This window comes from Musa acuminata, chromosome BXJ2-6, assembly GCF_036884655.1.
Source record: "Musa acuminata AAA Group cultivar baxijiao chromosome BXJ2-6, Cavendish_Baxijiao_AAA, whole genome shotgun sequence".
NCBI classification, from domain to species: Eukaryota; Viridiplantae; Streptophyta; class Magnoliopsida; order Zingiberales; family Musaceae; genus Musa; species Musa acuminata.
Genome location: NC_088343.1, coordinates 9,703,744 through 9,772,767, shown reverse-complemented (window position 1 = coordinate 9,772,767; position 69,024 = coordinate 9,703,744). Strand labels below are relative to the sequence as shown.

General features: G+C 39.3%; 9 protein-coding genes, 1 long non-coding RNA gene and 1 pseudogene across 24 annotated transcripts; 5 read left to right on the top strand and 6 right to left on the bottom strand.

The window, feature by feature from the left end:
- Nucleotides 1-7,013: 7,013 nt before the first annotated feature.
- On the bottom strand, nt 7,014-7,834 carry LOC103988357 (ethylene-responsive transcription factor ERF017-like). The gene has a single exon (XM_009406897.3). The coding sequence runs from the start codon at nt 7,581-7,583 to the stop codon at nt 7,095-7,097; it is 489 nt and encodes a 162-aa protein (XP_009405172.3). The 5' UTR covers nt 7,584-7,834; the 3' UTR covers nt 7,014-7,094.
- A 948-nt stretch (nt 7,835-8,782) lies between these two features.
- On the top strand, nt 8,783-12,597 carry LOC108953199 (uncharacterized). Its single transcript, XR_001978745.2, has 2 exons — nt 8,783-9,000; nt 12,309-12,597. It is a non-coding gene; the product is annotated as an uncharacterized LOC108953199 (long non-coding RNA).
- A 1,293-nt stretch (nt 12,598-13,890) lies between these two features.
- On the top strand, nt 13,891-14,814 carry LOC135614707 (uncharacterized). The gene is made up of 2 exons (XM_065112346.1): nt 13,891-14,483; nt 14,573-14,814. The coding sequence occupies exons 1-2, from the start codon at nt 14,077-14,079 to the stop codon at nt 14,730-14,732; spliced, it is 567 nt and encodes a 188-aa protein (XP_064968418.1). The 5' UTR covers nt 13,891-14,076; the 3' UTR covers nt 14,733-14,814.
- LOC135616016 (U2 spliceosomal RNA) lies at nt 14,698-14,908 on the bottom strand (annotated as a pseudogene).
- Nucleotides 14,909-15,195: 287 nt separating this feature from the next.
- Nucleotides 15,196-22,723, bottom strand: LOC103987571 (oligouridylate-binding protein 1). Its single transcript, XM_009405905.3, has 13 exons — nt 22,606-22,723; nt 22,343-22,527; nt 21,302-21,363; nt 20,517-20,619; nt 19,520-19,596; nt 19,376-19,437; nt 19,173-19,260; nt 18,900-18,975; nt 18,786-18,816; nt 18,366-18,485; nt 17,222-17,307; nt 16,765-16,938; nt 15,196-15,783 (listed from the first exon to the last, which is right to left on the bottom strand). The coding sequence occupies exons 2-13, from the start codon at nt 22,454-22,456 to the stop codon at nt 15,505-15,507; spliced, it is 1,272 nt and encodes a 423-aa protein (XP_009404180.2). The 5' UTR covers nt 22,457-22,527; nt 22,606-22,723; the 3' UTR covers nt 15,196-15,504.
- Nucleotides 22,724-23,486: 763 nt separating this feature from the next.
- On the bottom strand, nt 23,487-29,813 carry LOC103987570 (sm-like protein LSM1B). 9 transcript variants are annotated; one of them, XR_010487661.1, is made up of 9 exons: nt 29,455-29,811; nt 29,268-29,346; nt 28,565-29,085; nt 28,336-28,486; nt 28,200-28,253; nt 28,035-28,116; nt 26,711-27,892; nt 25,362-25,403; nt 25,132-25,245 (listed from the first exon to the last, which is right to left on the bottom strand). XR_010487661.1 is itself a non-coding variant. In XM_065112345.1 (5 exons), the coding sequence occupies exons 1-5, from the start codon at nt 26,769-26,771 to the stop codon at nt 23,800-23,802; spliced, it is 360 nt and encodes a 119-aa protein (XP_064968417.1). In that variant the 5' UTR covers nt 26,772-27,842; the 3' UTR covers nt 23,487-23,799. The 9 variants fall into 9 exon arrangements, 2 of the variants coding, with proteins under 2 accessions (XP_064968417.1, XP_009404178.1); XR_010487660.1 differs by lacking the exon at nt 26,711-27,892 and having other exon boundaries at nt 25,335-25,403; XR_010487656.1 differs by having other exon boundaries at nt 28,035-28,486; nt 29,455-29,813.
- Nucleotides 29,814-36,602: 6,789 nt separating this feature from the next.
- LOC135613828 (protein LAZ1 homolog 2-like) lies at nt 36,603-40,511 on the top strand. The gene is made up of 8 exons (XM_065110851.1): nt 36,603-36,884; nt 37,280-37,336; nt 38,429-38,537; nt 38,924-39,105; nt 39,176-39,264; nt 39,395-39,644; nt 39,772-40,005; nt 40,230-40,511. The coding sequence occupies exons 1-8, from the start codon at nt 36,735-36,737 to the stop codon at nt 40,509-40,511; spliced, it is 1,353 nt and encodes a 450-aa protein (XP_064966923.1). The 5' UTR covers nt 36,603-36,734.
- A 1,404-nt stretch (nt 40,512-41,915) lies between these two features.
- Nucleotides 41,916-47,401, top strand: LOC135614705 (proteasome subunit alpha type-6-like). 2 transcript variants are annotated; one of them, XM_065112342.1, is made up of 9 exons: nt 41,925-42,118; nt 42,277-42,371; nt 42,474-42,555; nt 43,415-43,511; nt 45,250-45,308; nt 45,403-45,485; nt 46,519-46,614; nt 46,974-47,033; nt 47,158-47,401. In XM_065112342.1, exons 1-9 carry the CDS (start codon nt 42,043-42,045, stop codon nt 47,248-47,250), a joined length of 741 nt encoding a protein of 246 aa, XP_064968414.1. In that variant the 5' UTR covers nt 41,925-42,042; the 3' UTR covers nt 47,251-47,401. The 2 variants fall into 2 exon arrangements, with proteins under 2 accessions (XP_064968413.1, XP_064968414.1); XM_065112341.1 differs by having other exon boundaries at nt 41,916-42,118; nt 42,277-42,555.
- Nucleotides 47,402-47,488: 87 nt separating this feature from the next.
- Nucleotides 47,489-54,656, bottom strand: LOC135614704 (polyadenylate-binding protein-interacting protein 7-like). Of its 2 annotated transcripts, none has more exons than XM_065112340.1 (6): nt 54,338-54,656; nt 51,019-51,868; nt 49,718-50,123; nt 49,544-49,614; nt 48,343-48,467; nt 47,489-48,038 (listed from the first exon to the last, which is right to left on the bottom strand). In XM_065112340.1, the coding sequence occupies exons 2-6, from the start codon at nt 51,787-51,789 to the stop codon at nt 47,738-47,740; spliced, it is 1,674 nt and encodes a 557-aa protein (XP_064968412.1). In that variant the 5' UTR covers nt 51,790-51,868; nt 54,338-54,656; the 3' UTR covers nt 47,489-47,737. The 2 variants fall into 2 exon arrangements, with proteins under 2 accessions (XP_064968412.1, XP_064968411.1); XM_065112339.1 differs by having other exon boundaries at nt 49,718-50,129; nt 54,338-54,655.
- A 1,261-nt stretch (nt 54,657-55,917) lies between these two features.
- Nucleotides 55,918-58,526, top strand: LOC135614703 (cation/calcium exchanger 4-like). Its single transcript, XM_065112338.1, has one exon. It carries the CDS (start codon nt 56,246-56,248, stop codon nt 58,184-58,186), a length of 1,941 nt encoding a protein of 646 aa, XP_064968410.1. The 5' UTR covers nt 55,918-56,245; the 3' UTR covers nt 58,187-58,526.
- Nucleotides 58,527-59,193: 667 nt separating this feature from the next.
- LOC135586027 (exportin-T-like) lies at nt 59,194-68,639 on the bottom strand. 5 transcript variants are annotated; one of them, XM_065112332.1, is made up of 15 exons: nt 66,754-68,638; nt 66,565-66,660; nt 66,378-66,467; nt 66,137-66,241; nt 65,536-65,595; nt 65,274-65,336; nt 65,102-65,197; nt 63,086-63,250; nt 62,585-62,758; nt 62,271-62,336; nt 62,066-62,164; nt 60,879-61,025; nt 60,432-60,520; nt 60,212-60,262; nt 59,194-59,471 (listed from the first exon to the last, which is right to left on the bottom strand). In XM_065112332.1, the coding sequence occupies exons 1-15, from the start codon at nt 68,431-68,433 to the stop codon at nt 59,405-59,407; spliced, it is 3,048 nt and encodes a 1,015-aa protein (XP_064968404.1). In that variant the 5' UTR covers nt 68,434-68,638; the 3' UTR covers nt 59,194-59,404. The 5 variants fall into 5 exon arrangements, with proteins under 5 accessions (XP_064968404.1, XP_064968405.1, XP_064968407.1 ...); XM_065112333.1 differs by having other exon boundaries at nt 60,432-60,517; XM_065112335.1 differs by having other exon boundaries at nt 60,358-60,520; nt 66,754-68,637.
- Nucleotides 68,640-69,024: the final 385 nt, after the last annotated feature.

Sequence of the window (69,024 nt, the reverse complement as noted above, 5' to 3'; positions counted from 1 at the left end):
TGGCATCCATCTTTTCATGTTGTCTCTGTAACTCTGGAGTCATAGAGCCCAACATATAGCACTGAGCAAGAGTGGAGTCATCAATGTACTTCACGTAGCGAGCGATCTCATCCTCGCTTGCCCCTTCTACGGGCGTAGGCATCACTATATCAAGGACGTACACGATTTTCTCCGCTGTGAGAACAATTCTCAAGTTACGGAGCTAATCCGTATAATTTGGACCAGTGAGGCGGTTGACATCAAGTATGCCACGTAAGGGATTTGAAAGCGACATTTTCTGAAAAATAAAGATTTAGCAGAAATGAATAACATGCAGATTTTGCAAGAAATAAACTATCAAGATATGGACTTCTATCTTAATATGCTCCCACTATTTTACTAACGAGTCACGCGACATCCTCAGCACGTGAAACGGAAGTCTCCGGCAGACTTTTAGTGGGGATCAGGATCCAATCAGCGTCTTAGTGTAACCTCGAGGGACTCGACCAATCACACTAAGCCTAAAAGGTAGGCAACTCTTGCCGATCACAACTCCTTGTGATTCCCGTCCTGTTCGGCCTCCGAATCACCATGGCCTCGAAGGACTCGACCAACCATGATGCTCGGTTAAGTCAACACCTTCGTTACAAGATGAGTCTGATTTAATGATATACCCTCGAGGGACTCGACCAAGCATACCATGCCCTCAGGTCACCGGTGACATCTCTATGTCGTAAGCAAGATAGCGAATCGCGATATAGGTGAGTCTCGAGGGACTCGACCAACTCAACCTACACTGGGAATCGGTTCCTACTCATAACGATGGAAGGCTACGTGGGTCAATCTAATTGCCTCACGTTTCCCGACTTAATATTATCGAGAGATGTTTCTATAATTTGGTCTCCTAATATGACATGTCACACATATACATATTTAATATATATCTACATCGCATGCAAATATATATATATATCTAGTATGTGTATAAGCAATTACACCATATGATCATGGACCACAACCTAATATGATTAGGCCTGAGCCAGTAGGCCTAATCACTCACATCAAGATCTATGTGTGCAACGGTGCATCTTCATGCCCTGTGATCGTCCATCTCGTCCTTGTCGGTTCCGTCGACATCTTGATGCATCTCTATAGCATCACGATCGTCCGTCTCGTGGGTCCCGTTATCACATCCACGCTCCCGCTGCGCCTCCTCATGTGATTACAACTTAATCATAGGCACGCAGGCCCGGCAATAAACGAGAAATATAATGGAGGCTCGCAGACCTCAATAATAATAATCACAAGTACACACATCACACGGTCCATGATCATCCGTCCACACATCATACATAACATGTATAAATAATCATCATAATGTAGGACTACTAGATAATAATAAAAAATAATAATCAACTAAACCTTTTAATTAATTAATATTTTCTGAAATCAGGGACATGTAGGGAATTTCTAAATTTATAGGGGTATTTTCGTAATTTGGACAAAAAGACAGAAACTGGAATTTCTCAAATTTCGAGGGGCAAAACTGTCTTTTGACCAGAAAACCCTAATGCCCTTTCTCCTTTCGCTGCTGCCGCCGCCGCCACCCTGCCGGCGGCGGCCTGTGCGGCGGGGCGAGGGCACTGCCGCTGCGGGTGGGCGCCCCCTTCGGGCGCCGCTGCCTCCGCGGGCAGTTCTGCCGGCGTGGCAGCGCCCGCAGGCGGTGCTGCCTCGCTGGCGGCCGCCCCTGCGGGGTTTTTGCCCGTGGGAGCAGCGGCCACAGGCGCCTCTGCCCTGCGGTGCCTCAGCCCGCGCTGCTGCCCCGCGGCGCCTCTGCCCGCGGCGCTGCCCTGCGGTGCCTCAGCCCGCGCTGCCAGCCCCGCCGGCCGCAAGCCTGCTGCAAGCAGACCGCGGGCCGGCTGCTGCAGGCACAGCGCTTGCGCATGCGCCGGCGCTGTGCTGCCTGGCTGCGGCTGCGGCTGCCGCTGCAGGTGGCTGCAGGCATGCAGATCGAGAGCAGCAACTGTTGCTGCCCTTCCTCGCTTTTGCGTCAACGATTTTGACGTCAAATTTCTTCCTAAACACAACACACGCAGTTCAAAACCAATCATTCGCACGAACAACCTGGCTCTGATACCACTGTTGGGAAATCATGGGGGGCGACATCATATGCGCAGCGGAAGAACAAGAAAACAAAAATCCCCGATTCCCAAAAAGATATTCGTCGTCGTGCGAAGATTGGTGCGCAAAAATCCGCAAAACACAAAACTGCGTATAGAGATTGTGTTACCTAGGGAGATCGTATATCCCTATTTCCTTACAGATCCTTAGGAGAGGGTGAAGGAGGTCAAGCGTCCTCCTCTCTAGCGGTGATCCACACAGCAGGGTTGCGTCCTCTCTAGCGGTGATCCACACAGCAGGGTTGCGACGACGCTCCTCAAAACTCCAGGCCTACTTTGAGGTGAAGAGGGAGAGGAGAATAGGAAAGACAAGCAAAGACTCTAGCCTATGAGGCTGTGAATCCCTCCTATTTATAGAGATCCCGTGTCAAACCCTAATGGGTCCTTCCCTAGTGGGTATTGGATCTACATCCAATAAGACAAAGGCTCCGTCGGATATCTCATATCCGAACCTCTACTCATCGCAATGCCTACCATATGTGTGTGACCCTCTAGGCCCAATATCGAGCTGACCGTGAGTCATACCTGTCAGAACTCCTTCTAACTCAGTGAATTATTATCTCTGTAATAATTCACTCGACTCATCGACTACGGACGTACTAGGCCACTACGCCGTAGTCCCCAAACGATACAGGGGAATCCAATCCATTGGACCTGTCTGTCCTTAGTTACCATGTACCTATAGTCCCTCATCCATCTAATATCCCAGAGACTGTATATCGAGCATGGTGTTGTCAGACCCATACGGTTTCTACTCGAGTCTCGCTCTAATCGGATTCTCCCGAAGAACTCTTTCTCTCTCAACCCGAATGACCCTGGCCAGGGATTTGTCTGAGCAAGAACACATGGGATATTCCTCTCATGACGCCGAGAGTGGATGATTCTCTATCGACACTCAATAGCCCTCGTAAGGTCGACTACCACTCCCAATGACCAGCTGTACTAGATCTGGGATAGCCAAACCTATAAGTCTGGTATCAAAGAGTGGAGCACTCATACAGGACATCCTTGGTGTCTCAAGTCTAAGGATCAGATACACCACTAGGACTACGGAATCGCTGTCTAACAATAAGACATCATCAACCATCCAGCATTCCGTAAGCGGATCAATCAGTGAACTCATTCTCCAATGAGCACCTGTACTGTATCCCTAGTGTCCCTACACGAGCAGCTATGAGACCAGCTGCATTCATCATATGGACGGGTATACAGCACACCAGTATATCCGGTTATCACGATGTCCCTCTCGAGTAACCTATGACCGGGATTATTTAGGATATGTGTTTGAAGGTGAATCGATCTCATTATCGTGATCTCATCACGATCCGATTCCCATTGCACAAATCCAAGGACATCACAATATATATATGCATTTATGCAATAGTTATAAAGTGATATACGCCAAAATATAATAAGCAAAAAGATTCTGTATCAAGTCACACGTGCCATCACTCACGTGATTGGCTTGCTGGGCACCTATGACTAGCAAAAACTGCTTTCTAGCAAGAGTTTGAAGTCCCTTCTCGCTGATATGTCTAAGCCTCTTATGCCAAAGATCTATACTTTTACATTTTCGAATTGCATTAATCTTTTCTTTGTGTAGCTTAGCTTCCATGACATAAAAAGAGTTAAGTTTTTTTTCTCTTACCACAATTAGAGAACCTTTAGTGAGTTTTCATTTACTTTCACCAAAATAATGTTCAAAGCTCTCATCATCAAGTCTACTTGCAGATATCAAGTTAAGACGAATATTTGGAATATGCCTTATATCTTTGAGTATCAATTTGCTCACAATACTAGTCTCTAAGCAAATATCTCCAATACCCACAATCTTAGATGTACCATTGTTTCTCATTATGATATTACCAAAATCACTAGTAGTGTAAGATATAAAGAAATCACCATGAGAAGTAACATAAAATGAAGCACCAAAGTCAATTACCCAATTACTGTCTTGAGCTACAAGACTAACACAACCTTCATCACAGACAATAGTGATATTACCTTCAGCAGCAACTGTATTGGTCTCTTTCTCATTTTCTTCATTTTATTCTATTCTCACTTCCAAAACCTACACTCTTTCTTCATGTGACCTGGCCTGTTACAGTGAAAATATTTAATATCTTTTCTAGACTTATATCTTCCTCTATATCCATGTGGGTTTCTGCTATGACTTCTTCCACGTCTTTCTTGTTTTTCAGTAACAAATGCACCAGAAGAAGATTCATCCTATTCTTTCCTTCTAGCATCTTCATTTAGCAAACTGTCTTTAACCATATCTATAGTTAGAGTTCCCTCTGGCGTGGAGTTATAAATAGTCATCACATACGTTTTCCAACTTTCTAGTAAAGAGCTGAGAAGTAGTAATCCTTGCATTTCATCATCTATATTCATTTTCATAGCAACCAACTTGTTTGTAAGACTCTGAAATAGGCTTATGTGCTCAACAATGTTATCACCATCTTTATACTTCAAATTTACAAGCCTTCTGAGGAGAGAAATTCTATTTCCCACTATCTTTTTCCCAAAAAGATTTTCTAATCTTTGCCAAACAATATCAGCTTTGGTTTCATATGAAATATGCTCATGCAAGTTTATATCCATCCATCTTCTAATATAGGCAATAGCTTTTCTATATTGAACTTCCAATTCTTCATCGTCCATAGTAGAAGGTTTATCTTTAACCTTGATAGACTTATACAAATCTTTGCAATAGAACAAATCTTCCATCAGACGCTTCCAAGTGGAATAATTTGATGAGTTCAATTTAATCATACTATTTGACTGCTCCATTTCAATCACACAAGAAAAAATTAGTACCAAACAACTTGTTGCTATGATACCACTTGTTGGGAAAAAAAACATGTTAAACGGAATATTCTTCCCCTCTTTATGTATCAAAATGAGTTCCTTATCAAAATACCAACTTGATATTCAAATAAAAATATCAACCAGCATAGCATAAATAATAGAACAAATAATTAATCACACAATGAGACCAAATCTTTTTAACGTGAAAAACCCAATGTGAGAAAAACCACGGGACCGTAGTCCACTTTAAACTTTCACTATCAATAGTAATAATTACAGATTTACAATCGGTTCTCTAGAATAACTAGAGGATCACAATAACATCAATATCATAAATCTTGGCTCAAGAATAGTAAATCTTCGTAAGATAGATTTCTCGTAAAGAATTCTAGATCTCACAAAGTAGGTATAGCAGGAAAGTACCTCAAAGAGGGTAAAATATAGATTAACACCGTTAGAATTACAGAGTTTACTATCAGAATTCTCCACATAAAATTTAGATCAAAACCGACAAAGTTTAGCCATCGATCGATCTCGAAGCATAAAACTCACGAATCTAATCTTTCTCTCTCCTCTTTCCTCTCTTCTCTGTGCGCCCGTCGCACGCTGCACGCTCACCTTTTGCCCTTTCTCTCTCTCTCTTTTTATTTCTTTGATTTGGACTCAAACTACCCAAGTTATCCCCTAGGCTGGATCCAACAAAAGCTTGTAACTTCAATTAGAGTGGTCATATACATCATATATTTATATGCTTCCAAGGGTATATATAATAATTAAAATGGGATTAGCATTAGCAAGCTTCAATTAATTAGACCCATCGTGACACATCGTGTCACCGGATTTGCCTAATTGAATTGAGAGGGTGATGTGTACGTTTGATATGCATGTGAAACTTGTCTAACCATATCCCACAGTTACCTGCTTCGTTGATTCAATTGGGTCAAAGTCAACATTTTGATTTTGATTTTGTCGTACAAAAAAAATAACGGCGGAGATCAGAAGAAAAAATGGGGACGCATGATTTGGTGGTCAGTTCGAGTCATCAGATGATGTGTGACGCCTCGTCGGCAAAGCAAACATACATTGGCACACAGAAACAAGCAGCCAATACATTGCGTCTACCTGCAATGAACCCATAAACAATGGATTTAGTGGAGTCAACGACAGAAGTTGGAATGAGCCGAAGAGGAGAAACATGATGGTTAGTGTTCCTGCAATCGTATATACATATGTATACACAGACATTAAAAGAAGACCTGACTAAGCTGAGGCAAAAATAACGTTGGCGACTGGAGGAATGAAACACAATCAAGTTGGAGCTTTGAAGAATATAAAACCAACCGATGACACTAAAACATGCAGTAAAATATGTTGGATGGATCATTCCGTCACTTCATTTAAAAGGTTTAACATAAAAAAGAATTTTATATGGACCACAAGTCATTGTTTTGACTCATCTCCAACTATTTAGTCTACGGGTCTACTCGCGCAATCATTGATTAGTATCGTCCAGTATACAACTAGATTCACCATCGTACCTGTCTTTAGGGTCAAAGCAGCAGTCACGCTCCAACATGAATTCAACCTTAATAGGAGGACTAAGAGTTGCGTATGTATATATACATCTCTCTTTGTGGTTTAGTAAAGTGTAAAGCACTACTTTATACTGTACTCACTATTGTAAAGTACTACTTTACATAGATAATCATTATGATGAACCTGATGGAAAATAATAGAAAATAAGAATAATTATTGAAATTTTTTTATTAAAGTAACTTTAGCTTTAATACATTAACATGTCATTCTTCTATTTACATAAAAGAATAACATGAATTATGTTGCTTCAAATTGAAGATCATTTTCTTCTTATTACAGATCTTGATCAGGTGGAGAAGAATGATAACGAATTAATGACACAAGATCTAAAAAAACAGAGAAAAGAACTATATATATATATATATATATATATATATATATATATATATATATATATATATATATATATATATATATATATATATATATATATATATATATGGCAGCAAAAACCTCTCTGAGTGGTGTGGAGCTCCAATCCATATACATGCATACGTATTCTTAGAATGGGAGGCATTAATGTGGCATTCAGAAGTTCCAAAGCGGAAACCATGCATCGCCATCATCGTCGTCGTCCCAGGACCAGGCTCCGCTAACCATTGTGGAGGAGTAGAGGGCCGGCAACGTCTCCGTCGCTGGCTCCTGAAACGTCCCCGGCCCCGAGGTACCCTCTCCTGGATCCACCAGCTTCGCACCTTCCTCCTGCTGCGCTCTCCGCTTCGCCCCCTCCTCCGCGTGCCCAACCGCCGCCTGCCGTATCTCGTACCGGCTCAGCCTGCCCGCGGACGGTATGTTGGGCGGATGGTCCGGGAAGTTGAGTGCCTCTCCGGGGCCACGCAGGCAGTACACGGCCGCATCGTATGCCATCGCTGCCATCTCGGGCGACGGGAACGAGCCGAGCCACAGCCTTTCCCGGCTGTTGGGGTACCTCACCTCCGCCACCCATTTGCCCCACTTCCTCAGCCGTACCCCCTTGTACCTCGGCGCCACCTCCTTGCTACTCTCCTCCTTCTCCATCCTCAGCCGGAACACACGATGCCTCCCCTCCCGGAGTTATGCGTTGGCAAGATAGCAGTAGGAAGGAGTGCGCGAGTACTTGTAGGAGAGCAGAGGCGTTGAATTCGGCGGCAGGGGAAAGAGGTCCACGGTCGTGTGGATGAGCCGTCCTTGTTGCCATGCGGGGGGATCCGAAACTACTGGACGGTGTGGCATGAGAAAGGTCATGGGGGCTCTGTACGTGCGTGGAGGAGATGACACTGCACTACTGTTTCGGATAGCAACTACGATGCCTTCCTGATCCTATTGAGGCTGCTTTTGGACACTGGAAGGGAGGCGGCCGTAGTAGTTTCCTCGATGCCTCTGCTGGTCTGCGACATGGAGCAAGAAGCCAATTTTACGTCACCGACGCCGAAAGAATAACGCGTCGGGTCGAAAAAAAGATTGGTTTCACACTTGTTTCCTCTATATATCTGCTCTTGATCTATTGATTTGTTGGTTGATTGATTGATGGATGCATGAAGAGCGATGAAAACTACCCTCTTGACTTTTTTGAGGGGGGCCCCCAATTTTGTCTCTAATTTCCAAATTCCCATTTTGATTCCCGCATGGAGGAATTAAGTACGTGATTTGCCATCACGAGACAGAGCATTACCGCATGCATGCGGTGAGTAAGCAGCGAGCAAACCCAAGAGTCTTCGTTGTCTCCAAATCCAACACGTTTAGTTGGCTTCGACCGCTTCTGGTCTGATGAATGAACGTGGAAAGGGGCGGGATTGGCACTTTGTATTTGATGTCAGAAATGAGTTCCAATTTCGGCCCATCGAACCCACGTTTCTCTTTTGCCGGTCAATTGAAATCCCGGTCCAAGGGTGCGAAGCCCTCAACCTCCCCGCCCTTCCACGTGTCTTAAATCAGGAGTCAATCACGATCAACGGATGGTAAGGTGCTTGTGCCAGCGGGATGGGAGATACCGCCGTATGCACCGCATGTGGTGTTGATGGCGTGGCGCAATTAACATGTGTACTATCTTAAAATCTTTATTAATTAAGATATAGTTGACTGACAGCTTTCTATTATATTAAATCATTCAAATTTCTTTTCATGTCACATTACGGTCAATTTCACTTTTTTTATATTACAGTAACACCCTTCGCGGCCAATTGAAAATAGGGTATTTATGTCATTTGGATGATTTATCCGTTTTGGCGAAAGGAAAACCCTAATTTCGTGCAGAAAACCCCTTCAGCTATTTCCCGATTGAGCCTTCGTCCATGCCCGACGGAAGGATCGAAATCGGGCATCAGAATGATTATTTTTTTCCTAAGATCCCCATTCGGAGTCACGAGCGGTGGGACTAGATTGGGATGAATCGAACGTTTTCTGGAGGAGTGACCGACGATTGCAGAGATGCGTAGGGCGTTGGCAAACAGTGCTGGTAATTCTCTTCCCGATGATGCAAATCTTGAATTTTCGTAGATCGTGATGTGTTTCTCCCACTCAACATTGATTATAGCCGCAAAACGTTTGATGTGTTGGTTTTGGGAACCCTGAGAGGAACTGGGGCGCGTGTGATTCTATTAGTTTCGCATATGTTTCTTCTGGGATTCCCAAGTCTTCGGTGCTTAAACAAACGAGTTGATGTTAGATTGGTGCCTAAACAAACGAGTTTGTTTTGTACATATTGCGGCTTGCATTATTGGTACTATTTGATTTGATCGGTCACTCAGGAGTCGAAAAAAACAGTTTACGGATAAATTAATGGCCTAATCTTTGTCTGAAGTCAACTTGTTTTTTTGTTGAAGTCAATGATATCACCTGTCATTGACTTGTTCAATGCGGCCCATGTCCATGCACCGCACATATCAGATATGTGAGATATGTTTGTCACACGTGCTTTCCTTTTTCAGGGATGATTTCATCCATCTAAATAGCATTTTTTTCCTTTTGGAAATTTATTTGTTTGCAAGTATTTTGTCCATATTTATTTGCTTTCTGTATTAATTTCTTGTGTGATTAGTGTCCAGAGACCACATCAACATTTGGGCCTCAAATCATCAGTTTGGGGCTGTTCTAATGTTTCAGCCGCTGGGGTAATGAATCTTAACAAAGCTAAAACAATTTCTACTAGTGCATATCTTTTGCCTGCTACGTCACAGCAAGTATGATAAATGTCATCATATTGCAAATCTTAGTGCGAAGCGGCACCTTTCAGTGTCTCTCTGCACCATTCTTTTGATATTGTCTTTTTTTCATATCTTTTTTTTTTTTTTTCATTCTTTGGATCCGTGAAAAGCTTTTTTAACAGATTATAATGTCTTTTCACTTTACTGGAATCTTTCTAAAATATGGGCTAGTTGAATAGCTACATTTGAAGCCTTTGAGGAGGTACACACCGTGAAATTCTGGTAGCCTTAAGTTGATATTTGTCTTAGAATACAACATAAATACTTTAGTAGTTGGATTGTTGAGGCACTGATGTTTGCCAATCAATGCATGCCTGGAAATAGTGAAAGCCGACAAGTCATATTATTTGGTCTACCGGTACACATCAGACAAGACAATGAAGTTTGTTTTTGTATAAAGGATGTCCTGAGAACCCAACAGATCATTCTAAAAAGGTAGGTCAGACTGAACCATCGTGTTTTAACTCAAGATTCCCACCTTGGCTTTAGATGTACATGTCATTTAATATGAGTTGGATGGACCAACACCAAGATGCTCAAGATGCATTTGAGTCTCTTTGTGCTTTCCTCTCTCATCTCTAAGCTACTTCATGGATTATATAACGAGCTAATTTGTCGTCTTATCTTAAGCCTATGTATATCTGCAAAAAGTTTTTAGCTCAAGGCAAACAACCGATTCAGCAAGGGTGTCATCGACCCCCCATAATCTGACTTGAATTTGGTCGCATATTCTACAGTTTGAAACTTAAAACAGATACATCCAGTTGGTTCGGATCCATACCAAAGCCTAGTAGTTGTGACCCACCTGGCAATGAAAACAATGGAATTTTCCATGCTTTTTTGAAATTAATGCAGTAGCTATCCTAGTGATGCAATTAGATATAAAGGAAATTAAAATGAAATAACATATACACATACACATACACATACACATAATACATATACATATACATATACATATACATACCCTGTGTGCTTGTCATTGACATCACAAGCACTTATCACATTCAACGATTGATTCTGAATGGTAATCTTAATATAGGACTACAATAACTACAGAAGAAATATAGTATGAATATTTAAAGAAAATAAAAAGAGGATCAGTCACCAACCACTCCAATTGACATAGAATGTAATTGCTGATATTACTGCATAAGATGTGCCAAATTGATACAAATTGTGGTATACTTCCTGATTAGTACCTACATTTCAAACACTCCTTAAGTCTTAAAACACTAACCAAAGTTATCAATGTAGATACTTCCACTAGCTGGTACTGATACTTTTCATTTTCCTTTCTTGTCATTTTGAGTCATCGGATGCTTAAAAAACCAGTCATTGTTGTTATTTATTTGTGATCTTTGGCATAATTAATTTCAAGCCTCATTCTTTGTTTATATAGTAACTCCTTTGGCTATGGAGGAGATTTAAACAATGATATGCATCAAAACTAGGCAACATGCCAATCAAAATTCTGTATCCTGTTTGTAGTATTCAAAGGCATGCCTGTGACCTGTGATGCTATGCTGTAACCATCAAAGTATTCCACAATCTCTGGTCTTGGTTTATTCTGCTCATCTTAATGTCTGAATTCAGAAAGTAGTAAACTTCTTTAGTTGGTGCATGCATCTTATTTGCTTAATTCTTCTTTCTTATGTCCAGCACTAATTTGTATAGAGTTCATCGGTCAACTTGGTCTTCTCCTGCAACTAAGCTCTGGTCTCAGTTTATTCTGTTCATCTTAATGTTTGAATTCAGGAGAGTTGCGAACTTCTTTAATTGGTGCATGCAGCTTAGTTGTTTGACTTTTCTTTCTTATTTATGTCCTGCATTAATTAGCATAGAGTTCGTTGTTCCACTTGGTCTTATCTGGTGTTATCCTGCAATTCTGTTGCCTTCTTTTTTCGTTTATTTTTCATTTCTTTCTCCACTCCAATCACCATGGGAGCTTGAAGAGTTGCAATGTATTATGTGCAAGCTGGTCCACATGAATTTAGCTTCCTCACAATTAAACATTTGGGCTTCGTGAACACATCTAAGTAAAGAAGCAGATCCAAACTTATATTGTTTGTGATATTTAACAACTAAGATTCTGTGTACCAATCATGGTATCAGACTGCAAAGAATACCCAAAAGTAGATCGAATAACCTACTAGTTTGAGAATCATAACAAAATAAAAAGATTACCAACCACCCGTTAGAGTGATGAAGAATGCTCTTGCTGTTGTTACTGCATAAGATATGCCAAATGGATTAAAGTTTTGGTTTAACCTCTGTTTAGTATCTACACTGCAACATTCCTTGAAACCTTAAGTTATTATCCTTAGATACTTCCACTGGCTGGTATGAAATTTTCATTTTCTTTTATTGCCATTTTGAGCTGTCAGATGCTTAAAACAAGTATTCGGTATTACTAATCCTTTCTGATCATTTAGTGTAATTATAAACAATATCAATGTGGCTTTGAGAGGGTCTCTGAACTTGTATATGCCTATCAAAATCTGCATTTGCTGTGATCAAGGTATGCCTCTAATGTTACTAATTCTTTCTGATATTTTAGTGTGATCATGAACAATATCAACAACCATCAGGGACCGAGCCAAGACATGCCACAGCAATGCGACTTGGAGATGGTCTGAAAACTTCCATGCGCCTATCAAAGTCTGTATTTGCAGTGTTCGAGGTATGCCTCTGATGTTGTGCTGCAAGCATTAAAGTCCTCTCCATAACCTCTGGTTCGAGTTCAGGAAAGCTGTAAACTGCTTTAATAGGTGCATGCATCTTAGGCGATCGACTCCACTTTCTTGTGTCCACTTGATCTTATAGTGCAGTTTTGTCGCCTTCTTTTCTGCTGTTCTTCTAGTTTCTATTTCTTTCTCCATTCCACTCACCGGAAGAATTGCAAAACCATGTGCAAGTGGCCCATAGGAATTCAGCTCCATAATTAAGCATGCATGCTGCATGAACACATGTAAGCAAAAGAAACAAGCCCCACCAGAACTTGATCCCATTAGTTGTGGCTCTACATAAATGACGAAGGAGATCATTAAATTATAGAGGGGTTTCACTTCCATGAATATTTCTTGATGGATTTAGTCACAATGTGCTGCTTGTATAAACCAGTCGAGAACAACAAAGTTAGGAAGAAATATATATCATCAAACGATTCGCAATATAATTGATGACATTGCGTTTCTTTCTGGAAACAACCCCTCATGCAATCTGCACTCCTTTTTATTTACCTCCAAATTGATTCTCAGGTGGTGTGTGTGTGTGTTCATGATTGAAAAGGTGGAAATAAATAATACCATTCAGGAAATCAAAATTCGAATGATCTGATCGTCCGAGCATCAGTTAAATCACTACCGTACCTTTAGAAGCCATTTCGATGGCATGGCATGACCGACATGGGACATTATTTCTTCCCGGTCGTTTATGGGCTCGCCTGATTGAGCCACGGCAGGATTCAGGATTTTCGCCGATTGATCGAGAATCCTGGACCCTGGTCCATGTCAATGGTAAAGTGGTCCACCACCCTTGTCCGCTGTCGCTGGGGCTCAGGTGGTTACCTATCGGCGGTGCCCGCTGAGGACCCACCACCTGATTGGCTGGAAAGCGACCACACATCGTTCAGGGGAAGCCACGTCGCAGCCCATGCGATCGCAGTCAGTTGGTGAGTGGGGGGGCCCGCCAAGGTTTCGACGTCCTGTCGAGGCGTTCCGTGTGCTGTCCTCTGGGCCACACCCTCGTCGCGTGGCTGGTGAGAAGGAGAACCGCCGCGAGCGTGTGAGGCTGCATGTGAGTACGACGCAACGAGAGGGTTCTGATTCCTTCCCTCGCTCTTTTGTTTGGTTGTGTGCTCCCGGGACTGTGGGACCCATCGCCCAGCACCAAAGGGTTGGTGGCGTTGATTGCTTCGACCACCCACTCCACTCCACTCCACTCCACTCCGACTCCACTCGAGCGCGTTGACGTCATGGGAAAAGGGTATTTTCGTCATCCGACCATATCGTTTCATCGCTGTCGCGGTCGACATCATGGGAGGTGGATTCCCGCCACGACCCCACGTCTCCTGCGAGCCATCCATCCATCAGCTAAATCGCCCACCTTTTCTTCTGCTCAGGCCATGGTTTTGTGCAGCCAAATCATCGCCCAATAATTCAGCTATTTTACATTCCTGTGGGAAATCACTAAACAATCGACAAACGACAAAAGCACGAAAAAGGATCGAAGCAGACGCAGCGTGGGTGGCTTGGAGAGGAGGTCTTCTAAAGCATCGCAGAGCGGACGCCATTTTCCTCCGCCTCTCCCAGCTGACACAGGCCGGGATGGTGCACCAGCCCCGTCCGACCGTCCCAAAGCTGCCGGACCCGATCCGTCTCTGTGATCGGATGTGGCTCATCGGCGGCGCAGCCGAGCGCAACCCGCAGTCTCCCAGGGGGTGGAGGAATCGCGACCCCGACGGCGTCGGGCTTGGCATCGCGGTGGCGCTCGAGAAGGCCGGCGGGGACAGCCCCAGGTGGCTCCGCGCGACGGCCCCCATTGCGATCCGTTCTCCGAGAGCGAGCGGTCCTCAAGTGGCCGGGCCAGGGTGCAGCGGCGAACTGCACCGGAAGCGACCAGCTTCTTGCCGCTTACCGCCACCGGCCGCAGAACATTTTGGGGTCGCCGACTTCCTCAGCAGTTGCTTCCTGTGCAGGAAGAATCTACATGGGAAAGATATCTTCATGTACAGGTAGGTCAGACGCCAATCTATTCCTTCTCCTACCTAACCTCCTCTATCAATTACAACATGTACCGATGGAGGTGCAACTTCTGCCGCAGAGAGAAGGCATTCTGCAGCTCGGAGTGCCGATACCGGCAGATCACGAGCGACGAGTACCAGGAGAAACGCGGCGCTGGAGCCCCGAAGCCGTCGGAGGAGATCGCCACCTCCCCCTACTCCGGCGATCAATTCTTCTTTACGTGCATCGTTGTGTCATAAACACGAGAATGTCGACATGTAGAGAAAGCTTTCTGATGAGTTTAATGCGTAGATACTGAGTATAGAAGCTAATGTTCACGAAGATTGTGACGTCTCAGCACATAACGATCCTGCACAGATAAACTGGTAAGATCAGATACTACACTTGATCTCAGCCAAAAGGCCGAAATAAGTACGAGTTACTGGGACGCACTGAGACCCATTTTATAGCGTCTTCGAACCCGGCTATTTGGACATACAGCGATGTGGGACTATTCACCGTCGAATGCTGATTTGGCACATAGATAGTGGTGATTAATATGCATACAAATATCGTGTGGTCTCCATGGATTGCTTCATCTACTATGCTACCACAAGAGCCAGATTGCCTATAAAACACATACACAAATACGTATTGCGACAATAGTATCATTAACATATTCCTTTCTCAACCACATTACTTTCACGAGTACCCATTATAAAATTAAGGATCTACAATATACAGATGTAGTATTAAGACCAAATCATATAGAAACAACAACACCAATGAGTGTTCCCTCGAGATCTAAAAAATAGGAACAAAAAAGAGAGAAGGGGGGAGGCAATATAGGTTAAAAGACTCCCCATGTAGTCTCATCAAATCCTATGGGCATTCCATGTCTACATCATACTTCTGCAGTGATACAATTACATGTGACCAAATTGAGACATAGTGGAAGTATCAAAGAAAGTGTATGATCCACAAAAGGAAAAGCTTCAGAAGATCAACGGAGTCCATGGAGGAATCCAATCACTAATAGTACATGAACTGCTGTGCCGCACTAATATTTTGGAACCCGCCATCGTAGATAGCCTGGCTGGCACCAGCAGCCATTCCCAGTGCAGCTTGCTTGAGAGCAACCTGACCCTGAGCATGCATCAATGCCTGGTTGCCGCCCATCTTGCTCAACACCAAAGAGCCATCGTGACCAAGGAGGTCAGTTGCGGAGAGTTCGGGGAATGGAGCAGCTGTGGGTGGAGGCAGCGGTGTTGAGGCCGTCCCAAGTGGCGTTGGTTTGCTGCCCCAAGAACACTGCAACAGAAGCAAATAAATGCACTAAGTACTCAACATATGTATATCTGTAGTAAAATTGCAAAAAGTATCCTTTGGATCGAAGGAATAAACACAAAGTTCAATTCGATTACAAAATTTTATTGGTCTAGCAAAACAAGAGTTCCAATGGTTGTGCAAAAAACACATGAAATTCACATACCAAAGTAGCAATCAAGATTAAAGCATTCAACGTTCCTCATCTTCATTATGGCTACGAGTGAAGGTTTTGATGATCGTGTGTAATGCATTGTTTGGACGTTACGGTGTGTGCGGAACAAGATACTTGGAGGCTATAAAGCATGGACACCTCAAAATACACATGTTTCTGCCATATTTGTTCCAAACACTGGCAACTGCAAGTACCCAGTGCCTTTTTCCTTCTTTCATTCACTATACAATCTACACAGACGATGACTTTTGAATTCATTATATGGCATACACAGAAGATACATCCAACAGAAGATTTATGGTCATTCGTCAAATAAGGAGGCAGGTCAGCTGAGTCACAAGTCTAGTTGGCCAATGAATAGGCAGGTAATCTGGGTTGCAAGTTAATCATTAAATACATCTCATGCCAGCTGAGAGCTTAGTTTAACATTCTTCTTCACAACAGTAAAGCTCAACACTTGTAGATACAAGTTCATCTCCTAAAGAAATCAACATTCAGTGGGCCCAGGCTTGCAGAAAAGATCAGCACAAGTTTTCTCAATAAAAGCTATGTATAAATACCATCCAAATAGTAAATGAATGTAGCTCAATATGAAGATTAAAAAAAAAATTAATGCAATGAAACAGGTCCATATCAAGCCAAAATATTGGAGACAACCAATAGTTCTGAATCTTCTGATGACATAAAAGATTATAAAATATCTGAAGCACTTACTAGCCAAATCCAGACATATATCTCAGTAAATGAGCTTTAGAATTCTGAGTAAGTTTACCAAATAATCCAAACTTTACCTTAATTGGTTTTCCACAAAAGATTCGACCATTCCCCATTTGAATAGCCAAAGCAGCTTCAGAATGGTCACTGTATCTCACAAAACCAAACCCTTTATCATGTTGTATACGAACATCCTCAATCACTCCAGCACCCAGGGCATGGAAATAGCGGTGGAGATCAACCTGTGTAACCTGCCATTTTACGCACTTCGACAACTCAGAACAAAATAAGACCTCGACAACAACCAATGCAACTTGTAAAGAAAATTAGCTAAATCCAGTAAAATAAACTGAAGCAAGAACAAGATATCTATCAAAAAATTAATCTATGTTTGTAACTTGTTGCATATGAATTAGATATTGATATGGGAGCAGATTCAAACTTCCGAAAAACAAATACTGACATATTGGCTTGGCAAGCAACAATAGTTCACAAGAAAGAAAAACAGGAGGCAGGGAGAGGGTGGAGCTTCACCTCATGTGCAAGGTTACCCACATAGACAGTTGTATATTGTGGGTTATTCTCTGGACTATCATCATTTGTGTTTTCCTGGCCGTCATCTGCAAACAAAAAATAGTTGTGGCCCAGAAATCAAATTGTTATACCAGAAAAAAATTCTAGCAAATGTTCAATTATTTTGTTGAGTGATCATGTAATCGAAATTGCTCTAACTCAGGCAATTAAGCATCTAATTTAACAAAATTGAAGGTTCTAGAAGAGACTGATATGCCATCTAAATGAAAAACAAGCCACAACCAAATAGACATTAAAAATTAGCAGACGAGACAGTACAAAAGTAAGGTTCATTTCATCAACACCCCCCCCCCTCTCTCTCTCTCTCTCTCTCTTCCAAATTGAAATCATCACAAATTAGACAGATCAAAGTTAAAAAGACTATTATCTACAGATGCTAGATGTTTCGGCGTCTTTGTTCTTTATCAAGTATATAATATCTGATTTAACATTATGATTCCAACAAGGTCCAAAAAAGACCATAACCCCCTTAACATAGTTAGGTAAAATGGCACATATACACAAAAATCTGCCACATTATTCTCACGTGGCATAGCCAGGTGGAATGAAAAGTCATAATTCAAGGGAGAAGCTTGTCATTTTGCGGTCCAGAGATCCATTTCAAACGACTAGGTGACAGAGGTCAACTACAAGTGCATTAGGGATATATTCCAAAATTTTGAAGGCAAACCAGATGTCCACACTTTAGCAAGTGTATAGACTAAAGAGGATATGAGGCCTCAAGCTAGTGCTGCAAGGTAATTTACCTTTAAAGTACATTCCATATACATAACCACAAACTTTGTAATATTAAATCTTAAGCAAAAATGAAAGCCCATTCCACAATTAAGGTAGACAAACACCTGAATTAAAAACATGTTGAAGTGCGACGTTATGCAAAACAATTTAGTAATAACCTACTACTATGCTTCAAAATAGTCACAAATATTGCTCATGGAAACCGACAATCTATCCTACTAGAAAGCAGGTTAGCTTTTGAGAATAAGCAAATCAACATCAATGGAAGATTTACAAACATGATTGCCCAACATACAAGAACAGCGTATCCTACATTGCTATTGCACAAGTTGAAGATTTCACCCACCAGCAGATCCATTTGTTAGCTCCACCACACTCTTGGAGTCTGAATTTTGTTTGTCTTCATTAGAATTAGCTCCCTTTGTAGCCCAGTTACAACGGATTTGCCGACTGCCAAGCCACTTACCTATGAAATGTCAGCATAAGATTATTCAACTCTACTATCAGAGCTTAAAGAAGACAAACAAATATCATGATTTAAACCATAGCACTCTTCTTGTTTTATAAATCATAATGTATATACACATTGATACCCATTAATCTGAACATATGTAACATGTGCAATAATCAACAGTTACAAGACTCAAATTGCTAGTGTCCAAAGCAACCAGTAAAATAAACCTGACTCAAGTAGGTAGCCTGAGGCATATGTTAATTCATACCTCGCTAGAAAAGGTATGACCAGAAATTCATACAAGAAACTTACCATTCAAGTCATTTATGGCACTTTGAGCATCCTGCAGAAAGAATAAGAAAAAAAAAAGGTTAAGCAAATATTTAAATAATTCCGATGACCCTACAGATGATTGTCAACACTGACCTGTTGATTCCGGAAAGAAACAAAACCAAACCCCCTTGAACGCCCAGTTTTTTGGTCCCACATGACTCTTGCATCTCTATAAAAATGGCCAAAACATGAGTCCATGTAATAACAAAGGTGTACATAAAATTTCACATAAACATTAAGGCAGGAAAAAAAAAGTAACTTACTAAGGTGTTACACAATCTAATCACAAAAGGCACCAATACTAAATAAAAATTAATAAAATTCAGACACAAGGATATTATATAAAGCAAGGTCATTAAAGCTTACGAGCAGCTCTGATACACAGAGAAGCATGCAAACAAAGTGGCATCTGTGACCTCGGGACTAAGATCACCAACAAAGATGTTGTACTGCCCTATATATGCCAAAATAAGAAGTCATCATGAAGTCAATGATTTGCAGAATAGTACAAGCCAGTCCAAAATGCACTACAGCACAAACACTGCAACATAATTGTTCTAAAATTGGACCTGATGTGTCCTCTCTTTGACCACTGGCATATGCCCAATTAACCTTAATAGGTTGGCCAAACCTGCAAATGTATGCAGTGTAACCATGACAAACACTACTAGAAATGATAAAAGTAACAACAAAAGTTAAATTATCCAACTTACAGCTGCCTCCCGTTAAGTGTTACAATTGCAAGTGCAGCTGATCGGCGGTCATAATAATCCACAAAACCAAAGGATGACTGCAATGTCAAAATCAGAATGATAAGCATATACAACAACAACAAAGCCACAAGTTCCAACCATTTGGGGTTGGCATATCATATCATAGTTAACAATACAACAATATTGTGTGTGTGCCGGCTAGAAATTTAACAATATACCATGGATTAAACATCTGCCGGCTAGAAATTAAACTGTATTGTGTGTGTGTGCCTAGTATGATGTTGGTGCCATTTCAGTCAAATTGGGAAATGGTACAACATTTGTAACCAAAAAGGCAAATCTTGGGGAATGCTTTATTCCTGCAAAGGTACTAGGATTGTTAAAGAAAACTCTGGGCCGATCAGATTAATTAAAGTATGGAAACCACTATATGTATGCAAATGGCAGATCAAATTCTGCTATAAGATTAAATGTGCAATATTTTTCAACTTGTAAGCTGCTACAGACATATAATGCAGGCAGGCAGAAGAACATCATTTTGACATCAAACGTTATCAAAATGAGAATTGTAAACACAAAAAACACCCAGAACCAACCAGCATCATGTTCTCCCCCGTAGAAATGGTCATCCAATACAAAAAGAAGGTCTAATTAAAAGACTTTTTCCCTCCTTCTTAGTAAAATATTTTTATTCAAAGCTACACAACTTGGTAGGGACGAAGGAGAGGATAACAAATAATAAGACATTTTATAATATGCACAAGATAATTTAGAAAAAAAGATCAGTCTCCTGATAATTCCTAATATCACCATAGTTAGTACGTATTACCATTAGTAAAATAACCAAAATATTAAGGGCCTTTTGAAACCAATTTAAAAACAATGTATTATGAAGCTGCATATATCTAATGATTCTAATATATTAACACCAATGTTAATACTGAAATCAAAATACAAAGAATCACAGCACTTCCACTAAATAGCAGGAGTAACTGACCTTCTCTTTCCTAATAAGCTTGCATCCCTCAACAAGACCAGTACTTTGGAAAACTTCTTGAAGAAGGGGTTCAGTAACTTGAAGATGAACATTGCCTACGTACCTGCATTTTCATAGAAGAATAATGCAGGAAAAAAATTAAAAATAAATCACCATATGAAGACAATCAAAACAACAATTGCAACGACAGATTTTCAGCATCTTTATCACACGGCCAATTGTAGTGATTCAGGGCTCTGGCAGTCTAAATTCACATAAACGAAACATTTTAAAAAACAACTTGAACAAAACCAGCCTCATGGTTATGAATATACAGTATATAACAGAAGGTTGGATTCAAGATGATAATGAAAATCCGCATAACTACAATAACAAAACAAATTAAAAGAGAAATGGAAACCCCCACTATGCACAAATATATATATATATATATATATATATATATGTATATATATATATATATATATATGTATATATATATATATATATATGTATATATATATATATATATATGTATATATATATATATGTATATATGTATATATATATGTATATATATGTATATATGTATATATATGTATATATGTATATATATATATATACATATGTATATATATACATACATATATACATATGTATATATACATGTATGTATATACACATATATACATATATATACACATATATATACACATATATATATAACTATGCATAGAGGCACCAACGTGTAGGCAAAAAGGGAAAAAATACAGGAAAAGCGAAGAGAAATCCCTAGTGACACTCACACACTGCGACATGTGCTTGGATCAAACCCAGGAGGCAGATTCCCACTTAGAATAGGCTCTATCTGCAAAATAGAAGTGTAAATGAAAAGGAAAATAAAAATAGCCCCCATAAACAAATAAAACTAAAGCAATCCTAAGCCTATTACATGACTATGATATCTCAGAAAATTCCATCGAAAACAAGCTAAGGTAGATCAGAAAGAAGTAAAACCAAGTCCTAACAACAATCTCCAAATGCTACCTCACAATTAAGTTTGCACAATAAGAAGAACCAAATTTGTATAGTAGGGATCTGTACAGAACTCTACTCACTAACCTACAACAAAGCGATTTCGAAATATAAAGTCAGCCAAAGGAAGAAAAAAGTTTAAGATGAGTGGCAAGGCTAACTGAAACTGGTAAAGTGATAGATTCTTGAAGTATCGCTTGAACATCATAATCGAGCTCTTCGCTAATAACTTTCCCAAAAAACCCTACTGAATCTCTAAGAAAAAGGCTTTAAAAACTTGATACAATTTTCTGGAACAAATTCAAGAAGGGACAACCTCCAAAAAGAATCAAGAAAGAAAACCAAGCAACAGCTACTTAACGATGATAAGAAGATTGATTAAAGGTGTATAAGCCCAGAACTAGCCATTGCTAGGTTCAATCAACAACGACGAAAGCCATCGGAGCAATCCCAAGAATAAAAAAAATTAAAATTTCAGACAAGTGTAAAAGAAATAGAGTTAAAGAAAACGACCACGAAATCCCTGACTTTTAAATTGCCGCATAAACTTACTAAGAAGCCGCAGAGGAGGAAACAACAAACAACATAAAAAACTTCAATTTCGTAACCCGACTATAAGAAACCCTAGTTTCGCGATCCAACACCAAAGAACCCTGACTTCCACCATAAAATACACATCACCCACAAGAAACAAACAGAAAATAAAACCTTGATCGAGGAACAGAAACTACGAACTACCACAAAAATGAGATTTTCAAGAGTCCGCGAACGATTCGACAAAGGGTAGTCGCGGGAGGCGAGTGGGAGGAGACCTGAGGAGCAGCCAAGAGGCCAGGGTGCGGGTAGAGGGACTGCTGCTGCTGCTGGAGTAGGAGGGCTTGCTGCATCAAAGCCTGCTGCTGCTGCTTGAGCCTCAGCTGCTGCATCGTTGTTCGCGCTAGGGTTCTCACGCACCACTCCGGCTCAGAGCGATCGAATCGGGAAAAAGGATTAGGGTCTACGAGGGAAACAAAAGAAAGACAATAAGCGGTGAAAACCCTGGAAATCGAGTGGGGAACAGTGAAGAAGAACGAACCGGGGAAGGGACCGAGGGCTCCAGAAGCGGGGAGAGAGTGTGACAGAAATTTGGGGAAGCGATCGGTTGTTCGTGACGTGTGTCGTGATTTAACATGTGGAAATCGAACGGAGCCCAATTACACTTTGGGTTGGGCTTCGAATCAATTGGTCACCGCGCCCACTTATTATATTATATAACGATAATTTAAATATTTTTTATTTAGATTTTAATTTCTAATTATACAACGATAATAAGGTTTAATCGTTCACGTACTCGATCTGATTATTTTATTTATTTATTTATTTTACATATAGATTCCCGGCAGCCTATTGACATGAAATCAAATTAATTACATTGCAATTTTAACAATAACATAAAAGATAGCCTATGATTGTATATTGTGTCATTTCCTCGAAGGATTCATACGTCTGAAATTAATAACCACATGAAAAATGATTGGTTTTTATTTATAAGATAATTTCTACTTGAAATGTATATTTTAGGATGATTTTCTCAGTTTCGGTATAGCGGATGGTATATCAGTTTATCATCCAGTGTCAACAAAAAAAATATTTGTTGATGTTTGAAACTTTGCTCTGATCTATGCTTGCTTCAATCAGATGTTCTACAGGTTAAGGTGCCAGTGAAGCTGATTGAATTTTGCAGCAAAGGTTGATCCGATATGGTTTGATCAATATTTACTCCCATTTGAACATCGAAAAAAGGATCAAGGATTGGAAAGCTGATTGATCCGATACAGTTTGATCAATATTTAGCCTAATCAACAAACTGTTCTTTAAATCAGCTACACATACTAACTGAGAAATAAGAGATCGGCATAAACATTAAATTGAGAGAAACCTTCTACGCTTTCATCTACATGAATCAACAGATGAGTGTAGACAGGAAACGTTGCCTGTTCATCAGAATCATTTCAGTCATCATCATCAGTTAACAAACTTACATGTCAAACAGCACAGGTGGGAACCGAGTGGAATATGGAACTTCCAAGTCTTTGATGAATTACGATAGGAAAGAGCAGTATCACAGACACGAGTTTCAAACTTTATCAAGCACAAATAGATAAGGTAAAGGGAGAGAAAGGGGCTTTATGTCATCGTTCCGAAACGAACCGCGATAAAAGATGCGGATGAGATGATTTCAGCATACCAAAATGGTAATGAATATGACCGAGGAGGATGGGGCGTGCTGTCAATCCAGATCAAGGAACTCCATTCTTTTTCTCATAGAGCCTTTCAGATCTGTGGCATCCCTTTCTGCTCTTTGAGCCTGTTAAAAGTATATAATGATGCAGTCATTAAATAAGACCTCAAACATACTGCTTCCAAAAAATCATATAAAAGGCTACGTGCTTTTCCAATATGTAACACTAGTATAAACTACTAGCCAAATATGTCCTGATTATCTTGACCATACTGGGTGGTCCCTAACTAATCGGCCCAAGAAATGTACTGCAGGAAACAGTCACAAGAAATGCTCTCTTGCGAGCTCCCCGTAGAAGGTACCAGGACTGTGCACGTGAAGTTTATCCAAATTGTCCGATAGAGCAGAAGCTGTAATAAGATATACCCATATCGAGCAAGTTCTGAGTGTGAAAAAACCGAGACAAATAAATGAGCTGTCCCTACAGTTTGCCATGATCACATTGCTTGCAAAAACCCAAAAAATCTACTCCTAATCAAGCAACTGAAGTGAAGAAACTAAAGCACCAGAAGGTATAATGCAATATAGATCACATGATAGGTGAGATAGGGTGTCTCAAATGATTTTATGAAGAAATACCAGAATGAAAGCCGATGTTATGCTAAAACAGCCATAAAGAAGGAAAAAAAAAAACCAATCTGGCCTGATTAGACTCACATCTGAATTCTTAGTTCCCATTATGCAAACAGCAGAAACAATGCTATGGCATGCATAGACAACAAGACATGGGATAAACAAGAACATCAGAGACGATCAAGAATGACAGTCATAATTTTCATTCCTGCCTTCATTTTAATATGAATATTTAAATTACTACTAAGATTATCTAAAGAATAATGATGGACATGGAAAAAAAAACAAATACAGGGGAAAATAAAATGAAATGTTGTACTGGGCTCGACTTAAACAGTAATTTGACCCAACTTAGACTCTATCAGACTCAAACATTATTTAGACCCAGACGCATGCCTGCTTGACTATGAACTGCATCAAGGTGAAGCACATAAAGTTAACAGGAAAAAGATAATACATGTATGCACAATACACACACACATAAATTAATGATATATAATGCAGAAGCTTCTGAAATCGGCACATGTGAAAGTTCAATGATGCTTTCAGAAATATTTGAAAGAATACAAGATCATAAGTTTGTTTTAACTAAGTGATAGCGCTCACCCTTCTAATCTCTGACTCTGAAACACATATCATGTGGGCTGGAAGCTCCTCCCTCTCTGAGTCCTTTAGGAATATGACAAAATGGCATCAGCAGTCCAACAAATAAACAGTCAATTAAGCAACAACGAGACATCAATACCATTTCTCCTATTAAGACAACATTCTCCCCACGAATGACATAGAGACCAAGAGGAATATCACAATACAGATCTCCTACAATTACTCGCTCACAAGCACCTTGAAGAACCACATTTGCTGTAAACAATAACGACTAACAGTAATAAAAATATTGTATCGTGAGAGCAAAAGCAACATGCTTTACAAAGAAAGGATAGATGAAATACCAAACTGGTCAAAAGAACAAAGAATACCCAGAAGCTTTCGCCCATCACGTAATAATACAAGAAGCTTTTCTGTGAAAAAAAGCAAACAGCAGTCAGAAACTTGTTTTAAACAAATAGCCAGAAGCCTGAGGCAGGTTAATCATTGTACTTAAAAATGACTTAGCAATATGGATTATACAAAAAGAAACAGAAGAAAAGACGCTATTGCATGACCTGTCTAATCCGAAAGATGTACGCAAAGAAAAATATTTGAACTGTCCAAGCAACAAATATCGCTCACGAAGCAGCTAGGAGTGGAAAGACTGCTTATTTGTTTAATTACGAGAGAGCATAAAGTAGTTCATAATGACACTGAAGCCTTAAGGAAAGGAAGGTTATTTTTTCCCATGATTGCTTGCAATTGAATACAGGATAGAAATAGTCAACCTTACAGATTATACCAAAAAAATAGTCCATCAATGTTTTTGTGCATGTCCTCCAAAAACATCAGTTAGTGACATAGGAACTTCAAATAACCAAGTATGCCATAGAAATTGTATCGAGATGCACTGTCTAGAAGCAAATGGAGTATCTCATGGATCATGGAAACAAGAGTTGCATTTGGACTACTGTTTAATTATCTGATTCTTTTAGAGCGTAAAACAAGATATGCTGAGAAAGAGAAAAATAATTAACTTAAAAGGGATAATTTGCTCCCATTGTGCTTGCCATCTGCAAAGGTCACATTGATATTGCTAATTATTGCTAACTCAATATATCATCTGAGATTATTGCAAATTCAATATATCATCTGAGATTGCATAACTTTAGCACCAATATCCAGAATCAAATTCACCCTAAATTTAATGCAAAGTGAGAGAAAATTCTTTGCAGATACATTTAATCTAAAAGAACCAGTACTCCATCAACCCTGTTCGTTAGAAAATATAATATATTCATAATACATTGAAACAAGCCCCATTGACCAAAATTTCACTACCAATATTGCCAAAGAGAAAGGAATACAAAATAATGTGCAGCGGTAACATTCCCAGGGCATTTGTTAGATCATATGAACCCATGTCCTTCTTAAAGATAACCACAATCAGATGATCAAAGAAAAATGTCTTACATAGGATATTTCTAACAGATCAAACGAAATAAAATATGAAAGAAAACAATGTAAATACAATAGGAGACAACAAAATTGGAACTTTCACCGTAAGCATCAGTGAACAAATAGAACAGATGTAGAAAAAATTCAGAACGAAAAAGCCAAGATATTGTCACTAATCCATTACCAAAGATCTATTCAACTTGCAAAGGAGAAATTGAAACGATAAGACTGGCTACAGAGGAAGAGAGCAAGAAAAAGAAGAAGGCAATGACAAGCTCACTATCAAGATAGCTTGCAAGGGAGGTGGAGAACAAGATATCTTCTGGTCCCGCCCACGACATTGCGCCCCAAACCTTTAGGCCTGTCAAACGATCACCCAAATGTCCCCTAAAACTTTCACAAATAGCGTCGGCAGCCCAAATTCAGGACCGCCACACCACCCCCAGCCTAACAGTCCGTGTCTTCCCCCGAATCTCCTTGAGAAGAACGCGATCTTTCGGAACCCTAGAGTCGTTCAACCCGAACCCACCGGCAGCCACCAGTTGCGTCCGAGTCGGAGATCCAATTCCCAGTCCCGAAAATCCGAATCCCTAGCCGGAAAAGCGACGCCGTTTTTCCTCCTCAGAGGTAAAGATCGAAAGAACTGAGAAAGAAAAATCAGGAACGGATGGATAATTTCCTCTTTCCGGTGGCCTAATTTCTAGCGAGGATTAGGGTTTTTATCGCCTCCGATCGGTGGATCGGGCCCTGCATCTATTGACTGTATTGCGTGGGTTTCCCGTCGGGAGCGGAAATCGAGTCACCGATGGAATCAGACTAACAGTTGACTCTGTCACCAGTAGTGGAGGACCGCAGCGGATCGTCGGAGGGGCGGGATCAAATGTCACGGATCGAGCAGCGTGCGCGTATTTGAAGCCACGTTTACCTGACACTTTGATTGCAGACAAAGACGATGCGGTTCCGAGTCCACAAATAAGCACTAATTGTGCGCCCCCCTGGACTCCCGAGGACATCGGCAGGCTCTGTGGACCCCAAGAGTCGAGTGCAGTGTACGCGGCTCCAAACGACGCTCCATTTGCTGTGGGAATCCCGTGAAGCTCTATGGCGTCATATATTCGTTAAATGTATTAATCTATTTACAACGTGAATCTAATTTGTACAGGATTTCTTGCTCCCAGTTTTCCTGTGGGAAACCGAATCAATCATCAGATGTATCCCTCTCATACGATAAGTAACCTAAGACAGAAGCGTGACAAGAAGCTCAAGCTTGCTGAGCTTGATTAGACGCAGCGTTCATGATTCAAGCTTAAATTTTGACGCTAAGTTCATAATAAATTCAATTGAACGTGAACCTAATCTGAATTGATTAGACTCGACTCAACTCTGAAATCAGAATTCGCATCAGGACACGCATCAGAAGATTAAACGCCTCCCGTTTGGAGCCTTCGCTATTCTTTTATCACTGTAAAAGGCCAGAGGTCACAATGATTGAAGCTTCTTGGCTTAGCTACCAGTAAGGATACAGGATCATAAAGATAGCCGCATGTACAAAGAACAAAGTAAAAGGAGGAGAAAAGATGAGGCTCTAAGGTGCTTAAGCTTACATTGCAGAGAACTTCTGGTTCTGCTCTGTGCCTCCTTTCCTTGCCGTTTCAGTTTGAGCTCATCTTTCTTGGTCTCGTTCCCCTATCATCCACAGGGAATTAAATGGGATTGCAACCAGAGGAGTCGGCACTGGAGATCAGAGAAAGATTGTGTCGGGATCTTACCGAGACTCTCTAGATAGATTGGTCTCTAGATCTCTAGAACAATAAGTTCTATAACTGGAGGCAAGCAGAATTTTCTTGTCAGTGTTACCTTGGGCATGCTATCAGAATGCACTAACGCATGAATGAAACATCTTACACTCAGAATCGGTCTTAACCCATTTATACTGATCTTTCCTTTTGTCCTCTTCCTGCATCTTCTCAGTGGGTTTATTCGCCAAGTACTTCTTTGCTGGTGCCAGAGCAGAGCTTCGAGGGTAAATCTTCTTGGTCAGAATTGCCCTCAAAACCTGTCAATCCAATATAACGGGAAAAGAAGGTTAGACTTGCACAGGCATTGGAAGATGATTCAAAGGAATTTTCCGTACCTTATCAATTCTCGGCTCAGGAATTGGATCCTTCAAGTTCCGAGGCGGCGCAAAACCACCTCCACATACAAACAACTTCTTGAAAAGAAATGAGAGTGATTCCTTCTTAATCGCGGTGCGGTTGCTCAACAAAGCATCTCTCACTTTAGATAGTATGATCTTGGTACTGGGAGAGAGATCGCCAAGATTCTCCAGTTTCCTGTCAACTTCCAAGCTCGATGGGCGATTAAGGAACCAATTCAGTAGCAGATTAGCCCGATCTGCTTCAGCGATCTCTGGTGCACTGGTGCTAGAATTCGGCTTTCGAGTCAGTAGCTTGACTAGCTCTACCAGGAATCTGTTCACTTCTTCCATTTCCATGGTGAAATCAGGCAGATCTTCTGAAGCTTGCAGGTTTTCCGAGGATTCAGGTCTTTGTGGGTCTTCTTCTTTGATGTCTCTGTTGCCTAATGTCCCGATTGCCAACAACGCCTGCGGCCAGTCCCGGAATTCTTCTTTAGAAATAACAGGGATTGAAGTACCTAAATACAGAGTAAAAGACACCAGTTATAGCAGAGCTCCATGCACAGGCAATCAAAAATATTTCATATAAGAATTATGATACGGAGGCCGTAGTTTTAGTTACTAAGAGTGGACGACGAGGCATAAATGTCAAAACAACATGATATCCTATTGTCCGGATGACACTGAAAGCATCACTTACAAGAAGCAGAACTCAAAGCAGCAGCACATCGCTTATGCTCCTGTCTCCCACTGAACTTGGTTTGCACCCAGCTCAAGATCTGAAGCCAATACAAGCCAAAGGTTTAATCTAAAATTTGACAGCAATATGAAACTAGGAACTGCCATCTGAAGCTTTCAGACTTTCCACCAAGTGCGGGCAATCTTACCCTCATGGTTCCCACCAAAAAAATAAAGCGTGAGCGAGAGATTGTACTACAGATGGAGCGAAGAATCAGGAACAGCTCTCATGATCCTTAGCAAAATGGACGAAGAAGGTATGCATAACGAAATCTTATACAGGTGAAGATATCGGACTGCATTGCTGAAGGTGTCTGCAGCATCCTCGTTCCTTTTGTACCGCTGGGATGCTCTTGAAGCAGGTATTATTTGAGAATAATAAAAAGGAACCATACACGTGACTGCTCGAACCTTCCTTCGGCCAATAGGAGCAGTGGAAAAAGTGCTGCGGAAACACAGCCATATTCTATTGATCAAAGGGCACTAGTTACTGCGATTCAAGTCTCTAGTCGGCTTTTGCAACTGTTCTGTAAGGAATCGGGGCCCTTATTCATCAAATAATCTAAGGAACACTAGCACTACTCAAGAGTTAATGCAGTTAACTACATGGCAGGCGTTATATTTCCTGTAGCACTCACTGATCTCTTTCATGCGGCAATTGCTTCTCTGCACTACTATTCTCTTGGATTCCAGAGTTGGAAGCCCATTTAAATCTCATCTACTGTTAACCTTGTATTGATCTGATTAACACAACTCATGCACACGAATAATAACAGCAGTAAAATAACTAGTAATAGGACATAGCTTTTGCTAGTAGTTAAACAACCAAAACGACATAATAATAGATCTGTCCTCTCAAAGACAACTACTCTCCTGTCTCATGACTCTAGTGCCCTGGGAAAATACCTACGTGCATAATAGCAAGTGGCATTGCGCTATAAAAGGTAGAGACCAAGAACTTAATAATGGAGTGCCGAACAAGCCAAGACGGGCAGCGCAAAAGGGCAGTGTGGAGGAGAAACATCCAAGTGTGCGTGGAGGAGACACCCTACCGGCCAAATTTAATCTACCTTCATGGCTAGATCCCTATACTTCTCCCTCCTACACCATGCGCGTGATTCACAGCTCAGAGACATCATCAACTTGATGAAGACCTGGTGATGCCTACCTGGCAGCATTTGCCGACCTCAAAGATGCCTGAGGAAAGGATACAAAGAAATGGATTTGACAACAAACACTGGCTCGTGGCCGTAACAGGTCTCACCTCAATACAAAAGCAAGCAGTTGGATTCTCCTAGTGCTTGGGCCGCCTGAGAGATGCCATAGTAGAGGTGAATAATGGTTATGAATTTACCATGGTTGGATCCAATTTCTTAGCATGCAAAACTGGATGTATAAAAGGAAAGCCCCAAACTTGTCTTATTAACATTTTCTCCAATGAAACACAATGTGACGTATTGATCAAAATTTGTATCGAAAAGAGTTACAACGTCCGGAACATATTTCTTGGAACCCAGAAAGAAAAGCAAAGATAATCGGAGCAAATATTATGAACAAAAAACCTCAAGTAATAAGCCATAGTGCAGCAAAGTATACTTGTTCCAATATAATCAACTAAACTGAAGACCAAATAAATTCTTATAGAAAATTCTTCTGCACCCATTGGCTAAGATTGGTTCTAGGTAACCGGGCCACACTGACAGTCCCAGTCCACACCAGATATCTTGCACTCCATTAGAAACCTATTAGAACATTGAAATAACTCAAATGACAATGAACAGTTTTACTCACATATAACGTAACTTTCTAATGGTTCTGCTTTGTTCCTGTCACTCTCATGGCCGTTCCTATCCTGATTGTGGATTGCATTGTTTGCTTTCTATTTTTTTATTAATAATAAATACCTTCTGTCTACTCTACTGGTCCAATATATTTAAAAACATGTTATCCAAGACCGAGTTCATATTCATCTACAGGTTCATCACAGGCCAAACTAGAAAGAAATCTAGTCAGTGAGCACACCATCAAGCGTAAAGAGATGGATGCACCTCTTTTCCCCTGTTTTGATGATTCTTTTGTCGACGATGGATACTAATCTTCCTCGCCGCTCCAAAACAAATCCAGATATGGAGGTTAACGTTGAGTGATTGAACAATTGGATCGACCACATCACAGACCAACCGAAATTACAGGTGAAAGTGAGAGACAATTAGATCACAAGCAGGTCCATATCCCAAAAGCTCATTGGGTCAAGTACCTTTAATTTTCTGCACACCAGCTGGTACGAAGCCTCGCATCTCCTCTGGTGCGGTGTAACCAAGGTTCTTATTCTATTGGGTATCACGAGACATGGACCACATGCAGGCCCCCACTCGGCAGTGCAAGTGTCACGGCATAGTGGCGATGGCAGGATCTTGTGTCTGTCGGACACGACACGTGTGTCCAACGCAGTCGTAGAGAAATCATTATTAGCAACGCACTCGATATCTATATCGAGATCTCCAGGGATTTAATTACTACCTCTTCGATCTGTGAGAACAAGTCTTACATTCCCTATGTGTTCTCCACATCCCCTACCCTGCATCGCATCAAGATCAAGCCACCGGTAATTCATACTGTACATCCTAATACCAATGCCAATAATTACAATAAACTATGTCGTTCTCCATCTCTTCACGTTACGCCCGCAATCCTCGAAGCCATAAACTAACAGGCAATGCATTTAGTTTGTCATATGATGGATGGATGCTTGAAATAGCGGTAACAACGGTAAGACTTGTTTTGTCATGGTGACGAGGTTTTGGCCACGATAGATGCAAGCACACTTAAAATAACTCTAAGAAAACAGAGGTGCCGTACCTGCAAAGCCTTTTCGACGAGGTTCCGAATCAATAAGGATGAACGACTGGGAGACGAAGCGTGGAAAGTTATCAATGATGTGATCCACACCTAAGAAGGCAGTCAATCGAAACATTGAGATAAAGATAAACAATACGTATGGAAGTTGCAAACACCAAAGTATTTGAAAGCAGTGTACAATTCATCAGAGGTAACAGAGAGGATCAAAAGCATCATTAATGATATTCCTATATAAGAATTACATGCCAACAAAGTAGATATTGAATTTGCGACGCAGAGTGTAACTCACTAATGATAACAATTCACGGAGTTATGTAAATATTGAAGGAAGTAATTGTACCTATGTCAGAGATTAACAGCTCTGCTATGTGGTCCACTAAGACTACCCACAGTGTTGATTCCTCCAGTATCCCTCGAGATGGATATAGAATGTAGAAGAGAGAACTTCACCGGTAAGGTTGGATGCCAGCTACCGAAGTCGCACGTTTCCATGGTAGTTGGCAGATTTCTAGATTGACTGCAATAGCAACATGTGTGAATTCATTTGGTAGTCAAGCCCGTTACATGGGGTTGCAAATTTGCAGCAAACAGTGTCATAAAATTCACCAGCACTTTTGCAGTACACACTATAGAATGCCAAGGTACTGTCGATTGTTTTCCCTTCATTTGTTAAGTTTAGGCAAAAACCAAGGAACAGGGTGGCAGATAAGCCATATATAGAGCGAAAATGGTAGCATTATGTCGATGTTTATGTAAGTCCTATGAATGGCTAGTGACATCAACAAAGCTGGCACATATACTTTCACTAACAAAAAAAAATTGAATGATTTCTCAACTACCAAAGGTTTTGATACATAAAAGAGAGAAGTGTCTCTCAGAGGCAGAGCTGCTGGAATAATTAAGGGCAACAAGGTTACATGCCAGTTGGGTGATAACTTATGATCTCCTTGGTTAGAAGGTTTAGTTTAAATATCAGGCTCTCTCTTGTACTAACTTCATTAGAAAAAGCTCATCATAATTGTTTGTTTTCTACGTAGGTTCCATTGAAAGCTCATTCTAGGATTCTGGAGAACCTAAAAATACTGCAGCTACGAGCATATGCATGCACATAGGGCACAGGGTTGCAAATGGGAAACTGTATTGGTTTTTGGAATGATCCATCTAATCAATATTTTAATCTAAACATTTTGAATCTGAACTTGATCATTTTCATTTGGATGAACTTGGTCCGGATCAAAAAGTTACTTAAAATGTCTTTTTCATCAATCTAGGCTTATATATTGTATCAGACTAGTACTGATTGTGACCCTACTATTAATAAAATATAATTATCATGGACTAGATCCACAAGAGGGTTGCAATATTTAACAACATTATCTAATATCAAAAACTCATATCTTATGAAATCACTTAAAATCCACACCAAAATGCTAAGATTACATCGAAATATATCAGAACTTGAAAGTAAATAAAAGTAATATTGTCTAGTTCGGAAAAGGTTTGGGTCACATACTAATCATTTTTCATGTGATTTCATTCGCAATCTGCACGTGAACTATAACTCCTTATTTGATCCAAGTACGATTAAATGAATTAGTCTGGATGAAATTATTTGCTCCCAGGTTGGAATTGGAGCAGAATCAGGTCAACCTCTGCACCAAGAACAAACGCATTCTATAGTATTCGATGCAGTTCTTTATACTCGTCATTGGTTATCGAGTCTCCAACTTTTCTTCGTATAGAGAAGGATATTTTTCTGCTATTCCTAAATTACAACCCAAGGCAGGGAGGAATCCCCAAAAGTAGAGACTATCCGGAGTGATGACATTGAGTACATCCATCTAGTGTTAATAAACTAACTAATGGTGTCAAAAAGTTCACTTCTGATGAAGTGTCACAAAAATAGTATCAAGCATGTAGTCCTCTAGTCCTTTTTGAGGAAAGAAGCCCAATGATCATAGAATCAGAAAACTACAAAACCCAGAAGGATGGATTAAAGTTTTCTAAAAAAAGATTTTCAAAAAGCTTTAAGAATCAGAAAACTTTTAACCTTTAAACATTGGAAGAGATGCAAGCCTACCATCTTATTGGACTTTTGTAGGTGACACAAGTAAATCAAAGACAAGAAAAGAAGTTTCAAAACCCATCATAAGCTCACAATAATGAATAATTGGTGATCTTCCTCAGTGAAAACAAGCTTTTCTTATCTCAGATGCCACCAAATTGAGCAGTCAATGCAGTTGAGATCTAGCAGTTCCAGACACGCAGCAGTAGCAACAAAACCTACAATCGATGGAGCCACATAAAAGAAGCAAACTCTTGACATGTAAGCCTGCTTAGACTTAGGGTGCAAATTTGTGACAAATTAGAAGTACATATTCTTATGATTGTCAATATCTAGCACATCTCACTATATTACCTATTTAGATTGGATTTCCTATCCCAAACTTGTTCTTGGATTTAGTTACTGCTACAGAATGCCAATGGAAGTGTTTTCCTAAATAATAAAAACAGAAGTTTTCTAGCATATGCCTTCGTGGATTAATTTCCAGATGTAATGGTTCTTAACATAAATATTGAAATCTCTCCTCGTTTCTACAATGTTCTTACCAGAAAATGCAATTTCAACACTTTCATGCCTCTTTCAGGACTCCTATAGTAGTTTATTGTTCACCTTGATGGACTATGTACTGTGTAGTACTAATATGCCAAGTATCTTCTTTATCAGTCTACGATAAAGAATGTAACAAAGTAACTATGTTCCTTGTCAAATACTTTGATAATTTGGTTAGATGTTATTTTCAAACTATTGAAACTGACATGACATCTTTACTAATTTAGAATAGGTTCAAGAAGTATGAACATCTGCTTGGTTTGTTAAAGATGCATTATGCTTTGCTTGACGCACATGTTCATTATGCAAAATATCGAATCCTTTGAAAAATATATTTCCTTCTCTATGAAAAGATGACTTTCGGCTTTTCATCTAAATGGTGGTTAAAAGGAAACAAGAAGTAATGAGTTGGAAGACATGCTATCATAAGACAAACAGCACTTACAAAATCAATCAGCCAAGTATCAAAATCTTATGTCAACCTGTAAATCACCAATCGGATCAGAACTGTTCTGATTGGTGAAGTGAATTTGATGGCACCACATGTGTATCACGTTGCAGTGCAGCTAGTGCACGCGCGAGAACAATCGTCACTAAAAATCCGAAAAGAACTCCGCAATCAGATTTGTTTTTCGGAATAACCTAACCCATAAACGAAACGGCTCGATCCATCCAGTGATAGCTCCTTTATAAGATTCTAACAAATGAACTAATTGGTCAACCAGATTATATTCATAGGTAAGTTTCTGAGAGAATCGTACTTTTTCATGAAAAACACCTTTGAATCAGAAGAAAAATAGTGGGAAATCATTCAAGCATAACTCCAGATTCAACATAAACATCAATAAGTTGAATAAAAATTACGACGTACTGTGAATTATCTGAAGAAAGAAGCAACGAAACCCTAATTCGCTTACCAGACGCGGAGAATTTGGGGAAGAGGGATTCGAATCCAAAGCTTGTTTCGCCGGTGAACGACGAGCGGGAAAGCATTATATAGACGTTGTGTTGCCTCCTAAATGACTTATCTACCCCTACACCATAAAACCATTGACGATCAAATCCGTCCACTGAAGGATGATCAGGAGCCGTCTATTCAAAATCTGTGCACGGCAAAATGGTCGGCGATGCGGAGAAGAAAAGAATACGTTAACTGCAATCTTACTGCGGCACATGTTATATCTTTTTCGCGAATTCTATGCCACGTAAACCCACTGCTTTTCCACGTGGTCGCTTACGAAGGCCCTCCGAAGGTACTACCCATTCGTCCAAGCAACGGCATCAAACATTTCATGAAAAACGATCTTGACCGTTCGTTCTTCCGGATGCATGCGATCAGAGACGTCAGTCCAGCAGCCGGCTTGACGGCGGGAACAAACTAGTTTTGATCCATGTTTCCGTCCATGTTCTCGTACAAGTCTCTCTGGGTCCATCTGTGGTTTTCCCCTGCTTCGGTTTATGGCGTAGGAGTCGTCGATTTGGAGATCAACCAACTCTTGGTGGCCAAATCTACCGAGAGGTCAGTCCATGGATCCTTGTTTTGCTTATATGAATATTCATGCTAGGTTATGTCTCGCAACGAAGAGTTCACTCAACCTGATTCATGTATAGGTAAATGGGTAAAGATTGCAATTTTGATCCTCAGGCCGAGGAAAAATCTGTTCCTCAGAACAAAATCTGAACAAAGAATTAGTATTTTCGTACAAAAACCCTTTGGTTTGTCGTCTTGGGGGAGATTTAGTGTTAAAAGGAGCTCCAAGTGGTCATTGATTTAGCTTACCTACCGGATGAGTCCCTCTTGTTGAATCAAAACCTAGTCTTGCTTAATCCTATGTAAGAAACTGATGGAATATTTCGTTGTGGTAGTTGTTAATGGCCTATTTCTGAACTACGCATAAATATCTTAGTGCATTACAAGGAATACTTGTAAGTGGCGCAGGAGGAGGGAGTTTACGAATGGCATATGACCGCGTCTCCAACTTTGAAGGAGTGTATAAAAGTCTTCACCTTCCAGCAGTCATTATCGGAGGAACTTTTGTGCTGATTGCATTAGCGCTGTCAACAATACTCATTCTGCAACACCTACGAGCATACACTAATCCTGCAGTGAGTTCTACATCTGTTTTCGACAGTATATAGCTACACTGGTGATGACTGCGGTTAACACCGCTACACTTCTCTTTTACCTAGATAATGTAAATATGTGAAATATAGCATCATCAATTTCTAATATAGATCATAATATCAGTGTTTAGACTAGCAAAATTGCATTTGCATCGACATCATATCCTGAAAAGATTTAAATCTCTTAGAGCATAAAGAAGACATTCCATGTGGGTAATAGAGATGGCTAGGAATGCGTTAAAACAACAACAACGACATCAATAATAATAACAACAAACCGTAATGTCCCAACTATTTGGGGTTGACGGCATATTTTGAAGTTAGGAGTGTTTTAAGCGTTGAACATAAATTGATAGTTTTCCATTTGATGTTTCTAGGAACAGAAGTGGATCATTGGTGTCTTATTCATGGTTCCAGTATATGCCACTGAGTCTGTAAGTATTGCTTCTTATATCTTCCTGGACTCCTACCTTATCTAATCATGTATAAACATGCACATACATCTATTTTCATGATATTGTGTGATGACGTGGACACACCACTGTCTTGAGCTTAGTACTAACTTAAAATTCCAAGTTATAGAACAGAGAATAATCCACTGCTTTCTATTTTTGAATTCCCCTTTCTTGTTGTCTTCTTACCACATACTTGGAAACCAAATAAGGATTATAGACAACCAATGCCAGAAACTCTTCAAAGCACTTGGGCGGTCAGAAGTAAGAGATACCTGCAGTCCAAAGAGAATTGTATTAAATCTCTGTTTCTTACCTTCTTGTGCAAGATAAGTTACTGCAATAAGTTTTCGCTTTTAGTAACTTTGTTGGTTGCTGCTATACATTGGGGGAATGGGCATTAGTCTTGCAAGAATGGGCATCGGTCTCTTTTGTTTGTGTCCTCTTTATCCATGGTATGGATGAAATATGCTGCTGGAGATGGTAAATTATCAAATTGAACAGTATGCCCTAGATCAGCACAAAGATAATGCCACAAGTAGTGAGCTTTAGATAACCTATAAAATGAAAATAACGGTTAGTGATGATCAGTCATAGACTCCTTATGGTATCTGTGATGTAAACATATGTTTGATCTTTCAAATGAGAGGCTCTGCAATTATAACAACACAAAACAAAAACTTTCTTGTGACACATTGTTGCAATTCTTACTTGATAATTATCTTTATATTGAACATGTAGGTCATGACCAATTGGCTTGTCCTTAATCATGTAGGCCATCAAAATCGGGTTAGTCTTACAATTTATAACCCTCGTTTCTGTAATGAACTTAAAAAAATTTTGTAGTGAATATATTTTGGACAATGTAAATCATCGCAAACTGATTTGTCATCAACCTTGATGTTTAAGCCAGTACACTGATTTACTGGCTTATGGTACTTCTTTAATTCTTTTTAAAGTTGAAGATATTATACTTACAAGTGTATTGTCCATTTGCAGGCTTTTGAACTCTTTGTTTCTTCTGTTGTACTTGGCTTTCTTATGTCAATGATCTGCAGTGTTTTTGCTTGTCAGATAATATCACTATGGAACTCGAAATTTTCTATGGTTTGTGACATCTTAAGGAATTGCTATGAATCATTTGCCTTGTATTCTTTCTGGTGCTACTTGGTTGCCTGTCTTGGTAAGATTTTCCATTTATTTTCCTGTCAATTGGATTTTTTACTGTACATTTTTATGCCAAAAAAAGGGTGGTCACTGGTACGAACTAACTGATACTTTGTCCTGAAAAGATATATTTCTTTTGTATGATATCAGTAATCGTGATAATCATTATCTGATACACACATGATATTCATTAATTATTGTAAATTTATATGAGTGAATAGTGGACTATCCCCGAGGCCAAGTAATTATAATAGGTCTGCATGATTGTTGTTTCATTCTAGACCAATCTATAGTTGTACATCTTGAGATACCATTTTAATTGCAGGTAGGCACAACACACTAGTTAAAAACTAGGAGATGTCAATTTGAAATTGCTCATTAACCATGGTGTATCTATTTTAGGAGGTGAAGATAGGGTTGTGGAACTACTTGAGAATGCAGCTAGAGAAGATATCAGTGAGCAATTGCTCATGGAAGAAGATGATGAAGCTCAACATCAGCATTCACTAAATGATTTTGTATTCCACCCAAATGTGCTCGGCAAAGATTTATACACAATTATAAAATTTGGTATTGTACAATATGTAAGTGCATATGCTTGCATGTTCTCTATGCTTATCATGAAACAGCTGCTAAATTCAAAAGTATCCGCAGATGATACTGAAAACATTATGTGCCTTCTTGGCATTGTTACTGGAACTTTTTGGAGTTTATCGAGAAGGGGAATTCAAGTGGTACTATGGGTATGGCTTATATAGAGGAACCTCATTTGGATATTTTCTGTACCCTAACCTCACAACTTCTTGACAACTTGGCTGTTTTTTTTTGGGTTACTTGATAATTTTCTTTTTGATAGCAAACAATTGCTTACAGGTACCCATATGTTACGATCATCATAAATTTCAGTCAAATGTGGGCTTTGTATTGCCTCGTGCAGTTCTACAATGTCACTCATAGCAGGTTACAAGCTATCAAGCCATTATCAAAGTTCATAAGCTTTAAAGCCATTGTCTTTGCAACTTGGTGGCAGGGTGTTGGTATTGCATTAGTCTGTTATGTTGGTATTCTACCAAAATGGGGGAAAATTCAAAATGGTATTCAAGATTTTATTATCTGCATTGAAGTGAGTCCTGAACTTAGAACATAGTGTTCTCACATTCTCAAATGATATAATATCCTTTTTATGTATCTGGTATTTTGATGTTTTCTTGTGCATTAACTTTAAAGAAGGTTGTGGATCCTTTTTACAGATGGCTATTGCAGCAATTGCCCATGTATATGTTTTCTCGGCAGAACATTATAAATATCTGCCAGTTTCTGGTTGTGGGAAAATAACATCTGTAGAATCTAAAACCAAATCTAAATTAGTTGAAAATGCCAAGAGCGGGCCAGCCACTGTGGAGCAGAAGGAAACACATGTTGAAGCTCCTGGAACAAGAATCACGGAGAGTGTTCAAGATGTTGTTCTAGGAGGTGGCGAACATGTGAGTCCTCTCATCTTATAATACAGTAAATTGAGATGGCATAAAGTAGATACATTTACCTGTAGTTAACTTTAGCATTAGTACATGAAATCTATGACAATTGCTTTGTAAAATTTATGTCTCTCTTGGTTCTTTAACCTTTTGCTTGTGGTAAAGAATGTGGTAAAGGATGTGGCATTAACCATATCTCAAGCAATTGAACCCTTTGTAAAATTTTTGTGCAGGTGGTAAAGGATGTGGCATTAACCATATCTCAAGCAATTGAACCCGTCGAGAAAAGTGTCACCAAGTTCCAGGACACCATTCGTCACATCTCTGTTGGCTCTGATAAAGGAAAAAAACCTGAAGTTGAAGTAGACGAATGTGTTACAGAGAACTTTGTGGATCTGAAATTGGAATTCAGCTCCGAAATGAAAGTTGAGTCTGAAAATACAGAGAATCTTGGTCACCACAAATCTGTAGTCAATTCTGAAGTGAAGTATGAAGCTGAAAGTTGCCCAAGATGACAGTGCTTTGTGCCTCAAGATGTCAAATGCACAATATCTTTGTTGTCAAAGTTACAGTTGGTTTAGACTTTTGTATACACTAGCTTCATATTGAAAGTTTGTAATGGTTGTCCATAGTTTCTTGTTCCATAGTTGCTTCTATCTCTGAGAAAAGGGTCTGTCCTGTGGAGTTATTAGTGATCAGGTGTATGTTTTAGCAATGGCAGCATTTGATAGAAGATTTATTTTGCTTTGTAACATCTTATCATGTAAAAATATCTGGCAATGGTATTCAATAGTGGCCAAGGAACTCATTATTCCTGCACAGATCAGTGATTCTTGAGATTGTTACGATTTAGAGAACTTGTGAGCCATAACAGGCATGTCATGTTTTTATGTCTTTAATTCATATTAGCTAGCTGCATTGGGAATAAGTCACTGGAGTTCTTTGGATGTTACCAAAAGTATATGTGAATGATTTTTATACATAAATATAAAGGTTGGGATATATGTATAAAAGAAATGGACGATAGAAAGGATGAGATCAAAATGGGTTTGCATTGAACTATTTATTTAGGAAGGAAAAGAAAATTATCCATGAAACTTCTGTTAAATAGAGACACTTTTATTTTGATTATTAACCCTTATCTACCCCATTTAAATCTAGTTGGGATAAAATCTTTTTTTCTATATTTAAAGCTGGTATGAGAAAAAGTTTGAATAAAACATCTTAATTGATAATTTGACAATGTCAGTTAAATCTGAAGAAAAATTTTTCAAATAGTTTCTCATAATCATAAAAGATAAATCAAGACACGTTTCTTTCTTTTATCATCACCTAACTCAATTGAGTATCGAAAAGATCACGTTAAAAAATTATATAATATTAGTCTTAATATATGTTAGACACTACATTCGATACTCTCAAACAAGATCAAAAGCTCTTAGCGCAAGTTAATTCTAAATTTGATCAAAGGATAATAAAATAAAATCCTTCTTTGTTAATTAAGCTCATAATGATATGTTAATTTTATTTTTTTAAAAAAATATTTTATATATTCAACTATTAGATTTAACAAATGTACTTAATGCTTTCAGCATGACTCAGATTTTGATCTTTTACCATTATATTTGGTGCATTTGTGAAATTATTCAATTTTTCTCAAGTTGAGACTGATTGGAAAATTTTGAGATCAATGAAATATAAACTTAATATGTTAGTCTTGAGATCAATGAAAATGTTGATTAAACGGGGTCAACTCCCAATCGATTGGTCAAAGGACCTAAACATGAGAAATCGAGTTCAAGTTTGATAAAAAAACATAATACAGGGATTAAATTGTAAAAATAAGATTTCCATAATAAAATAAATGAATGCTCGGGGGACGTAATAGCAAGAAACCACTTCTTGCTTGCGGCGCAAGCATTTATCTAGGCTTCTTCCCCTCATCGGCGCTCGGCATCTCTCGGCACGCCAGTGTAATCCTAATCTTGCCACGAAGGCTCGGAGCAAACCCTAGCATCCGACCGAAGAGAGAGTTGGTACAGCGCCATGAGTCGCGGAACCGGAGCCGGCTACGATCGTCACATCACGATCTTCTCCCCCGAGGGCCGTCTCTACCAAGTCGGTAAGCCCTAGGGTTCTTGATTCCCACCATAAGGGCGTGATCTTGAGTTCCTGGTTTCTGGAGGTCGGATTCTTGTCCTGGCGTTGCAGCGGACGAGCAAACGGGTTCTAGGGTTTTGATCGTTGTTCTTGAACCATGTTTTTTCTTGATTGGGGCAGAATATGCGTTCAAGGCCGTGAAGGCGTCCGGGATCACGTCGATTGGGGTCAGAGGGAAGGATTCCGTATGTGTTGTCACTCAGAAGAAGGTTCCCGTGAGTGTCTGGTTACCTCGATCTTTAACACCGTCGTGGATGCGATCTTCTCTTTGTATTACGGTATTAATCTTTGTTCTTGTTGTGGGAAAACTAATGCAGGACAAGCTTTTGGATCAGACCAGTGTCACGCATCTCTTTCCCATCACGAAGTACCTCGGACTGTTAGCGACTGGGATAACAGGTTTTCTATATATCTTGCTTCTTTTTGTAGGCATTTATGTTGCTCGAGTCTATGTGCGGATGCGTTTGGTTGTCTGAGGATTCTGAAGCACTTATATAGCTCCAAATCTAGGAGATTATCACCTCATGCGAAATCTTTGTTTTGTAACACATTTCAAATCGGTGATGAACATAGACACTTCCTGTTTGCCACCATCTTCTGATGGTTGATTGGGCATGAACTATTACATTCATGTGGGAGAAGTTTGAAGAAGAAAAGGGACTGAAAAAATTTTAATTCTATAGTATAGTTTGCTGAAAATGATGAGAGTTCATATGGAGATAGATTTCATGTCGAGCTTGAAGTGTCTGTTAGACGGGCCAGGTCAGTAGCTGGAACCGAACTTGTTCTGTGTAACTGGACATTTTTTTTCCAGGGTGCTTCATAATAGTTCATATCTGATGCTTTTTTCTAGATGTGAGAATAAAAGATGTTTCTAAGAGTCATTAGTTCCATGGTCAGTGTGAATAAACCAATAAGTCAAATGAGTAACTTAGGTCAGATTGATCATTAACAGTTTTTGTATTGAAACTGAGAACTTGATATGTTTTCTGAAACAAAAGCTACCATAATATATTACTTTGAATTATATTTTTTGGTTAAACTAACTCACAAGGACCATATTTTAGTTCAAACAAATGCCTTTCTTTCCTTAGAAAAAAAGATTGGAAAATTATCTGTTGATTTCTTATATTAGAAGATTTGATTTATATGGTACTCCTATTATTTTGGATTGAGATGATAAGTTTACCTACAATTTGCTGGTTAATATTTGTATCATTCAATATGATAAGTTTTAATTATGTCATTGTTGTTGTAGCTGATGCAAGATCTTTAGTCCAACAAGCAAGAAATGAGGCAGCCGAATTTCGTTTTAAATGGGGATATGAGATGCCTGTAGATGTATTAGCCAAATGGTATGGTCATTCAATTCTTGCTTATATTTTTTAAAAAGAATGAAATCAATCTCTATAACATTGTGCGAAGTCAATTTATGAACATTCTAGTTATATCTACCAAAATTTTCCAATTAAATTGTGTTTTTCCTAAGATATTGACGAGACTCTCCAATTACATATACTTTAGAACAGTGACATCCACATTGTAATACTTGCAGTTATCATTCCATAATTGTTATTACTTGCCCCAGTGGGCTTTATCTATTACAAACGACGATGTCCATTTTTCCTTGGGGATTATTATAGTTCCTAATATTTGTAGCAAGACATCTGATAAATTGATTCACATCTATCATGGTGAAAGTATTTTGCTTCATGCTTGCATGATATTTACGTAAAATGGGATTGTCCTCTATGTTGCGGGTGGAAACAACAGGCAAAATCATTGTAGGCAGTTATTATCGTTGGTAATTAATGTGTCATGGAGATTTCTTAGATTCAGGAATCTGACATTCAATTGTAGAATCATGGATCTGCTAGCTAGGCTTCTGACTCCTAAAAGAAGTCCACGAGTTAGTTTTTATGGCGTGAAGCTTTTGATGATGGTTGGGCTTTTGTGTTGGATGTTCCGTATCTATGTAAAGATTTAGTCCATTGCTCATCCATAGTTGGTTCATCTGGGGGTAAAGTTAGAATTTGTATAACTACATGTAGCCATTTGTGCACACTGTAATTGGTGAACAAGCAGTTCCTACTAAATCAAGTGTTCAATGTAATTAAAATATCTAACTTTGGATTAGAATCATTTGCTAGCAGTTCGTTTAGGTTTGATAAATTGCTTTCGATTGGGATCATTGCAAGTATGGTAGAACTTCAAAATTGAAAATGGTTGTCCAGATCAGAAGATTAATGTTCTGCAAAAACAGAACCTTAGTTCTTTTCAATATGCTATATCATTTGTGGTAAACTCATAATATCTGACTTTTGTTACTTATCAAAAGAGGAAAAGAAAAGCTTAGCTTAGAATATTCCGCTTACAATTTAACCTTCCTACCTGTTCCAACCCTCTCTCTCTAGGCTTCCTAAGTCAACAAGGATGTTAAAGGTTTACTTCTTTGATGTAAGACCTTAATGCATATGGAGAAACATCATCTTAACTTACTGTCCTATTAGTCCTTAAGGCTGGCTTGAATCAAGGTTTGTCGTACCGTGGCATTCCGCTTGGTACGTATCGGTTTGAGAAGGGACTGGTATGGATGATACATCGGTATGCTCCTATGTACTATGTGTTGATATGCTCGGTATATATCGTACCAACAATTGGTCGGCACATAGGTACGGACCGGTAAAACGAACCATGGCTTGAATATCCCTCTTCTGTCAAATGATAGCATGCCAAGTTCGGCATAAATTTCATGGCACTCCAGGTCAAGGATCAGTTTCATTACTTTCTTAAAATAATTTGATTATTACTTGAATCTATAAATTGATAATCAAATTGGAATTGTAGCTTGTTGGTTAATAGCTTTTATTGACTACCTGTCATTTTCTTGTTATTCTGAAGTTTATATCTATCCTCTGGTTTTTCTTTTCAACAGTCTGTGATTTGTCTGTCACCAATATTTTAGTCAATTATTTTTTTATTATATTTCGGGTTTTTTTCTTCCTCTGCTCTGGAATGCTTTCGTTATTTCTCTTGATGAATTTTTTATATTTGTAGTCTTATGACCTATATTCTTCTTGTACGTACATACAGGATAGCAGATAAATCACAGATTTACACCCAACATGCCTATATGAGACCTCTTGGAATAGGTTAGTTTCTGAAAATACCTGAGATCACCAACTCTTGGCTTCTATACATCCCCTTTTCTTTTGTTCTCATACCACTACAAATTTTATTGTGAAGTTGCTATGATCTTGGGTATTGACGAAGAGAAAGGACCTCAGCTCTTTAAATGTGACCCAGCTGGGCATTTCTTTGGGCACAAGGTATGTGATACATCGTAGTGCATCTTTTTCTTGTTTTTTATTTCAGCAGTCTTTGGATATTTACTAAAGATGGATATGAATGCTTACCGAGTCTGGAACTAATTTGAAGATGAAATATGATTAGTGCCAGTTCGTGCATTTATTTTAAAATGTTTTACAGTTATGCCTCTTTATTTTATTCGTGTCTATTTATAGACTTAGCATAACCATGACAGATTTTTTTATGACCATTTTTCTTAAAAAAAGGTCTCGTTGTTATTGTGTCTTTATGCTGATTGTGTCAATTTTGTTAATTTCTATGGTAACAAACTCAAACAATTATTTTCATGAATTCCTGTTATTTCCTATCTTAGGAAAAAATGCAAGCACGAGATGGTGTAGGTGTGTCCTTTTTTCTTTTCGTTCAGAGAATTTTCATTTATTTTCTGGAAATCGTGTTAGATATGGCAATGAAATATTTACTGAAACATCTATAATCATATAGCTCAATTGTTGTGTAGTGAGTTTTGAATCTTGTGTAAAATAAGGTGGCTGATACAAAATCTGGTGGGAGTCTGAGGCTTTTGCTGATTCTTGACCCTCAAATAATATTTTTTTTCTACTAGATCTAATAAACTCTTATTATAGAGGTTACAAAATCCATTAAGGAACTGATCTTTTTTAATTCCCTTTATTCGAGATGCAAGCCAACATTGTCTTTATATGTGGCTGTTGACAACTGATCCTACATTGTAGCATTAGCTTATTTCTTTTTACAACATTTTTATTGATATGACTCATGTCAATGCATTTTTCCTTACTCTGTTCAATTGACATATTAAGTTGTGAATTGGTTCTATAGATCCTTCTGTTTTGTATAAGCTTGGTATCTGTTGACTGCAACTATATTTAACCTAATTTCATGACTGGCAAGGTGACTAAGTGCAGAAGATAAGCAGTCCTTGTAAAAAAGAAGGCTACTTGTGTGATTGGAATTTTGCCTTCAAGTGTGTAGTTACAATCATGGTAGTAATTGAAATACTACTGTTTCCAGGCCACAAGTGCAGGTCTGAAAGAGCAAGAAGCAATCAACTTTTTGGAAAAGAAAATGAAGAATGATCCTGCATTCTCATACGAGGAAACTGTGCAGGTAAAAATCTGAGGTTTCAGTCAGTATGCAGTAAACATCAGTTGCCTATCTCAGAATTGTCCATCGGTTGTCAAAAAATTGTTCTCATGAACTTCATGGCTTCCAATTTCAACTTCTTTGTCGTGTTTGCGTAGATAAGATGTACTTTGACTAGGTGATTTTTGTTTAGAATGTCTGTTATTTTGCGTAGATAAGATGTACGTTGACTAGGTGATTTTTGTTTAGAATGTCTGTTATTTTGCATAGATAAGATGTACTTTTGACTAGGTGATTAATGAACTTAGGCTAGTGTTTGTCGTGTATGAATTGATGATAGTAGGTTACATGATTTGCCTGACTTGTTGACTTTATTCTTGCAGATCGCAATATCTGCTCTGCAATCAGTTCTTCAGGAGGATTTTAAAGCTACGGAGATAGAGGTAAAATCTCTCGACTTCAATGTTTTTGAATGGTTGGACAAAATTAGCCTCAATCGAAAGTTGATAGCCATTATTAACATAAATGTACTTGTACGATATGGTTAACGTTTGGGTCATTCACCAGGTGGGAGTTGTGAGGAAAGAAGATACAGTTTTCAGAGTGTTGTCGACAGAGGAGATTGATGAACACCTGACAGCTATCAGTGAACGGGATTGATGGCAAAATCGTATTACCGCTGCTTTGATTCAGTTTCGATTGTGGGAGTCGTCTTTAACTTTGGACAATACTTTGGTTTCCGTAAAACCAAAAATGTAAAACTGTGGTGCTGCAACGCCTTTCAAGCGGATACGATTTTGTTTTTTCTCCACTCCAGAATTAAGTGTTGACGAATGTCTAATGAGTAAACTAATAGACTTCCAGAACACGAGGCGGACAAGCACACCAAATCAAAAAGTGTCCACAAAAGATTCTCAGAATAATTAACTAATCCATGAGTTCAGACTCTGGCAAAAGAAGGTACGCGGAATTCCGCCCGCAGATAAACCTACAAAACGTCCATCATTGATAATGTTACACTACCGTTGTACCCAGACTCTCTCTATACACGGTACAAGAATCAGAGTGTGGTCTACTTTCTCTTCTTTCCATATATGTATATTTTTTTTTGCCTTAATTTTCTTCTCTCCGATCTACAAGGTGTCAGTCAATATATGACGACACGGAACAGACCCGGTTGGTGGTGGGTGTAGTCAAGGCCTTCGTCGAGCAGGTACTGCTCGACTGCCGCAGGGAGCCTGGCGGGAGTTCGAGTGCCCTTGGTATGGTGGCCAGTCCCAACACACACCATCACCTGCAGCCTCTGCCCGGTGGCCCTTGCTGTGCTTCTCAGAAGTCTCAGCTCATGATCTAGAACATGTTTAGCTTCAGTCACATGAAGACCATGGAGATCAATCAGATGATCTTGCCCCCGGCTGTAGCCCTGCATCTCACGAGACTGTGGGTTCCTGGAAAATTACATGGCAAAAACACAAAAAAAAAAACTATTACCAGTGGTGCTTTTATTTACAAAGGTTACAGCGAGTTCAAGAGTGGTGGTTGTTGTTTGGGTTGCAGGAGTGGTGATAGTAACAAGAGGAACTATTCAAAGACATCATCTATTTAGCCCAGGCACAGACAACATTTCAAGTCAGTCAAGGGGCAATACAACTACTAACACTTTTAACAATTGAAGAAAAACTATGCATGAATTATAATTTGTGTGTGTTGTTGTTGTTAGAAACTAGGATGCACAAGTGATAAGCGTCCAACCTTTTTCGGTAAATTGTTTCTTTAGCTTTTTCATGAGCTGCTTTCATCTGAATGCTGTACAACTGACCCTTCATACTCAGTTCCTTGGCTAGAGCCTTGTTTCCAATCAAATAGGCGAGTCTTGCCTGGTAATAATAATCCATAAAGAGGACTTATTAGTTCAAATAACACAGCTAAAATTCCCATCTAAATACATGTAATTCATAATTCCTTCACATAAAACTAAATGTTATTTCATCATAGCAAGAGCCAAACAGGAAACATTCAGAACCATAAAAACAAATCTAATCTTCCCACTCAAGCCAGTAATCCTGAGAAAGTACACAACATGCTTCAACACTATGACATCCTTATCCTCGATGTGAGCATGTTCCAACCGTCTAGGTTCAGTGCACATACTATTTGCTTTGATTTTAGTGTGTCTGTGTCCTTCCTCAATATGTTCATCTTACCTTCAAAATGACCATGTTTCGAACACAATCGTTACACTTAAATAATCCAACATATAAAAAATGTGACTCTCATCTATTATTTGCAAGTTCATTTTAAATCCACTGGTATGATGTTTCAATTGTTTTCACCTTATTTTACCATATTGTTAACTCGACTTTGATGTGTGTTAACTGATTCCAGGAATATTACAGGTGCCAAGTTTTCTAAACTCCAAAGATCCTCTTTCACTTGGTTTCTCCTATTTTTCAGAAACACAATACAATACCATCTGAAGTTTACTTTAAGAAACATCACTTGAAATTTAGAAAAAGAAATTAATACTACCATATTCCATCTGGCACTAGTTTTCCATTTTAAGATTCAAAAAAATGAAAAAAAAATCATAACAAGACCATAAGAAAAAGTAATTTGCAACAAAGAGAACTTAATATAATGGTCCTTCTGAAAACATTAAACACAATCACGATTGCTACCCCGGAGTGGCTGCATGCCCCAAACCAACAAAGGGACATCCAGGTACCTCTAGCATGTAACCTCGATTTTCTGATGTCCTTCGGCCACCACAGCCAACTTTTCTGTCTACTAAAGCTGGAACATGCATTGTATTTTATTATCAGGTACAAAGCATATAAGAATATCAAACTCTATGCAAGTCGACGATCAGCCAATAACAACAACCTTATAAATCATTTGTGAACAATGTCTTGAACCTCATGCACTAAAAGCACAATTAAAAGGAGCCATCTACCTGTTCAAAGCATGTGTTTCGAAGGCGTGCAAAATCACGAGCTTCTTCCCTTGACTCTGAATAAATATTAGCTGTAATCTCAAACGAACAAAAAAAAAAAACCTTACCTTAAATCCAGTGGAGATTCATGAAAAATGGTGATCAATCGTAAAGAAGCTATCCTAAAAATATTACCCACTGCTTCCCCAGTCTCAAGCCAAACAGGAGATGACCGAGATACACGTGATCCATGCCACCTATCTCCAAAAACCATCTTATTATTACCATTGTATGAGTTGGATAGCAGCTGGGAATTTTTACTTGAACCAGCAGCACCATCAGCCGAACCGTTTCTCTCATAGCTCCAGTGACCAGAATTCTGTGAGGCTAGCTTCCTAACAGTTGAAGCAAAATCAATATCGCCTCTTGATATACCAGAAGGATATCTATACATATTAGAACCATTATGAGCTTCTTCTCTGGAATACTTTGACAATCCATTCAGGGTGTCTGCTACCGGAAGAGCAGGAAAATCCAATGGGCTAAAGTTTGGAGTGGCCAAGGACTGTGAATTAAGCTTCTGACCAAAACCAGCATCAACCTGAAGCTACAACACAAAAATGTCACCGTCAAGCCCCCAAACAACCTACCGAAGTAGACCAGAAGATATAACTACACAACTTCGAGGCACTATGCAACTAGAAAACATTGCATCGCCCATGATTTATTTTCCTTTCAGGTAAAACTGTCAACAAAAATTTTGTACGGTTTGGTACAGCCTTTACAAGTGACGCAAAGCAAAAAAAATTAAGAACTATTATGATATTATCTACTGTACAACTCCTTATGCGAGGTAAAAAAAATCAACATTAGCTCAGAATATAGAAGCAGTTCAAATGAATCACCTAGAAAGATATTTGCAAACGGTCACCTTGTCATCATTTTGTAATAAGCATCGCATGTAGTAATACTACAAATAATAGAGGTACAAATAAAGGGTGTACCCAGTAGACGAGGCTCCCGTCAATGCGGGATCTCGGGAGGGCCAATGTACGTAACTTTACCTTTAAATATTTAAAGAGACTGTTTCCGTGACAGAAGAAAAGATGAACAAACTTCAACATCACTTTGATGTTAAAAAGGTGCATAGAATGACTTTCCTCACAGTCAAGCTATCTCTACTATGCCTTCCTAGCAAAATACAATGTCAAACAATAAACCGAGACAACCATATTTATCAATGCAACACTCGATGCTTTTGCTTCTAACAGCAACAGGGAAACACTCAAAGAGGTAGCACCTATGTCAAATCCAGAAATCTTCCAGAAGACTCTAACTGGCTATTTGGATTTGTTAGCTTTAGGAAGACATTAAAGAACATTCTTCTATGCATCGAATAATACAGCACACCATGGACCATCATGGTTCCAAATAGACCTAAGAGCTAAGACATCAACAATTTATCTAAAAATAATGTGTAAATGGAAGCAAGATACCTCAAGCTGAGTCAGAATCTCAATGGTTAAGTCCAAATCACATCCATTCCCATAATAAACATCTGCGAGGCTCTGAGCAGCAAACCCAGGAAATTGTGATGACAAGAATTCTATTGGATCTGTGATTGAGTTCTCAAGAAACACATTGTCATCTATCAAATTATCCACTGGACCAGCATTATAATCTCTATCCCACTGATGCCCCTCCCCTTGCTGTTCACCATTTATCATAGGCTTACCCCATATATCAGCAGCCGAAGTCATGGATGCAACCAGTGATTGTTCTCTGGAATAGATGGATCCAGGAGATCTCATCTTTCCACTCAAGTTGATATTGTCAGTTGAAAGAGAAGATAGATCTTGCCGCATATCTAATATCTGGTCAGTCATTGACGTTGAAAATTTTGATTGCTCAACACCATCGTGAATTGACAAACCTGCAAGTGTAAGATGTCCAGGTTCATGCAGCTCTTCTTGTCCTACAATTTCAAAGTCAGGAGTGATGTCGTCTGGAAGTTGATGTTGCCAGTACTTGTGTACCTCATCATCCGAATTATTTGAGATATCAGACTCTGATCGATCTAAGACTACTTTTTCAGAAGATCCTGGAAGATCAAGCTTGGCTGCACCTGAGCTTTTAGCGGTCCCATAGGCGTATTTAAGAGCTGAAGGAACAAATTCTGCTGCATTGGGGTTTAATGAGTTAGCCATGTTCAATGAACCCAACTTCAAATCCTTACTGCCAGAAAGACCTTTGTTGGATGAATTCATCTTTATTGAAGTACTAATCTCTTGGTTAAGCAGAGTACTTCGTATGAAAAGAAAGTTTCAGGAAGAATTTATCCCAACCCTGCAGATAACACCATAATAAATAAGATTCAGGGATCCACAAATAAACATATCAACGACATCAAAACTAAAATGACAGTTCAGTAAACATAATTCCAAAAGGAGTAACAGAAAACTGCATTGCTTGCTATATTACCAACTACAAAAAGTAGAGTCGACTATACAAGAGACACGCAACTGCAGGAAAAATATTTCAACTTCAACTTTTTAGCAATTTGGTCCTGACTTATTTGACTATTTAGCAAAAGTTTGTTTCAATATGAAATGTTAATTAAATGGAAATAGTTACACTGATGCAACAGAATTCTGTTAATCGGAAAAGGCACCAGATAAGTTCACTGCTTCTGTTAAAGGTACGTATATTTTCCACCAACTTTTAGCCTAAGGTGGCCCAAATCTAATTCTAAAATGATAACCAACACTATTAAATATTAGTTATACCAGGAAAAGTATGAGTGTGCAACGAACTCGTAGCCTAAGGTGGCCCAAAACTAATCCTAAAGAACATCACCTTTCAGTCTTTTTGGCAGTATCTTTCGTTCTGAAGCCTCAATGCCCATTTTCTCTTCTTCATCTACCTTCAAAGATTTATTCAATGATTGTGGGGATATAGTTTTTTGTTTTTTTCCCCCTCCTTCTTAGGCCTCTTCAACTTGCCCTAAGGCAACTGCTACATGAAACAAGAGAAAACAAGGCTCTTCATTTGTATGTTGTGCAAGTTTCATGGGATGGACTATGTTTGTGATTGACCAGAAACAACCCAGATTGACTGAATCATATGGCCAATTTTTTTCCTTCTGAAATGAACAAAAATCCATTCAGGAATAAAGTAGGTCATCCAACATTTTAAATAAGCCAGGATTTTCTAGATTTATCAAAACAAATAGAAGATAAGCCAAATCAACTTAAGCCAGTTGAAACCAGTTGAAACTTGACTACATCCTTTATCGTTACTAGTGGAAGGGTGCAACCAAATCAAGAGAAACCAATGGGGTGAATGTCTGGAGTCGGTTGCAATTAGCTGGAAATAAGTCAAGATCAAGCCAAGACTGACGATTTTGGCCTAGCCTGATGGTTCTTTGAAGAATATGATGGTTTTGGGCCCCAATTTATCCGACTCAGATTGGCCAATCAAAATCAGTATAGGGATCAGGAGAACCTGCAGGAGATGGTGTTGTTCCCTTGGTAATTTTGATTACAAAACCAACATTCCTGCTTTGGACCTTGTACCTATGTCCTTACAAGTTTCAATGTATTTTGTGGTTTTCTTTATGGTCAGTGAGACCAATAGGAGTTCAACTTCTACAATCTAGGGGCCTCTTCGTTTTTTCTCTCAACAGCTATTTCAGCTGTGATGGCAAATATGAGTGCAAAGCTGGACTTATTCCATTACACAACAATGTCTCTTTTGTGCATGCAAGCAATAAATGAATAAGAAATTCTTTTTCCGATCCCTAATAACAAAATTCTAGATGCCTAAAATTCATAACCAACTTCAATTCCAACTATAGGAACATATAATTCTTTACCACTTTAAACAATTATGAATCTCTGAACCAATTATTTGAAGCTTTGGTCCTTTTCTCAAATATGCCTCGATTCATTTTTTTTATATAATTAGAAGGGACCACTGATCATCATTGCTTGTGAGAAGGGACTTAATATGGAGCCCAGTAATAAGGACAAGGGTGGTGAACAGTTGAGTTGATTTAGATATGGCATCAGGTGGATTCCACCGTTCAGGTATCAACAACCTCTCCACTTCACTACTATAGTTCCATCATTTCCTCAAGTAAACTTGATCCTTGTTACTACACCGGGTTTGTGCTTGTAATCATCAACTGTTTAAGCGAGATCATAACTGGCAATTAAGTACAATCTGAAAGTATATGATGTTAGAATATGGAGATCTAGACAAATATATAGACAGTGGCATATAATATCCAAGATTTCCAGAGAGACTGCAATTAATCTACTCTAAAACTAAAGAAATATTCGAGAACGCAATTAATCTACTCCAGAACTAAAGAAATCTTCGTTGTGTAACTGCCTATGATTTCTAAGATCAACATCTTTTTTTTATTTTCTGATGTTCACATTGATCCATACAAAATAACTTCTATACTTGTGGCAAAGAAAATCACAACACATATTCCCTTCAGATCTAAGCATACAAACAGAAATTAGCATCAGGAAGCCAAGAAACACATGCCCAAGCATACGCAAAGCTGGAAAAAAGAGACCGCCTCATCAAGAATCTCCCAAAATCAATCAAAAACCACAAACCCTGGAGCTTTAACTTTTTTTTTCCTCAAAGGAACGATGATCTTCCATGAGACCCACCCCATAAAACACATCAGAAAAGTAAAGATCCGAAGATTCCGTCTCTTTTGATAAACCCACGCTAGAAATTCCATACTGCGTCCATAAAAGTTCAAGACCAAGAAAAGACTAAAGACGGGATTCCCACCTTTCCTTAGATCGAAAAGGGTATATATGGCTGGAAACCGGTCCATAAGAGTCAAGAGATCGGAGATGCGAGAGTAACAACAGATGCGATCCTCCTCCTCTCGATTTCTTTCTCGAGCTCTGGATTAAAAGGCGAACTCAAACCTCCTCCACCGATTCGCCGCCTCGGGCTACCTCCGCTTCGGACCCCTCCGTCTACGCTTAGTCCCAGGTCGATCCCACGCCGATTTCGTCCACCACCGTCCAAAGAAGCGGAGGAAGAAGAAGAAGAAGAAGAAGAAGAAGAGGATGCCCCAATCTCTCTCTCGCCCTCTTTGTTGACTCTGGCGGGAGTCCAGCAGCCGTCCATTACCTACCCATTAAGGCGTACCTTTCGTCCACGTGGACTTCAAGATGAGGGCATCAGTAATAATCCGATGGACGGCCCAGATTAAAGGTCCGGAGGATTTGGACTGTGTGTCGATGAAGTCACCCGCTGTGGGTGGCGGCAAGTGAACGGAGGGCTGTGATCGAGATTGCGCCCCGTGGCTTGGTCAATGGGTGGCCAGGATGTGCTCACCGGAGATGATTCGGCGGGATTGCCTTTCATCCGATGCTCGCATGAACACGAATGATCCTACGATATTACCATTCTTTTTTTTCTTGTTTTGTGATAATTAATTTTATTTTTTGGGATGCTAATTTAGGTCGATCTTTTGAGTTATAGAGAGTAGTGACTGCCTATATCAATGATGGGTGTATTCGAATATAATATCAATGTCAAATATTAATATATAACTAATCCTCAATCACTTTTAATAAAATCTTAATGTACATTATTATATGGTTAGGAACACTTATGGATCAATGTCACTAATATTATTTGTTTTCGGAATTATTGTAGTTGAACATAGTTTAGGGACTCTTAGGATAATTCAAGGAATTGATAAAAAATAATATGTGACATTAATTAAGAAAATGATATCGTCAAATTTGAGTTACTAAATTAATTCGACTTGATTCGTTTTACAAGTACAATCATATAAAAAGAGGAAGGATTATTGAATATTTAGACCCAAAATTATATTCGAAATGAAAAACATTATGAATTTATATCTTACTTTCTACTGATGATTGATGCCTGAATTTATCTAGCAAAAACTCATTGAGTTATTGATATACATTCATATATACTAAAAGCTTGTAGGTATTATTTTGGTAAATCTGAAATAATTATCTATTAATTAGGAAAACAAAAATACTGATTACTTAGAAAATTTTGATTTATTAATTAGGTAGGATTTAGTTATATATCAAACATATGATTTTTTATTTCGTTAATTACTATCTTAGCCTTATTCCTAAAAAAGGAATACCCTTAATATGATTAAATCAACAGACATAATTAATCACCTTAATTAAATAATTATTTGGACGATTGGTTTGGTTAGATTATATATATAGAAATTTGATCATATAAATATGGTAAGTCTTATTGGAAAATTATGATATGTTTGATTTGATTTGAACTCTAATGAAACATGTTAGTGTATTAAAGACTTGAGACACGATTTAAGGGACCGCAAACTGACACCGCCGATTTGTATGACTCGAGACACGACCGGCCGGTGATCGTAGCTTCAATCGAGACCTGTAGCTATCATCTTGGACCCTTTGGGGAAGGCTTCGCGACGGAGGAATCGGAAGATTCCTCTGGTCGACAATCCCCGAAGATACGCTTCTGAAACCCCCGATTCCATCACGAATATATTCTTTTGCTGCTTTGAAGCCCTCGATTTTGCCTCCGACGACCTCTCCGAGCCCGCTAAGACTGCCATCCACCGGGCCACTTTCGGTTTGATTTCGCCGTAGTTCCCAACCCTACATCTCCGGTGAAGGGGGTCAGGAGGTGTCTGCGTCGTTCACCGCCATGGAAGGGATCCGGAGGCGGCGTCCTGGATTTCGTGCGATTTTTAATGCTTTATGCGCTCTGGTATTGTTCTTCTTCTTCCTGAGCAGAGAGGATGTCTTCGGGAACCCTTTCATTCGTGAAAGATCTAGTTTTTCCTTCGACCATACGTCAAAATCCAACCTTTATCCTCAACGGAGGATGGCCGAGCTCTCTTCCATTAATTCGACAAACGGGTCCGTCCCAGTCGATCAGAAGAATGAGTCGTTTGAAACCCTGGCGGATCCCACCGTGGCGTGTATCGGCATACACCAGCGCGAGGGGTTTCTTACCCAGTGTGATTTCCTGAAGGCCCATCGTCAGTGCACTTCCGGTGGACTCATCGATTATATTTCCTTCTTCTACTGTGATTGTGAGAAATTTCATGTTTTGGGTTATGCTGTGCTGGGAATATGGCTGGCGGCTCTGTTCTACATGTTGGGAAACACTGCAGCGGATTACTTCTGCTGTAGCTTAGAGAAGCTCTCTGGCTTACTGAAGCTTCCGCCAACTGTTGCGGGGGTCACCCTGCTTCCACTTGGCAATGGCGCTCCCGATGTGTTTGCTAGCGTTGCAGCTTTCATTGGCACAGGTGCTGGTGAGGTTGGCATTAACAGCGTGCTGGGTGGAGCTGTCTTCGTCACTTGCATAGTTGTCGGAACTGTATCGCTATTTGTAGCGGAGAAGAATGTTCAGATCGATAAGAAAAGCTTCATCAGGGATATCAGCTTCTTTTTGTTGACGTTGGGGTCATTGTCCTTGATCTTGATTGTCGGAAGAGTGACACTCTGGGGAGCAGTCTTGTTCGTCTTGATTTATGCAGTTTATGCCTTTGCCGTGGCAGCCAATGAGATGCTGAGGAAGCATGCTCGGAGATTGAAGTTAGACATGGTGACTCCACTGCTCCCAGTTAGAGGAAGCATCTTTTCTCATGGCAGCGAAAAGGATGGATCCATCCATAGCCTTCTTCTTGAAGATGATCATGACAACGAGGTGCCACAGCTGCAAAATTCACTGCCTCAGTGGATGTGGGCTTCGCATGTGGCTATTTATTCAGATCAGGGGAGCGGAGTAAATTCATTTGACAGCTCCCAGCCTTTATGGGGTTGGAATGAGCAAGAGGCAGGGACATCGGGTTTCTCATGTTCCAAGTTATTTCTGTTGATGGAGATGCCCCTCGCTATGCCAAGAAGGTTGACGATTCCTATTGTCGAGGAAGAAAGGTGGTCGAAGCCATATGCAGTCACAAGTGCCTTCTTAGCACCCATTCTTGTGGCATTTGTGTTTAACACCCAGGAGACTTCTAAATTTAGTATTGCTGCTGCTTATGTCGTAGGTGGCATCGTTGGTGCTGGATTTTCAGTTCTTGCTTTCGTATACACCAGCCGCGATCGTCCACCACAAAGGTGCTTGTTTCCATGGGTTTTAGGAGGGTTTGTCATGAGCATCGTGTGGTTTTACATCGTCGCCAATGAGTTGGTTGCTCTTTTGGTGACCCTGGGTGTGATTTTGGGGATAAATCCTTCGATTCTGGGATTGACAGTACTAGCTTGGGGTAATTCGATGGGAGATCTGATGTCGAACCTTGCCTTGGCTGTCAATGGGGAAGATGGTGTGCAGATTGCCATGTCAGGATGCTATGCAGGACCTATGTTCAACACACTTGCTGGTCTGGGGATGTCAATGCTGCTCGGATCTTGGTCGACTAAGCCAAACTCCTATGCTCTACCACAAGACAACACCTTGGTGTATACCATGGTTTTTCTTGTATCTGGACTTCTTTGGGCTCTCATCATCTTACCGTGGAACGACATGCGGCCTAACAAGATGTTGGGCTTTGGCCTCATAACACTTTACCTTGTATTTCTCATTGTCAGGGTGAGTAATGTAGTTGGTCTCTTACCGTTGGCTGGTTTACGATGACCTCCTCTCTGGCTCTCAAGAGAACTGGAGAGCTCATCCGCGATTGGCATACTGATGCACTCGTCTTTTCTGCCGGTTCTCCGTGCCGAGAACTTGGGTAGTCCCGATCATATGAAGAAAGAGTGTATTTGTGACGTCCAAGTGTATGCCTAGAAACCCAAGTTTGCACCTGTAACATCCGGATTTTCTATGTCGGTGCACTTAATTATGTGTCCAAGGCAAGCACACTTTGCGAAGCATTTTTTTGTGGAGAGTATATTTCTTTCTCGTGTACTTGTTGTCTCGGGCAAAAAAAAAAAGGAAAAAGTATAGGAATCAATGGATGAATATGGCTTCTTTATTTTGCAGTGCAAGATATCTGTGGAGGCCTTTGTTTTTTGTTTGTTAATGATTTGTTGTGAATCTTTGATGCAGGAATTCCTCTTTATCGAAATCAACCTTCAATACTACATTGGATACTTCCGAAAAGTTGTGCCATGAGATATTATGTTTTCTATGAAATTTGCTGCTGTACCGCCATTTTGTAATTTCATCTAAGATACTGCCAGTTGTTTTCTCTTGATAGTTTGATCATCTTCATCTTGAACCATCTGTTTATCGTGCGTGATTTCAGCCTGGAAAAAATATTCATCGAGAACCACTAGTTTATCCTCCTTAGGACAGGCCATGTAAAGTCGGATGCTGTTCTTGTTATGGGTAGGAGGTTTGGTGGTGGTGGTTTGATCATGATGGGATTTGCAGCAGGTCGGTCATACAAGGATTTGGTTTCGGCACTGTTGTTTCATGCAACCAACTTGAATGGTGAGTGAGGTAAATAAATAATGCAATGCAACTCGTGTATTGATTTTTTTAAGACTGTTCTTACTGCACTTGATTTGTTCATTAACAACTTTTAGGTTGATTGGGTTTTCTACAGTCATTTTCTTTTTCGTTTATGAATATATATGATCGAGGTTTAAAATCTGGATATGGTAATCAGATATAATGGGATGACAAAAAGTGAGTCATACAAAAGAATCAGCAGCTCCTTTGGGACTATGCATGCTTGGCTTTCCCTAAGGTAGATAGGAGGAGAAACAATGTGTCTTTAAGCATAATACATTTTATTTTATCTTCAAATCCGAATGCGAAAAAACAAAAACAAAAAAAGACATTTGGATTACATGTTCGAAAAATACAATTTAAAACATGGTTTATTGCTCATCTCAAAATTTTAAGTTAATAGAACCAAGCACTCCCCTTTTCCCTTTCCTTTTTCGACGAATGCTGTTGCCACAATATACATCTGCCCATGGAAGAAATGAAAAAGGATGAGAGACCCAATTCGACAATCTAACAGAATGTTCACAAAAGAGCATCTAATGCTTTATCATAGAAGGCGTTAAGGTACAGCAAAAATAAGCCAGCTGCAAAATATGATGTTAATCTCGGATAATAGCAACAAGTCTCTTTCAGAAAACCTTACTGGAGAATGGTATGGAAAGGAAAACATGATCAGATTGGTCATCAAAGCAAAATTTATTTTACATTCAAATAAAAATTAAAATTCAACAATCAGGCAGTAGTAGGAACCCAAAACTACCTCATTTTGGGGTAACCCTAAAGCCTTCCACCTTGGGCCGCGATTCCTGTGTATTACATATGCTTGGGCTTGTTTGGGTTTTGGGTGTCTACAGTTTGTTTATCCCCTCTGCAATCTAAAAATTCATGGTATGTATGTCTCATCATCTTTGGTGTTATATTGGGTCACAGATCCTGTGTACCATATAGACGCTTGGACATCTTTGGGTTTCTGGTGTCTACAGTTTCTTAAACATTTTGAGAGTATGATTATTGCAGAAACATATTTGCAGTTATCAACCATGTAGGCATCAAACGTAACCGAAAAAAATGACATGAATCAAGTATGTCTCAAACTGATGCAATCACATTACAGGTTCAACACTAGAATGAATTACTATGGGCAAAGAAGGTTGTTAAGCATAGATCATGGTTATAGGTAATAATATTGATGCCGAAGAGTACCTTCTCATTTTCAAACTTGTCTCAATGATTATATACATCGGCAGAACTTCCCTGCAACAATTAGTAACAAAAGCAATGAAAAAACATGAATAATAGAAGAAACAAAATTAAGATGCCAATTCCTAAGAGAACTATCTCACTAGTACCTGCACTTGACCAGCAAGTCCAAATGGAGAAAATTATGGAAATGTCAAGATGCCACAACGTATTGGAATTCTACCTAAAAACAAGACTGCCATTTTGCTGCTGTCTCAAGTTCTCAATAAGCAATTGGTAGAAGGATCTCAGGGCCTTTGCATCGTTGGCCTGCTGGAGAACATTTGAGAGCTCAAAGGAAGTAATATGTGGAAGTAGCAACAACTAAAGTTCCAAACGGTTAAAATGCTTATAATGCCAAAGAGCAGAATGAACTATGAAGCCAGTAAGATGAATACACAATTAGGGACAAAACATGTATATCTTTTTCTGATCCAATTCTAGAAAAATCTACAGTGTCAAAATATTAGGCATCTGAAGATCAAATTTCGTTCAAAAAATTTACATTATTCTCCTACAACTAGACCACAGAAATATTCAATTTGGCTGGTAGATGTAAACTTTAGAGACCTCAACATATAATCTGTCTTTACTTCAGTCAAATAAGCAATTAAAGTAGTTGATATCGTACCTGCAACTTTTGATAGTATTGTTCTGCTATTTCGTGTGGGCAATGTGCTGCTTGGAGCCCTTGAGACACAAAATGGATAATGAAGTCATTACCCAACTTCTCATACATAACCTTTTGAGCTAGCACAATTTCTCCAAAGAGGACTAACTGTTGAAGGAAGAACATATTGGTAAGCAGTCTAGGTGCAGTAACCATAAGAACAATAGAGACCAGAACAGGAGATGGCAATTACATGCTAGAAATCATCTTCTACGTACTGAAAATACTTCACAATTTAAAGGGGAAAAAAACAAAACATAGATACATAACAGACAAGGATTTCCAAGTTGGTCAACACAGATCAAAATATACCACGCCCAAGAGGTACCAGCACATGGTTTGATATGCTGTGCCAGCAATGCCAACACACGACTAATCCTTTTTATTTATTTATTTATTTTTTTGCTTGGGCCAACCAGCACAGGAGCATGCTAATTGGCATGACATCACAAAACGTTAATCCATGGCTTCAATTAGAACTCTTCTACAGCACTTTGTTATCGACATGTAAATAAATATCATCACTAATAGGCCTCCTTGCTGAATCAGTACCAAAGTCTCACAAATGTAAGTGTATAGAGACAACTTTGAGATTCTTTTTTCATACACAAAAAAATCATATTCTTATTGCATTCAATTCAGCTAGTACACTTGCACAATTTATGCCAAAAACATTATTTGTCATCTCATACTCCAGAATTTATACAAATTTGCACCAAGACATTGATGTTATGTGGCACTCAGCAGGTATGATGCATGGATGGATTAAACCAACAAATTATTTTTCATCATGCTGGTTGCATTTTTTTCATCTACCAAATGATTTTAATCATATTATAGAAATTCTAATAATAATATGAATAACTTATTAAATTTACATACCAAACACTGGCTGATAGACTAAAAAGCATAGACAAGTTTATAAGCCGAAGCTGTATGCCATCAGAAATAATTGCATTCTAAAAGTACTGGTAGAGTGCATGTGGTATACTGCATGTCTAATTACAAGATTATTAACTGATTTTTCTGAGGAAAATGTACCAATCTTGCATTTCAACTAAGATACACTAGAAATGTCAAAAATGAATACTTCTTGCATTTGTTAAACATAAAAAAGGCAAAAATCAAAATGTAGTTAGAGTACACACAGTGTTTGCATCACGGAACTCAAATGACTTGTCAAGAACACTGTACAAGCAGCAATTTGTTGCAAACTTCTCGATTACAAAGCTGCGAAATCCAGGAACCTGTTTTTTCAACCAAAAATTACTACAAGATCACAAACTTGATAAAATGAAAAGATTGTCCTATCTTTCTGAGACATGGTTAAGAGTATTAATGGAAAAGGAGTACCTTATCATCACCATTGCAATTAGTGCACCAGTCTCTTATGAGCTTCACGAAGATTTGGACACATAGCTGCCATAGTAATCACGAGGTAGATGTGTATAGTTATTATAACACTGCTATTACATTTTAAAAGCCAGAAGTAAATAGGATGGAAAGAACTTCATCTCGAGTGATGTTTAATTGATACCCGAGTATTTTACACATTAACAAGAGGATTTGCAAGCCTACTAGTTTTAAATTCAATATAGCCTTGTTACATCAACATGGATGTTTGTAAATATATTAACCAAGTCTATACCGAAAACTCTCTCCCTTACCTTCCTAAGAAGTATATCTTTGTGACTGCAAGCAGTTAGTAAAAGCAACTGCATCATTGCATCCAAATATCCCATACAATCTGGAGCAATGAAAACCGACGAAAGATCATGGTTTGCCATCACATGGACAAAGGTATATAATGTTTTTTGCAGTTCTTGAAGTTCACGCACTTCCTGCAGGAGCCAAGTAAACATGGAATTAGGTACATAATCATGGACTAAGTGATGCTAATGAAGTTTCATGGCAGCGGGAAATGTTAAATTATTAGTGGTTCAAGTCACAAGATATTAGCAGTGAGATGAGATTCAATTGATCATACACAAGAAATTGCATGTTTCACGTTTTAGCAAAAGAATAACACACGAAATTAGGAAAGAAGCTATTAAAGAGAAATACCAGAGATGTACACCTAACAACACTAATCCATGCAGAATTCACCATATCCAGCTATTTAAAATTATCTATATATCAAATTCACATGAGCCAGTTCCATTTCAAACCTCAGTATTGCATCCAGGGCCTGAAGGAAATGCATCCTTCGGAAGTATAACAATTAGTCTGCTAGCAATAGCAGGAAATATCTCCACCAGTATGGCCTCTATAGAAGTACCGAATTTGTAGATTAGTTGATTGACTAATACAAGAAAATCCACCATGTCTTTTGGCTGCAAAAACAACAGTTAAGAGTCAATATAAAATAAATTTTATTGAAAGAAATAATAACTTATGACAGGATGGTTCTTACGTAAAGAAACTAAGATTTAACACTAGAACCTCAGAAAATGTGGGGAAAAAAGCAAAACATGTCACGATCCGAGCTTGATGGGATAACTGACTCGTTAACTTCATTGAATCTGAGCCATTTGCTCAAAATACTTAAGTTAAAGTTAATAGTAGTACACTATTAAGAGCTTGACGTCCTTGTCAAAGCCCAACATAGCTCATAACATAGATCAAACTCTAGCATGATGATGCATGTGAGGCATAGTACACCATCAAACTCTTATAAGTTAATCTTAATCTTAGCCTACTTCCGATGTGAGACTAATCGAGATATTACAAAACACCTTTTAAATGAATAAATTAAGAAATAAAAATAAAATTTTAGGAGCTTAAAATCTTGTAACAACTAGCACTATCAATGTTACCCAAGTCATTTCCTTAAACAGACACTTCCAATTATTTGTATTAAGCATTTTTCTCATAATTAATGAAATAAAAAAATGATGTTCATTTTATCGAAAGTTCTTGCTGTTTTCTCTGCTTTCTTTAAGTAACATGTTAGTGAAAATTATTGTTTTCATTATAATTAGAAATATTAATTAAGCAACTGTTATTATTGATCACGATAAGTAAGAATGCACTCCACAATAAAAGTGAAAGACAAGCTTCTAAGTACATGACGATGTATATGATGAAATTATTTGTTCATTGCAGCATCAATGACAGACAGTATCTTCAAGATTTAACTTTTCAGCTTATCTGTTTCATGATGTACCAGTGTCCTCTATCTGAATTCATGCTTCATGATACACTACATTTTCTGCCAAGGAATTGAAGAATGCAGGAGATCTAGCTTCTCAAGTAGTTTCACTAATAAGTAATAACCATAATTAACAAAAAAAAAACCGTCTATGTAGTGGGTATTTGATATTCACATCGAGCTAGTAAGCATACAGAGTCACTGGAACTTAAGACACCTTCAATGATTATACTAATTGCTAATGAACCTTAATAATTCTCTGAATATTTACTCTGTGCTACAGAAACATCAAAAACACATGAAGATACGAGCTCTCTTTAATTTTATTTCCTTGAAAGTTCTGAAAATGTTAACTTATCATTATCTTCATTTTTATTTTTCAAATTGCATTCAGTTCTTATTTTCAAAATTACATATATACCTTTACATTATGCATGCCTCCAATGAACCGAATAACTCATTGTCATACATAGCAACTAGTACCTTGATAAACCTTAAATCATCTTAAAAGAGCCTTGATCAGTGATCAAATCTTATTGCTTAGAGTTCTCTCTATTAAAGGTGCCTTCAACACAACCATTCAATATCCATGACCTTGTAGTTGTCATCACATTGGTAATTTCAACTCTATGAAGAAGACAAAAAAGATCAGTAAGCCTATTAGTTAGATTTATCTGCTATTACTTATCATAATCATCTAAGCCTTTGCTGTTAGGATGAGTCAGCCTAAAACATAAGAAAAAGTAAAGACACCACAAATTTTCAGGCATGAAACTCAATACAATATTTAGTGACTCAAGTAGACCAATGTGAAAAATACAACATTCATAACTCAGTTATAATGATATCGGCCTAACTAATATGACATCATTTCCATAACCTTAAAAACAAGAAAAAGAGTACACAGAATAATCAGAAAATAATAATTGGACAAGTTCAGTGGAATAAAACAAGTTTCCATATGTACATTACCCAACCTAAAAATATTGGAAAACAAAAAAAAAAGCAAGCAAAAGCATGAGAAAAAAGATACCTCACTTTCCACAAGCAGTTGCTTTAGAGCCACAGGAAGGTATGGAAAGATAGATGCTCCCAAAATATCAACCATGCGATGAACGAATGATGTAATCTGCATCCATGTATTTCTTTAGTCATTGATGTCAGATAAAAAAAGGTATGTCAGAAAAGTATATTTAATTTGTCACCTTATTTCGCAACATCTTGATATTTGGAAATGAGATAAGAATTTCTAAGACAACATCTAACGTCTGCAACATAAAGGAGGAAACTCTTAGAAGTGTACCCAAAATATCATTAAAAATATATACTGTTAATCTGCCTTGAACCACACAAAAGCATGTCAACCCATGAAAACTTTCTTGTATTATCTAAATGCACTTCAGAAAAGCCATGCAAAATCAAATAATGTCTTGTACATGCATCAATTTGAAGGATAGCTCAACTAGCCTGCTTAAACATAATTCCAATGGCTGGACGGCTATTTTTAACAAGTCGTTCATTGAATCCCTGTCCATAAACAAGATTTACAGCAATGAGGGTCTATTTCCACAACATATAGATGTTCCAAGACCAAATAAATATTAAAAAAAAAACAAGGTTAGCATGCAATCAAAGCTTGAATTCAGAGAGTAAAATTAACCAAGGACAACAAAATAGCTAATTGTTCTTCTCAAAAGACGAAACAGTTTTCAGGAACCATTCGGCACAATCAGTTTTCAAGAACCTGGATCATTTTATTTCTGCCTTTTTCCAAATAGTACTTCCATTTCTGAATTTTTCAAAAACAGTATCCTCTACTTTTAATGGACCATGTGACTGTCTTGTTATCCGATGTATCCTAACAGAACTAGGACAATATGATAATTCCTATCCCGTTATCTGATAAAGAGATGTGTCCTTTTTATTCACATATGAACACATAAGTTCCAATAACAAATAACTAAAATAAAAACAGAATGCACATGCTTCTCATTTTTAGAAACACCAAATACGAGGACTCCTTTTAAATGGACAGAGAGAAAACATGTTCGTAAATCAAAAGTTACACCTTGCTTAAAGCATGTAAAGCCATGATAACTTGCTGGATGGTCAAGACTTTTGCTGAAGATTCCTCTAACCCCTGTGCTTTGGCATCCAAAAGCAGCCCACTCAGCTGTATTAGACAACCACAAGTAATAAGTCAACTTATTGGTCATTCACTACATTTGATGCTGAAGCAATTACGAGGACCGGTGAACAAACAGAAGGATAGATGGGAAACAACAAGAAATCTCCAATTCCACATTAACCTTTTCACAAAGAGGGTTGAGAAATGCTGCCAAGTACTCAGATTGCTTTTCCAAGGGTACATCTTCCATGCCAATCAATAATCCTATTGCCTGACATCCCCAGAAACAAATAGAAGGAATGATAAGAACATTATCTTCGCTCAATGAAATTGCAGAGAACACATTTTTCAGTTTCAAGAAGTGACACCTCAAATGTTTGACTGCCATCTTCAGAACCAGGGCACTTGAGATCCTTAGAACTCCAATCTGAGCTAGTGAATTGAGCTACAATATCCTGTAGTCCCTGTGATTCAATAAACCAGATATGAGTAACCTATTTAAGAACAGAAAAAAAGACAACATAATAAACCATAAACGAAGGGGAAAGGTTACATACTTGCAAAATCATATCCAAGTAAGGCACAAACTTAGCTTTCAGTAACTTGACAGCTCTCATGAAAAGATAACTAGCCCGTCTGCTCACGTTGAGATTTGGATGGTGTATGCCTCTCTCATCCAAGAAGACAGACAGCACATGAGGTACATACTGAGGATTATCCTGTACAAACTTCATAAACCTCGTGACAGTCTCCAGGTAGATGAGTGCCACCATTCGATGAGAATGGCAAGGGAATCGTGACGAAAGGAGCATATCGACCAACTCATGCAACGACCCACTACCAGTCCTCGCAGCTTCTTCATTTACAGTCTCACCTAACCTGTAGAACAACGTAAGAGTGGCTTCTGCTTCCTCCACGCTTGCTTCTGAAGAGGAAAGGGCGCTGATTAATAGAGTTTGGATAAAAAGTTGTGTGACATCGGGTGCAACCCGGCAAACACTACAGAATAGCATAAGCAGCCCCTTCCGGTGTTCGGCCATCTGGTCCTCCTCCTCTCTACCTATTTTATCTGGGATATCAAGATTGCTCCTGTAAGCAGGATCGTAGCATATCTGCTCTCTGATAACTTGTAGTATCCGACCAAGATACATTGCTTGTTTCTGGGAGGGTGACTTCATGGTGGTAACATAATCTGACAGAAAATCGACCACATTACCTAATTCAACTTCCTCGCTTTCCTGCATCACATAGAACACCGAAGGCAGGACCTCCTCAAGAAGTTCCAGAGGCGAGGAACCATCTATCTCTGCCGAACCCAGCTTCTTATAGCATTCTAGGGCCTCAGCAGCATATCCGGTGACCAGATCTGGAACCTTTAGAACCAATTCTGGGTCGCTAAACACCCGGTTTATTGGTAGAGTGCGGAGAAGTGCAACCTTCTGGCGAGGATCCATCCTCTTCTGGGCGATGGCAAGAACACAGCCACCAGCAGCAGCTCTCAGTTGTTCGGTCGAGCTGGGAGCCAGAATAAGATCGAAAAGAAGGGGGACGAATGCTTCGTTGGCGATGAGAGCGATGTCGATCCAAGTGACATAGCGCCGCATGGTGTCAAGGGCTGCGGTGGCGAGGGAAGGGTTGGAGGACCGGTAGAATGACGCCGCATCGAACCAATGACGGGCGATCTGGGGGACGCACTGCAGGCGCATGGCGTCTTTGACACGGGTAGCATCGGCGGACTCCTCAGGGGACCGGGGATAGTCGTGGCTGAGGAGGTCATCGTCGAGGGCGACGAGGAGACGGGCGAACATGTCGACGGAGGCGGGGTCGGCGGAGGGGACGCAGGGGAGGGTGCGGAGGAAGGGGTCGGGCCACACGGAGGGGTACTCGTGGCGGATGAGGGCGGCGAGGGCCTGGGCGAGCTTGTTCCTGAGGAAAGGAGGGTAGGCGGGGGGGAGGGGACGGTCGGACGCGAGGGAGAGGAGGGCGGACCGGAGGAGGTGGAGGTCGGCGGGGGGGATGGAGGGGTAGCAGAGAAGGATGGCGTCGTGGAGGGCCTGGAGGCACCAGAAGTGGACGGGGACGAGGGGGGAGCGGTTGAGCCGATCGAGGCAGAGGCGGAGGAGGGCAGAGGGGTCGGCCTTAGCACGGTCGCAGAAGGCCATGGCCTGGGCGCGGAGAGCCAGGTCGGCGGCGCCGGGTTCGTACACGAGGAGGATCGCCTTCTCGAGGTCGTCCATGGCTGCCCCTCCCGCTCAACAACAACAGGATCAGAACCCTCGCAATCCCTAGCGGCGAAACACCTCACAAACCCTAGCGTTTCATCGGTTCGATGTTTTCTTCCGGATTCCTTCTTTATTTGCTGGGTGGGTTTTGCGGAGGGATACTACAGACAGAGAAGGGTGGTGGTGGCAGAGAAGCCAGACGACGAGGGTTTTATCGATATATATGCATATATCTATAATATATATATATATATATATATATAATTAGGTGGCAAAAGGAGGGATTATGCAAAGAATCGGAATAGACTATACAGATTGGTTTCTGGATGAGGGAATTCGATTATGAGTCGGATTACGCTTCAAAGGGGTGGGTTAGTGGGCATCAACGTACGAAACGACGGAGGTGGGATAATAGGATTGGTGGGTTCTGTTTTCATGATCAGCGTCAAAATTGACAATGAATTAGTGTTGGAATTGAAATTAGGGGCGGAATGACCAAATTGGTTGACATGATTGGTGCATTGGAACCCAAATGAACTCTGAAATCAAACAGATTATACAATTCCTAATACCTATAGATAGTTATGGGTATTTCTTCGTTGTTTT

Excerpts from the sequence above, each read along its gene's own strand:
- LOC103987571 (XM_009405905.3), bottom strand. The coding sequence starts at position 22,456 with ATGCAGCAGCTGAGGCTCAAGCAGCAGCAGCAGGCTTTGATGCAGCAA. Across the intron at positions 21,364-22,342 it reads GCCTCTTGGCTGCTCCTCAG|ATAGAGCCTATTCTAAGTGG; the intron begins GTCTCCTCCCAC and ends TCTATTTTGCAG. Across the intron at positions 18,976-19,172 it reads TCTGTGTATCAGAGCTGCTC|AGATGCAAGAGTCATGTGGG; the intron begins GTAAGCTTTAAT and ends CCATTTTTATAG.
- LOC135586027 (XM_065112332.1), bottom strand. The coding sequence starts at position 68,433 with ATGGACGACCTCGAGAAGGCGATCCTCCTCGTGTACGAACCCGGCGCC. Across the intron at positions 65,596-66,136 it reads CTTTACATGCTTTAAGCAAG|GGATTCAATGAACGACTTGT; the intron begins GTGTAACTTTTG and ends GTTTATGGACAG. Across the intron at positions 65,337-65,535 it reads TTGGAATTATGTTTAAGCAG|ACGTTAGATGTTGTCTTAGA; the intron begins GCTAGTTGAGCT and ends TTTATGTTGCAG.
- LOC103988357 (XM_009406897.3), bottom strand. The coding sequence starts at position 7,583 with ATGGAGAAGGAGGAGAGTAGCAAGGAGGTGGCGCCGAGGTACAAGGGG.
- LOC135614707 (XM_065112346.1), top strand. The coding sequence starts at position 14,077 with ATGGTGCACCAGCCCCGTCCGACCGTCCCAAAGCTGCCGGACCCGATC. Across the intron at positions 14,484-14,572 it reads AAAGATATCTTCATGTACAG|AGAGAAGGCATTCTGCAGCT; the intron begins GTAGGTCAGACG and ends CTTCTGCCGCAG.
- LOC135614703 (XM_065112338.1), top strand. The coding sequence starts at position 56,246 with ATGGAAGGGATCCGGAGGCGGCGTCCTGGATTTCGTGCGATTTTTAAT.
- LOC135614704 (XM_065112339.1), bottom strand. The coding sequence starts at position 51,789 with ATGAATTCATCCAACAAAGGTCTTTCTGGCAGTAAGGATTTGAAGTTG. Across the intron at positions 49,615-49,717 it reads TGAGACTGGGGAAGCAGTGG|CTAATATTTATTCAGAGTCA; the intron begins GTAATATTTTTA and ends TTGAGATTACAG. Across the intron at positions 48,039-48,342 it reads GAAACAATTTACCGAAAAAG|GAACCCACAGTCTCGTGAGA; the intron begins GTTGGACGCTTA and ends GTAATTTTCCAG.
- LOC135613828 (XM_065110851.1), top strand. The coding sequence starts at position 36,735 with ATGGCATATGACCGCGTCTCCAACTTTGAAGGAGTGTATAAAAGTCTT. Across the intron at positions 36,885-37,279 it reads GAGCATACACTAATCCTGCA|GAACAGAAGTGGATCATTGG; the intron begins GTGAGTTCTACA and ends TGATGTTTCTAG. Across the intron at positions 39,106-39,175 it reads AATTTGGTATTGTACAATAT|ATGATACTGAAAACATTATG; the intron begins GTAAGTGCATAT and ends AAGTATCCGCAG.
- LOC135614705 (XM_065112341.1), top strand. The coding sequence starts at position 42,043 with ATGAGTCGCGGAACCGGAGCCGGCTACGATCGTCACATCACGATCTTC. Across the intron at positions 43,512-45,249 it reads GTAGATGTATTAGCCAAATG|GATAGCAGATAAATCACAGA; the intron begins GTATGGTCATTC and ends ACGTACATACAG. Across the intron at positions 45,486-46,518 it reads GGCATTTCTTTGGGCACAAG|GCCACAAGTGCAGGTCTGAA; the intron begins GTATGTGATACA and ends TACTGTTTCCAG.
- LOC103987570 (XM_009405903.3), bottom strand. The coding sequence starts at position 26,771 with ATGTCGTGGGCGGGACCAGAAGATATCTTGTTCTCCACCTCCCTTGCA. Across the intron at positions 25,246-25,334 it reads TTGTTCTTTTGACCAGTTTG|CAAATGTGGTTCTTCAAGGT; the intron begins GTATTTCATCTA and ends TATTGTTTACAG. Across the intron at positions 23,878-24,990 it reads CAGAGTCAGAGATTAGAAGG|GCTCAAAGAGCAGAAAGGGA; the intron begins GTGAGCGCTATC and ends TACTTTTAACAG.